Source organism: Rhineura floridana, chromosome 3 (assembly GCF_030035675.1).
Source record: "Rhineura floridana isolate rRhiFlo1 chromosome 3, rRhiFlo1.hap2, whole genome shotgun sequence".
Classification (NCBI taxonomy): domain Eukaryota; kingdom Metazoa; phylum Chordata; class Lepidosauria; order Squamata; family Rhineuridae; genus Rhineura; species Rhineura floridana.
Window position 1 is genome coordinate 118,823,902 of NC_084482.1, and position 72,089 is coordinate 118,895,990.

At 42.2% G+C, this 72,089-nt stretch overlaps 2 long non-coding RNA genes across 2 annotated transcripts; both read right to left on the reverse strand.

Annotated features, from left to right (window-relative positions):
• Nucleotides 1-16,396: 16,396 nt before the first annotated feature.
• On the reverse strand, nt 16,397-19,454 carry LOC133382274 (uncharacterized). The gene is made up of 3 exons (XR_009761886.1): nt 19,393-19,454; nt 18,838-18,910; nt 16,397-17,028 (listed from the first exon to the last, which is right to left on the reverse strand). It is a non-coding gene; the product is annotated as an uncharacterized LOC133382274 (long non-coding RNA).
• Nucleotides 19,455-23,283: 3,829 nt separating this feature from the next.
• Nucleotides 23,284-37,488, reverse strand: LOC133380363 (uncharacterized). The gene is made up of 3 exons (XR_009761427.1): nt 37,244-37,488; nt 25,311-28,931; nt 23,284-24,331 (listed from the first exon to the last, which is right to left on the reverse strand). It is a non-coding gene; the product is annotated as an uncharacterized LOC133380363 (long non-coding RNA).
• Between the last annotated feature and the right edge of the window lie 34,601 nt (nt 37,489-72,089).

Here is a 72,089-nt window from a genome sequence, read left to right on the forward strand (position 1 = left end):
ACTGAAAATGGTATTATGTGCTTTATTAAAGTTTTAAAACATTTTTGTGAATGGCCTTATGTTAAAATAGTTTTAGAACAGCAGGTTATCAAATTTTAGAATTACTGTAATAAATAAATGGATGAATGAGCCATCATAGATTAACTGCCACAGTTAAATGTCCATACTGCCAGATGTCAACACAGACAACATTCTTCTGAGATAGAGTTCACACTTTCAACTGTGAGTCATCAAGTGTTGAGAAATCAAGCAATAAAAGATCAAGTGATATATGTACATGTGTGAACTAGACTTACTCCTTGACAGCAGCTACATTCACATGTCACATTAAATCATGGTTTACCACAGTGTGCATGAGTTGCAGCATGCCTCAGAACTGTGTCCCCCCCCCCAGGAGGAGGACTTCAAATACTTTTACTTTCAGTTTTCATCAACTGTGGTTGGTTGTATTCTCTGGCAAGACAAGTTATGGTCAGCTTCAAACAAGCCAACTTCAAACCATGGTTTCTACAGGTGGCTTGTTTTAACTAACCATAGTAACCAAATTGTGGTCATAGTTGACCACAATTCTGGGTCTGGATGGCATGGCAACCATGATATGTGGTTAACTAAAATTGTAAGTAAAATCTTCCTAAGTTCTCTTCCTGGCCATGCAGGAGGAGAAGAATGGAAGGGAGGAACACGCAATTCCCAGACCCTCTGCAGCTCATGCACACATTTGTGCTAAATTGTGGTTTACTGTGATGTGCTCACTTTTAGGCTGCAATCTGATATATGCTTACCTCAAAGTAAGCCACATTACAAACAATAGTTCTGAGTGAACAAGCATAGGATTGTACTGTACATCTTTCATTTTGAACAAGTGATAGATTTTGCACTTGTGGCCAAGTTAGAGAAATATATTTGTCTATCAAGAGTTGAAGTAGTAATATTATTTAGTGGTCTTTATGTCACTGGTTCCCAGACTTTTTACTAAGGGAAAAAAAAGAATCTTACTAAATGTGCGATGTTTGTTAGTCTCACTGAGTTTTAGACTCCACTCTTTGCTTTTGTTTTGTATGTGCTGTCCTCAGTGCTGGCAGCTTGTTCACCTACCCACAATTCCCTGCAAAGCCATTAGTTGGTTGTGTAATATGAGCTGGAAACCATAGCTATTTATTTAGACCATATATCTTTTTTTCTGTGAAGTGAGAATCACTGGAATTCCACAAACCTCTTCCTCAGAAAATCTAACCCATTCAATAATGTGCTCACGTCTTTATTACCAGGATATAAGCATACATCCAAGAAGTTAAAATGTATTCCTAAATATTTGCTAAACTGGGATATAAAATATTGGAATGGTGGGAATGTGAGAGCAATTTTGCAGTTTCTTTGTTTTATTTATCCCTTCTTGGATCATTATGACCATATCATTGCAAAAGAATGGCATTCAAAACATCCTGATTTCTATCAAATAAGACAGAGCCTTTAACATCCAAGGACAAGATAATTAAAATAAGTAAACAGACATGTATGGGTTTATTTTTTTAAACAAAGCTAAAAACAAATGCAAATAACAAATCCGATGAACAGCTGCCCTGATGCAATAGATCAAAGAGTGGGCAGCATGTGTATGCTGTACCCTTGGGCAGAACTGATGTGTCATGCAGGGGCTTTAACTGCTCTTTCCAAAAGATTCAGCGTTACTGGATTCTTTGGGTGAGCACACCTTATTATATTAGTTTAAAGGTCCAACTAAACACTGATTGATAACGTAGCATGCAGCTATGTAACTTGTTTTTTCTTCCCAAATAACCAGGGTGCAGGGTGACAATCCTTAGAAGGAATACGGTGGATGGGGAGGAGGGACTTATCTGTTCCTTAAGAACATAAGAAGAGCCTGCTGCAGCAGGCCAGTGGCCCATCTAGTACAGTATCCTGTTCTTATAGTGGCCATCCAGTTGCCCATGGGAAACCCACAAGCAGGACCCGAGTGCAAAGAGCTCTCTGCCCTCCTGTGGTTTCCAGTAACTGGTATTGGAAGCATACTGCCTTCACCTATGGAGGCAGAGCATAGTCATCGTGGCTGCTGGCCATTAATAGCCTTTTCATCCATGAATTTGTCTAAGCCTCTTTAAATCCATCCAAGTTGGTAGCCATCACCCCCTCTTGTGAGAGCAAATTCCATAGTTTAACTATGAATTGGGTAAAGAAGTACTTTCTTTTGTCTGTCCTGAATTTTCCAACATTCAGCTTCATTGGATGTCCACAAGTTCTAGTGTTGTGAGAGAGTGAGAAAAACTTTTCTCTAACCATTTTCTCTATGCCATGCATAATCTTACACACTTATGTCAACTCTTTCTTGCTTTTTCTTTAAACTAAAATGCCCCAAAAGCTGAAACCTTCCCTCAAAGGGGAGTCACTTCATCCCCTTTGTCATCAACCACTGCCACCAGTTCAGTCCCCAGACTCAGTTTCCAAACCCAGGACAATGGATCCTGGCAAGGTACAACTTGTGTCTCCCTTACTAGGGCTGAGTAAACCAACAACAACCCTGCAAGTAGGTAGACTGCCACCACCCCTTTAATCCTGGTCACCCACTCTGGGCCCAGGGGAAAGCAAAAGTGCCAGAAAAAGACCTGCCAAGGATTCCAAAAACAAGAGCCAAAGGTACACTTCTTGTCCTGGAGCCTTTAGGCAAAATACCCAATTATATGGTAGTCCATGGCTAATTGGCCAAGGTGTTGAATTTAGAGCCAAATCTCCCCTGCAATGAACACACATTGGTAAATAAGAAGTTAGTTTATTAAATAAAATATAAACACACAAATATAGCAGCAAAATAGTTCCTTAAAACCCACACCCCTGAGGACTAGGTAAAATACAGAGTTACAGTCACAGACAAAAATAACAAAACTGTCTAATCTAATCTGTATTTACAATAGAGGTAAACAGCAAATCACCTCATGGTTCCTCATGTCCCAAGAGATGCATAGCCTGGATAGCAGATAGACAATGGAACCCTACCTAGGTAACATCAGCAACCATAAGAGAACATTGGAGAACAAAGGCTAAGGTCAGAGTCCTATTCTTATGGGAAAATGCCCAGCAACAGCCAGGGATTAATTAGCCAATCAGGGAGCTTTCTGATGATGAAATATTCTGGAGCTTTCATGCCTAATGGTCATGCACTCACCAACCTTCCCAGGCTGCTTGGCCTTGAAGTACCAGTTTCCACTGATAAGCAGGTGTTCTTTCTTATAGCTTAATTAACTAGCTTCAGCTGTGAGAACTGCAGACTCATGGCCTTCTCAGAGGCCCCATTTTAGGCAAGATGTTTCCTGCACAATTCCTTGGCACAGAACCATTTTAGAAACCAGGCATTCTTGACATCATTGATAATTTTGGTTGCTCTTTTCTAAATCTTTTCCAGCTCTACAATATACTTTTTGAAATGAAGCAACCAGAACTGTATGCAGTATTCCAAATGTGGCCATACTATACTGTAGATTTATAGAATGGCATTGTGATATTGGCAGTTTTATTTTCAATATCTTTCCTAATGATTCCAAGCATGGAATTTGCTTTTTTCACAGCCGCTGACACCTTCATTGAGCTATCCACTATGACCACAAGATCTCATTTCTGGTCAATCACCGCCAGTTCAGACCCCATGAGTGTATATGTAAAATTAAGATTTTTTGTTCCAATATGCATAACTTTACACTTGTTTACATTGAATTTCATTTGCCATTTTATTGCCCATTCACTCAGTTTGGAGAGGTCCTTTTGGAGTTCTTCGCAATCTCTTTTGGTTTTAACAACTCTGAGCAATTTAGTATCTTCAGCAAACTTGGCCACCACGCTGCTCACCCCTAACTCTAAATCATTTATGCACAATTTAAAAAGTGAGGTCCCAATACCATTCCTTGGGACTCCACTTTCTACAGCCCTCCATTGGGAGGACTGTCCATTTATTCCTACTCTTTGCTTCTGCTACTTAGCCAATTCCTGATCCACAACTTCATAAACCAAACTGCAACTGCAAGACCCCGCTGAGTAGAAGTCCAAATAAACACAAACTCCCTGTTCAGAAACAGCAACCTCGATCAACGATATGAAAACCAAGGGTAGAGAAATTAACAGTAGTTAACTCCCGGACGCTAAAAAGTGTTTCTGTTGTAAATATGGTTAGACTGCTAAGATTATTTCAAATGGGTGTGGGGAGGGAAGTATTGTAAAGTGGGTGCCAGGCAGAGCATTAAAAGGGGGGGGGGCTTTGTATTAGTCACCAGTCAGATGGCAAAAGCAGACTTTCTTGCTCGCTTCCATACATGTTTATATGAGCAAACTGGTTATTCTTCTCTAAGCTGGTGAGTTTTGGGGGCTCATTTATGCTGTTTACATAGAAACAGTTTATCTTGATGTGTGGTGTGGTTGACTGTTTGGGCTTGCAAATTTCCCTGGAGCTGGCAATAGCTATTGGGGACTGGGTTTGCTGGTATGGCAGTTCAGCCTACCATGGGAGAGATCCTGCAAGGATAGGTGACACATGTCACAGCACTGGTGTGAAAAAGCTGTTCTGCGCAGCAAGGGGCCATTCTCCATGGCCTCCATGTGGGAATGCACGAACTGCTCTTGAGGGCAGGTTCTACCCTAGTCACATTTGGGCACTGGAGGCCTCTTCCCAGGTGAAGTTGCCACACCTGGGTGGTGTTCTGCACTTAACCTTTTCGTACATAGATCAAGAATGCCAAGGTTAGGAGGTGGCATGCAGTTATTTTAAAAATGCCAAGCGTTGCCTCTTTTGTACAGGATAATATTTGTGTTTCATAGGGTGAACTCAAGGGTCTTGTGGACATCTTGGCATTTCAAAGTAATGCTCAAATGTGGTGCCCCCTCCCCGCATGCTTTTTGGAAGCTCAGCTTAGAAAATAAAACTTATCTCCAGGAGTTAAGTTAACCAGATAACTTGAACCAAAATGGGGTTAGCCAAGCAATCGTAACAAGCGACTCCCTTACAAGGAAAGGTTGCAGCATTTTGGGCTTTTTAGTTTAGAGAAAAGGCGGGTCAGAGGAGACATGATAGAAGTGTATAAAATTATGCATGGCATTGAGAAAGTGGATAGAGAAAAGTTCTTCTCCCTCTCTCATAATACTAGAACTCGTGGACATTCAAAGAAGCTGAATGCTGGAAGATTGGGGACAGACAAAAGGAAGTACTTCTTTACTCAGCGCATAGTTAAACTATGGAATTTGCTCCCACAAGAAGCAGTAATGGCCACCAGCTTGGATGGCTTTAAAAGAAAATTAGACAAATTCATGGGGGACAGGGCTATCAATGGCTACTAGCCATGATGGCTGTGCTCTGCCACCCTAGTCAGAGGCAGCATGCTTCTGAAAACCAGTTGCCGGAAGCCTCAGGAGGGGAGAGTGTTCTTGCACTCGGGTCCTGCTTGCGGGCTTCCCCCAGGCACCTGGTTGGCCACTGTGAGAACAGGATGCTGGACTAGATGGGCCACTGGCCTGATCCAGCAGGCTCTTCTTATGTTCTAATGATCTCTCCTCTTATTCCATGACTGCTAAGCTTATTCAGAGTCTTTGGTGAGGTACTTTTTGAAAGTCCAAGTGCACTCCGTCAACTGGATCACCTCTATCTATATGCTTGTCGACACTCTCAAAGAACTCTAATAGGTAAGTGAGACAGGACTTACCCTTGCAGAAGCCATGCTGGTTCTGCTTTAGCAAGGTTCGCTGTTTTATATGCTTGGTTATTTTATCTTTAACAATACTTTCTACCAATTTTCCTGGACAGATGTTAAGTTAATTGGCCTGTAATTTCTGGGATCCTCCCTGGATCACTTTTTAAAGATGTGTGTTACCTGGCCACTTTCCAGTCCTCAGTTATGGATGTGTTTCTGAGGGACAAGTTACATATTTTTGTTAGAAGATTAGCAATCTCACATTTGAGTTTTTTGAGAACTCTCAGGTGGATGCCATCTGGTCCTGGCAATTTGTCAGTTTTTCTTTTGTCTGCTAAGCAGTCATGTAGTGGCAAATTCAGAAGTGCAGAGTCCCTTCATGATAGTCACACCACACACCCTCCCCCTTTTTTTCTCTTGCTGCTGGGTTGAGAATGAGATCCTTGTTAATGCCTTCCCCCACAACAACAGATGTCCCTAGGAGCCAATCAGCATAAAAGGGGAGAGTGTTAGCTACTGAAAAGAGTCTTCTCAGTGGCTGACTTACCTCCTTTCACTCTGATGGGCTCCAATCAGCAGGAAAGGACAAGGAAGCAAGTTAGAAAACTCTTCTCAATAGCTAGCATATTGCTGTTTCATGTTGACTGCCTTGTAGGACATTGGAGACATAGGGACCCTGCTGGGACCCTGCTCCCAAAAAAGTAAAGGGTCTAAGACCCCCCGAGACCCTGGACGACTACACCTCTGCTATTAAGCCCAGAACATATCTTTTCACCACTAACTGCCTCAGTTCTTCAGACTCCCTTCCTGCAAAAGTCAGTTCTAGCATAGGGATCAGCCCCATATCCTTCACTGTGAAGACAGATGCAAAGAATTTATTTAGCTTTTCTGCAATCTCCTTATCCTGCTTTAGTACACCTTTGATTCCCTTGTCATCTAAGGGTTGAACAGCTTCCCTAGATGGTCTCCTGCTTTGAATGTATTTAAATACTTTTTTGGGTGTTTTTTTTTAATGAACTTACCAATGTGCTCCTTAAATTGTTTTTTTAGCATCCCTTGTTGTCTCCTTGCATTTCTTGTGCCAGAATTTGTGTTCCTTTTTATACTCCTAATTTGGACAAGACTTCCATTTTTAAAAGAAAGCCTTCTTGCTTCCAATAGTGTCTTTGACTCAGCTTGTTAACCACACCAGAATCCTCTTGGCTCTAGTGGTACCTTTCCTGATCTGCAGTATACACTCCAGTTGAGCTTCTAATAGTGTGTTTTTTAAAACTCCCAAGCATTTGGAAGTGACTTGACCCTCTGGATTTTGCTGTTCAACTTTCTTTTTACCAATCCCTTCATTTTTGGGAAGTTTCATCTTTTGAAATCAACTGTTACCATGTTGGATTTTCTTGATGATTGGCCATTTACATATATGTTTAATTTATTACCTCTATGGTCACTGTTCCCAATCAATTTGACAACATTTACATCTCTCATCAGGTTCTGGGCACTACAGCTCAGTATTGTCTATACCGATTGGCAGCATTTCTCTGAGATTTCAGGCAGAGGACAGTCCTAGCCCTACCTGGACATGCCAGGGATGGAACCTGGGGCCTTCTGCTGCAAACAGGATGCTCTGCCACTGAGCTACAGCCCTTTCCCAAAGCACGATTGGATTCCCCTGCCCCCAACATGGCTAGGATTTTTCTCCTGCCTCCTAGACACATTGCAGAGGGGTGTTGGTTCCATACATGCTGGGGAGGGAAGAGATGAGCCTCACCTCCCTGCATGCTGTAATTTGCCCTCTTCCTCATGCTTGTAATTTAGGAAGAAAAAACATATATATGCACGCTATGTATATTTTCCCCTTTAATTGTCTCAACAGCAAATTGAACTGAAATTCTTGTTTGTCCCCCACTAGCCTACGCCAGGATAATGCTTTAGCTATGACAGTAGGAAAGAAAGCTGCCCCTTGGGACTGAGCTGAAGGTGACACCTTGAGTTTAAGTAGACAAGTGTCCCATTGATTCCAATAGAATTTACTTTCAAGCAAATATGCTTAGGATGACTGCCTAAAGCTAGGTTTAATGGTTTTTAAATTGGTCACCTTCAGTTAAATGCATTAGAACTTGGTACATAATACTTTGTTGATGATTGGAGAGGGAAGTGAGTTGTGGATCATGAGAGGGCCAGAATGACTTTAGGGGCAATTTGCCCTGTATATGTTGCTTTAAGAATTGGAATCATGGGGTGGAGAGGAAAATTTCAGGAAGAAAACTTGAGCTCCCTCCTTGCATCTACCATTGGGCTTCTTGATTATTTTGTTCTTTGGTTGTCGTAGAAGCTTTCTTCTTATCAACTCTTTTTGGATTCAATAACAGTCCAAACCTCAGCAGGTATACTTTGAAATCAGTTGTTTTGAGTTTATTGAGTTAATTACTTCCAACTAAGCACTTTTAGAGAGCCAATGTGGCATAGTGGTTAGAGCGTTGGACTACAACCTGGGAGACCAGGGATCGAATCCCCACACAGCCATGAAGCTCACTGGGTGACCTTGGACCAGCCACTGCCTCTCAGCCTCAGAGGAAGGCAATGGTAAACCTCCTCTGAATACCGCTTACCATGAAAACCCTATTCATAGGGTCGCCATAAGTTGGAAACTTGAAGGCGGTCCATTTCCATTTTCCAAGAACTTTTAGGATTGCAGCTTAAGTCAGGGAAGTGTGAAATAATCGCTCCCTCCCTCTCTTTCTCTCATATTGCAAGGCAAGCTACTGCTAGTATGAATACATGGAGAATCATGCCATACAAAATAAATAAAAATCATAAGATAAAAAATTGGGTTTTCTCATTCTAAAGGCTTGAAGTGCACAACAAATTTAAAAATGCATTAAGAAAATATGACTTGATATGATGCATCTGCAGAACTTGAAAGCTTCCCCTGGGTTGCCTGGATTTTTTAAAAATCTTCCTCACAGTTAGGCATGTTGTATCTCATGAGACATGCATATTTAACAGGGAACAGGATTCTAGACATAGCAAATGCAATTTTGGTTAAATTACACTTTTGACAAATTAAAGTCTGATTGTCTTTGCAATTACATGGAATAAGAGATGTGATCATGTGAAGGCCTAGAAAAAAACTGGAAAATTGGGGGCGGGGGAAGCCACCCCCAGGCCTTCACATCTCTACATGGAACTCAGTATGTCTTCCAGGGGAAGACATGTGATGGGAAGATTTCAGTACTACAAGAGCTGGGAAGGTCTCCACTTACATTTTGAGCTCTTCCAGAACAAAGGCATTTTAATCTGGTATTTTTTAAACAATTAAAAATACTCATTTTCTGAAATAATACCCTGAACTGGAATATTTGGACACATCACTGAAATAGAAGAAATGTGTGCACACGTTATGAATGGAGGGTGTCAGTGAGGCTACGTTTGGGGAAAGTGACTTGAGACATCTCAAGCTTTGTGAAGGGAAACAGCTTTCTTGTAGATTCCCACATCCTAAGTCAGCTCATCAAATGAATGACAGACTTTCTTGTAATGAACTGAATAATCACATCTGTTTCTCCAGCATGAGAAAATTTAGAACGTTATTCAAATTCCTCAAATTTCTGTTGGCACCATGTGCTTGCCATTTTATCAGCCTCCCTGCAAGAAAGATGTTTGTGTGTATATGGACCCCACCATGTTTAAATGTATGGGTGTGGAGATAATATGTGACTCATATAAGCCCTTTTCTGGCATTCAGGATCTACAGGAGTGGGAGCATGCTGCCAACTATTCCTCCCCCAGTCTGTCCCCATTTTCTTTTTTTCAGCCCTCCATGAACTGGAGGCTTCCCATAGACATCTGGTTGTCCACTGTGAGAACAGGATGCTGGACTAGATGGACCATTGGCCTGATCAAGCAGGCTTTTCTTATGGAGGGTGAACTCCTGTACTTGTGGAGGTTCCCTGTGCAATTTAGAACCATGATTCTACAGAATTCTAAATCATGTGGGGAGTTAATGTATGGTGTGGACGTCTATGAGCACAGGAGGTTCCATGCTTCAGAAGATCACAGTCCAACTCATGGAGGGCTGAAGCAAAGCAAAGAAAGGGATGTGCAGTGGGGGAGGAGCTTGGCAAGCTATCACCGATCTCCCTGGCATGATTGAGCACACTGAAAGCCTGAACAGGACTACAAACAGTCATGTCCTATCTCTGTATACCAGGAAGTATATCCCACTGGCTTCAGTGGGATTTACTACTGCCAAGTAAAATAGTTTAACATTGTACTCAAACTATCCTGCGTAGTCTTATATGTAACATTACCACTGCATTTAGAAGGTTCATCTATCTTCATCCTGGGATTGTAAACAGAGGATTCAGGTGAGAGTGCAGCAACACTCTAATTAACGTTGTGATACAATACTAGAGCGATTAATCAGTTATGGAAAACAGCATTATCTTTGGAAGTGTTTACAGTACCAAATAGTCCTGATGTTCACTTCTTTCTTTCTTTCTTTCTTTCTTTCTTTCTTTCTTTCTTTCTTTCTTTCTTTCTTTCTTTCTTTCTTTCTTTCTTTCTTTCTTTCTTTCTTTCTTTCTTTCTTTCTTTCTTTCCATAGAGTGATATATACATTAGGCACCAGAGGGCAGGCTTTCCCATGCCTGAAGCCTTGGCTATTGTTATGTTTATTCAAATAGCCTTTGACATAATAGCTTTGAAACAGTTGAAAATTGGATTGTGCCTTGAGGCCAAACATTCAGACCACCACCTTGGCTATATTCATCTGCCAGAGTAAATTGGGTTCAGTGTAGGCTTCACGTACTGTATTTCAGAGTGAGATTACAGGGTGGCAATAACTTTTGTCCAGGAAAGACAAACGCAGGTTTCTGGCAGGAACAGTGGAAACACTTAGCTTCCCACTATCTGATGAGATATAGATTGCCCTGAGAATTTCTTTTGACTTCCAAGGACAAATTTTCAAAGTGGAATCTCAATTTCTAGCTTTCACCTGCATCTCAATCAAATTAAGGTTGAAACTCCTGAAATAAATACTTAGTAACAAATCGAAGCTATTCAAAGACTGAATTTACTACCCAGCAGAAATCCATTTCTCTTTACCTGACAATGTCAGTAGGACTGAATGTGTTATTTAGGGGTTAACTGTTTGTCTTTCTAAGGTCTGGGTTTTTTTAAAGGCTAAAGATCTATCTGCCACAAGACAAATTATGCAGAAAATAAATGGTAAGAGTAAGCCAATCATTAAATCTCACCAATCATCCTGCCTGTCATCATGAAAAACTGAATGAAAACTTCATTTATGGCTGTTGCTGATTTGGTAAATCAGGAGTAGTCAATGTGGTGCCCTTCTGATGTTGCTGGACTACAGCTCCCACCATCCCCCACTATTAATCATGCCGGCTGGGGCTGATGGGAGTTGGAATCCAACAACATCTGGAGTAAGTTGTTTAAATGAATGGAACACTGAACTTTATGAAGATGAGCCAGAACAATATCCTGTGTTTGACAGGGGCCCAGAACTTGATGTTTCATACAAACTATCTATTTTAGATAGCCGCGAAAGCTAATTTGTAAAAACTCAAATTACAGGACTACAACTCCCATCAGCTCCAGCCAGCATGGCCAATGGTCAGGAATTATGGGAACTGTAGTCTAGCATCATCTGGGGACCCAAAAGTTGAGAAAGGCTGTGTTAGAATTTGATTTTGATTTCACATGTAATGATGAAGCAATTCTGTTTGTCTTGTACTTTACTGAGTGCTGTTACCATTTCAGGTGAACTGCGTTGCTCCTGGATGAGACAGACAGACCCAATATGGTTGCTCCATCTGGTTACATGGGAGGTTTTCACTAGGCACATGAAAACAACCTAAACCACAGTGTGCTAAAAATAGGCATCCTGCATGTTTATTGTTTCTCACAACTCCTTTGTACGCGATGCAGCAGCAAATATGATATATTCCATCCCATGTATACATGAGGCCATCCCAGTTCCCTGTATATTTCATGTATACTCCGTACAATTCCCTATTCATATATCATATGTACATACATATGTACAGACAATAGTCAAGAAATCAGAAGGTTAGGATGGGGGAAGGTAGGTATGAGAGAACTAGAAAAGGTCCTCAAATACAAAGATGTATCACTAAACACCAACGTCAGGATCATTCAGACCACAGTATTCTCGATCTCTATGTATGGATGTGAAAATTGGACAGTGAAAAAAGTGGATAAGAGAACAATCAACTCATTTGAAATGTGGTGGAGGAGAGCTTTGCGGATACCATGGACCACAAAAAGACAAATAATTGGGTGTTAGAACAAATTAAACCAGAACTATCACTAGAAGCTAAAATGATGAAACTGCAGTTATCATACTTTGGACACATCATGAGAAGACAGGATTCACTAGAAAAGACAATAATGCTGGGAAAAACAAATGGAAGCAGAAAAAGAGGAAAGCCAAACAGATGGATTGATTCCATAAAGGAAACCACAGACCTGAACTTACAAGATCTGAACAGGGTGGTTTACGACAGATGCTCTTGGAGGTCGCTGATTCATAGGGTTGCCATAAGTAGTAATCGACTTGAAGGCACATAACACACACACATACACTCATGGTCAGCGGTAATTCTCTATACCAACATACTTTCTACCTGTCTATCTACTGAGCCAGCGGCTAAGACAAAGTTTTAAATATTAAAACAACAACAATAATATCTCATAAAAGCAACATACAAGAGCAGCAGAAAAGTCAGTAGCCAGATTATGCATATAAAACTATGGCTGCAATGTAATACACATTTACCTGGGAGTAAGTCCCATTTAACCCAATGGAGCTTACTTCTGAGAAGTCATGTACTGGATTGCATCTAAATCAGAGGTCGCCAGTGTAGTGCCTTCCAGATGCTGTTGGACTACAACTCCTATCAGCCCTAGCCAGCATGGCCAATAGTAAATAATGATGGGAATTGTAATCCAACAATGTCTGGAGGGCAGTGGACTGGCTACTCTTGGATGGGAGGTAAATAAAGTGCTATTGTCCTTTATTTCATCAGAGTGGGCCCCAGGTGAGTCTCCCTGGGGTGGCATGCCAGAGGCAGGGCACCACAACGGAAAACGCTCTATATCAAGTTACTCATCTCTGAAACTGGGGGTGGGGGGACCTGCAGGAGAACTTCTTAAAAGCAGGCAATACGTCAACATACATAAAATGTATGTAATATATGAAATTATCCTAATGTTTTTCTGAGTTCTAACTTCAGAATTGAATCCTTTGGTTCTCTCTCTCTTTTTTTGGAGGGGCTGGAAATGAGAACTCTTTTTGTTCTCTCTTCCCCTTTCCCCGTCTTCTCCCTTCCTTTTACAATTAATTAGCTAATAATTTTGCTACTGATCTTTTCCTCATTAAAAAGCCGAATCCCTGCATTAGATCTGGTCAGAACAAAGGTGGGAGAATTTATGTCTTCATTTTAGTTCATTACGGCAGAAAGAGCATCCCCTCCCATCATTCTACCACCCCCTCCTCCTCCCTGCCATCCTTTAGAGGATCAGTTATCGCTGTGCCCCTAAACTCTTCACACTCGGCAGCAGCACTGGAAGAGCCATCACTGCCCTTTATCTTCTGCTGCCTCATTAAGAGAAATGAACCTGAGTCTGAAAGAAATGACACAAGGGAAATAAAAATGTAATCCCTCGGTGCCACCTATAATGAATTGTTATGAAAACCATGAAAATATCTGTCCGCGGATATTGTTCTTTGATTTGAAGTCGGTGTTGTAAGCAGTAATTTTTGTCATTAAAGCTGTTAATCTGCTTGGTGCTCCTCATAAGTTTTTATGAAGAAAAACAGCCCTGCTGCCTACATGCTCATTGCAGGGAGCTCCTGACCAACGTGCCATGAGCGGAGTGCATTTGAATAATTAGTTTTAATTATGGCTGAGGTCGCTGTCTGTTTCTCCTGCACAGTTACATTGCTTGTGCCAGCTTGTCCACAACAGCTCCACATCAGGCTGACTGACCCACTTAGCTTGTCACAATGTTACCCGCTCGAATGCCAGCTTTGTGTGCTTAACGTGGCGGTGGGTACAACGTGACATACCGAGGCATGAAAGTTATTTTGGCTGTTCCAGAAAGAGAAGAGGCAGAATTTGAGAGGCAGGTCATCAGTTCTGGTACATTCCTTACAGCTCCAGAGCAGAGCTTGGAAAAGTTACTTTTTTGAACTACAACTCCCATCAGCCCCAGCCAGCATGGCCACTGGATTGGGCTGATGGGAGCTGTAGTTCAAAAAAGCAACTTTTCCAAGCTCTGCTCCAGAGTTAGGAGGACCTTGAAGAAATGACATAGGGAACAAAAACAGCTCCCAAGAGAGTTGGAGCATTCTCAAATAAACCCATAGCTTTCGTGGCCTTGCTGGCTTTAAGACAAACCAAAGTACTTCTCAACACAATTGATAATAAAATTGAGGGACTCATAATGCGAGGATGCCATGAAGGTGCAACTAACCCTTCCCCCCAATGGCTTTTAAAAAGAATTAGGCTCGTGCATGGAGACTGAAGCCTATCAGCTATGTTAGACCTATGTGTTAGACCTATGTGTAGTTTTCAAAGACTAGGACTTACGTATAGGAACTGGATTAAATAGAGACTGCCTCATGAACATTCTTTGTTTATTAATATGATTTATTAACTGCCCTTCACCCTAAGGTCCCAGGGTGGGTCACAACAATTTAAAATGCAACACTAAAAGCAGTTTAAAACAAACTATAATCACAAGAGTAGGGTGGGTCCTAAAAATGTACACCTCAAGTGTCAAAGAGATAAAGAGGTGCGTCTTTAGTTAGTTAGTTAGTTATTCTTTATTTATATCCCCCCATCCTTCCAATAGTGGAACTCCCGGCGGCTTCCAGATAAAAGCACATATAATTAAAACATACAGAATCTACATTAAAATGAAATTAAACTACACCCAATATTAAAACCAATCATACTGCTAAATAAAAAGGAATCAGATGATGAAAACTGTATAGTGAAGGTGCGAGACACACCTCTGTGCGGAGTGAGTTCCACACCTTAGGGGTTGTTATAGAGAAAGGCCACCACCACCCTGAACTTCTGAGGGCAGTGGAACTACCAAGAGGACTCTCTCTGCTGATCTTAACCAGAGCTTGGAAAGGTTACTTTTTTGAACTACAACTCCCATCAGCCCCAGCCAGCATGGCCACTGAATTGGGCTGATGGGAGTTGTAGCTCAAAAAAGTAACTTTTCCAAGCTCTGAACTTAACACCCAAGAGGGTCTGTAGGGAAGGAGGCAGTCTTTCAGATATCTGGGGCCTAAGTCTGAAAGAATTAATGGTTTTACTGGGGTGAGGGGCTCTTTAGATCAGGTGTGAGAATCTTTTGGCCCTCCAGATGTTGCTGAACTAAGGCACCCATCATTCCTGGCCACTGGTCATGCTTGCTGGGGCTGATGGGAGTTGTAGTTCACCAACATCTGGCAACCCCCACGTTCCTCACACCTGCTTTAGATGGTAATGCCTATCACTTCGCAAGTATTATATGTAATTTATTTCCCTTACTTCTAAATATAGTAAGCCAATTCTGCTATATTTGGGGGGGGCTCCTCATTCTGTTGGTGGGGTGCTGAACTTCTGCCACAAAGTTCTGTTCCGAGTACACTACTGAACCCAAATCTCATGGGTCCAAGTCCTACAGTGCCCAAGAGAACACAGTGTGCTCCATTCTCTTGCTACAAAAGAAACAAAACACTTTCTGCTGGCTTGGGGCATGTGCTGACCAAAAACTGAATCAAATTTTGATTGGGAGCCTAAAGATATGAAACTCTGAAGGGTCATCTTTTCATTTTTCTTTTTTAATAACATGTTGCCACTATGGACAAGGGCAGTAAGCATAGGCATTGCTGCTACATTTCAAGGCCATTTCCTCCCATAACATCTCTGAGGAAAGACATTACCTCATGATGTAGTATTCTTTAAGGGGTATTCCTGAGGTGGTGATGGTAGGACGGCTGTCATATCTGAAATCTGATACAATTTTCACTAGTCAAATGAAGTAGCCACATTCAGATGTACATCCCAAAATGGATGTCATCTATCTGCAATGCATTACTTTCAATGGGAAATTACTTTAAATGCATAGGCAAATGTCCTTCCTCACCCACATGATCACATGACCCACATAAAATGTCCTATGGTACATACAGCTTCATTCTCATAATTACAGGAACAGGATACACCGTGACTACTTAGCCCACCTAATGTGTTACCAGAATGCTTTTTCCCTGTGGCTGGATCCTACACTGTTGCTCAGTGTTTGAATAACAAAATTAATCAATATGGAAATACCATCTAGGAAGTTCCCATCAACAATCTGCACCTTCCTGGGGGCCAGCAATGCAGATGTGAGGATTTTTTCATGAGATATGTGATTCTGCCATTCAATTGTATTTATTTTCTTATATTTCACCTTTCTTCTGTCATGGAATCCCACATGGCATTCATCTAGGCACTGACAAGTTCTAGCCCTGCTTAGCTTCGGCAAGGCTGTGGCCTCAGGACTGAGCATTACTGGAGTAGAGAGGATCCATCCATGGAGGCAGAAACCACACTGCTTCAGCAAAATATGAATTAACTTTGTAATCTATTTATTTATTATACATTTCTATCTTTATTTTCCTCCCAAAGAAGCCCAGGGTGGCAATCAACAAACCAACAAAACAATGCAATTAAAAATCAATCTCTGAATGAATGGAGACTATTGATATTTTACATGTACATTATTAGGCTTCAACATAAATCCTTGTAAGAATGAGTGGTAGATACAAGCTTAGGAACAGCAGATGGATGCATGAGAGAGATGAGGCTACACTGACTTTTTACATCTTCTTTATGGAAGTGGAATTCTATGTAGGGCAGATTTCTCTGTCCTTCCGAGTCATCTGCATGCAAAAGAGCAAGCATGCAGGTCCTCCCTCTCCCGCAGTCTTCGCATCCAGGAACCTTGTTAACTTATTTTCTGAGTTGTGGACAAGATGATTGGTGAAACAGAGGTTTTGAAGGCACCATTAATATGGTAGGCTGAATCAGCTGACAATAAGTCAATGATTGTTTCTGACATGACTCTTAAGAGTAGCAAAAGGACATCAGTAGGATGACTCATGTTAATGGAAGAGAAGTATGTATGACTTGAGTTTTAGGACAGATGTCAAGTTCAGGAAAGTGTAGTGTAAGGAAGATCGTTTTTATCATCAGAGTAGCAGGAGACAACTTGTCAGATTGATGTTGACACCCTTCTTTTTATTGTTCTGGCAGTTCTGTTGGCAATGTAAGAAAGAGCAGAGGAAAAGGAGAGACACCTAGTAGCAATCTTGACCAAAAAGCTCTATAGTTGAGTGCCCCAGTGGCGTCACTAGGGTTGGTGTCACCTGGTGCGGTAACTCATGGTGTCACCCCCATGGACCTCCTCCCGTATCAGACCATACAGAATCCTTAGTAATGTTTTTTGTACTAATGTTACTCGTAAATCGTAATTCCCATATATCACTGAATGTAATGGCAATAGTAGTGACATAAACAACTAGCAAAATTAAAATTACACCTTTGAATTTCAATATCATACACACAGCTCAAATTTTTGCTCTTATTACTAATGGGAGTTAATTATCTTGCATATGCCCATAGTAAATTTTCAGATACTTTCAGACCCTCAGCAATTTTCAAGTGGTCTATGTAGAGGAAAGGTTTGGGAACCCCTGGAATAAGACACCTGCTTATGTCCCTATGCTGCTCTCTCCCCTCATTTAGGGGCCTGGGATGCTTGCGTGTGGACACACCTCCTTACAATTATGGAAAGTGATTCTTAATAATAAGTCTCCAGACACAAAGTTACATAGGTATTTATCAGTTGTTTAGTAGAAAATTCAGAAGCGCAGAGTCCCTTCATGATAGTTACAGCCACATACACCCTTTTTTGCTCCTGGATTAAGAATGAGATCTTTGTTAATGCATTCTCTCACAACAACAAACATCTCTAGGAGCCAATCAGCATGAAAGTGGAGAGCGTTAGCAACTGAGAAGAGTCTTCTCAGTGGCTGACTCACCTCCTTTCACTCTGATTGGCTCCAATCTGCAGAAAAGGCAAGGAAGCATATTAGAAGACTCTTCTCAGTGACTAACACACTCCCTTTTCATGCTGACTGTAGGATGCTTGGAGACATAGGGACCCTGCTCCCAAAAAAGCAGAGGGACTAAGATCCCCTGGGCGACTACCCTCCTGGTGTTTATGGACATGACCGTAATATATTTTGTAAAGTGCAAGTTCGATATTATTTATTAAGTGTGTTTAGGATTACACTGATGGCATTCCCAAATATGTACTTTCACACAGACTTTGGTTTTCCATAACACAATGTTTGTCCAAGCCTCCACACTTGGGAGGGGGGCACTACTTGCACACCCCTTCCATAAGCACATCAAAGTTGGATACACACCTGAACCAAGACCCAGACAAAAGGGCACTCAAAACAAAAAGGTAATTACAGTGGCTGAGTAGATCTTGTACAGTGGTTATACTGACTGGGCAGCCACTGTCCTTCACATTTTACAAAATACTTTTTCCTGTACAAATATTAAATTTCTGTGTATGAAAAAGTAATATATGAAGTGGTCTCAATAGTGAGAAAAGTAAACAAGTGAATGGTGATCCAAATGTTTTTCATTCTCAAGTTATGAAGCTAGCTGCCAGATGAGGTATCACCTTCCCTACGCATGCAGCGTAGACTGAAAAAACAGCACCCAAGCCACTATTCAATAAGTGCACGTGTTCTTTCCAACATGAATCTACAGGTCTCAAAAAGTAATGTGTGACAAAGTCCTCAAACACCTTATAACATGCTTCAAACATGGTCTCTTGTTCTACCAGCATGCCTCCACACCATCACTTTGCCAAAACATAAGGATAGGTAAAAAATTTTTAGGGAGGTTCACAATTATGATTTCCTATTTATTTAATCTAAAAATATTTAAAATACATAAAAACAGCCACGGGAAGATATTGGAGAAATATAAAATAAATACAAATAAAAAAGGGGGGGAGGTGAAGAGACCTTAAATGTGCTACTCACCATCTCTCAGCCTATCCTCCCCTCAGGATGAAAACAATGGAGAACCATGACCACTCCCAGGAAGAAGGGCACACTTAAAATGTAGAGGAAAAAATCATCTACAACCATAGTGTGAAATCAAATACTTATTGGGACACAGTATGAAGAAATATTTATATAAACAGCCTCAAGTGATAGATGAAAGATGGCGGTCGTGGAGAAAAGACGTTAAGTTTGGAGCTCCCCTGCCAATGGATTAACGACCTATTTGCACATAAATAATTCACATTATTAAGACTTCTACAAGTGAGATATAACAAACATTTTACACTAAAGAAAAAAGATAACCTGAAAGGAGATTGTTCAAAGACTTTGCTTCAAGCCGAAATTCTAATTAAGTTTGGGGAGGATAAAGACGCTGAGTTATTGCACCAACAACCGTGAGTAATTGCAAAGACAAAGAGCAAAATACGGAATTAATGACTCATTAAAGTTAAGAAGATAAGAAGTCAAAATAAATAAAGTTAAACAATATTCTATTAAAAAGGACTGATAGTAAACAGAAATGGTTCTTACCAGAAGTGCTTGTAACAGGCTGGGCGTGTCTGTTACACCTGAGTTGACGCAGCCCTCTGTTAGTCGACTATATCCTAAACACAGACAAACAGAAATCACACAATTTTACAAGGGCAAAGAATGACTTTGATGTTACTCTATCCAATATAGGTGTACTTACTCAGAAGAGAGAGATTTTTTTGGGCAAGAGTTTAGCGGAGGAGTTAAAACAAACAGGACAGAAAGATTTTACCTCCACTTATGATGATATGAATAACATAGACCTTGCCAATAATCAGTCAAGTACTAACTCTATGCCCTCTCTAGAATCAACTTACAAAGAGAGGACACAAGAACCATTGATACTTGAAGATGATGAAATTTTAACGTCTTCCCCAAGAAGGAATATATCAGAACAACTGGATCATAGTATATGTGATTTTATAGACTACATCAATTCATTATACAATGACAGGGAGAAAGAAAACACTAACGACTTACATAAAAACAATGACAATAAAGTAAAACATTCCACTGAAGACAAAGCAACAGAAACCCCAATAAGGGAAGAATGGACCATAATAGTAACAAAATACTTCTCCCAAATAGGTGCATTTATAGCAGAGTCAAACTCATTATTAACAACGTTAATTGAGTATGTAATAAAAATAGATGCACAAACCAACAATAGAAGAAGTAACATAAAACCACAAACTCAAGAGACACAGACTGAGACATCGGATTACAATATGATTACCATAAACAAGGTTGGCAAAAAACAGCAAATGAAACAACAAACAAAGAAAAGTAAAAATATAAAAAATACCAAAATACCAAGGAAGTCATATATGAACTATGGGAAACTATTTCAACAGTTGGATGCTCCTTGCCAAGATTCAAAAAAGGCAATGAAAAAGAAAAAGAAAAGAAATAAGAAAGTTAAGAAAACAAAAGAAGCTGAGAAACCACAAGACCTAAAAATTTCGCAAAAATCCGATATTGCTAAATCTATCCAACACTTAACACAAGAACCTTCTACCCAAAAGAAGGAAGAATCAGTTCACCCCAATATAGAACAGACACAAGCAGAATACAAAAGCAATAAAGATATAACAGAACGATATAAAGAAAGATTACATTGGACATTAGTCTTGAATACAAAAAAATTAGCATTTATAAACTTCCCTAAACCAAAAGAATGGCTCAATCAATATCAAAGAAGACAACATATGTGGGAGATATTGGAGAGTTTTTTTCCAGGACTAATAGATATTAATGCTATTATTAATGTACAATATCTATTTTATACTTATACTTCGACTAGAGCTATCGTTACCTTCCGAGATTCCAAAAATTTAAATAAGATATATACCAATAAGGAGAAACTCTCCTCTTACCATATTTGGATTACAAGATGTTTTGATAATTCTGACCCACCATATCTGTCCAACTTTCACATCCATACATAGAAATCGGGAACACCATGGTCTGAATGATCCTGACTTTAGTGTTCAGTGATAAATCTTTGTATTTGAGGACCTTTTCTAGTTCTCTCATAGCTGCCCTCCCCACTCTTCTTCTGATTTCTTGACTATTGTCTCCATTTTGGTTAAGGACTGTGCCAAGGTATTGATGATCCTTGACAAGTTCAATGTCCTCATTGTCAACTTTAAAGTTAAATAAATCTGTTGTCATTACTTTAGTCTTCTTGACATTCAGCTGTAGTCCTGGTTTTGTGCTTTCCTCTTGAACTTTCACCAGCATTCATTTCAGATCATTACTGGTTTCTGTTAGTAGTATGGTATCATCTGGATATCTTAAATTATTGGTATTTCTCCCTCCAGTTTTCACACCTCGTTCATCTTGGTCCAATTCTGCTTTCTGTATGATATGTTCTGCATATAGATTAAACAAATAGTGTGATAAAATACACCCATCTCACACTCTTTCCAATTGGGAACCAATCATTTCTCCACATTCTGTCCTTACAGTAGCCTCTTGTCCAGAATATAGGTTGTGGATCAGGACAATCAGAAGCTGTGGCACCCCCATTTCTCTTAATGCATGGGAGTAAGCCCCACTAAACACAATAAACATGCATAGGATTGTAATTTAACACTCCCATTCTAAAACATGTTTGTAGAAGATTTGTTGGGATTTCAGTATATCTTTCTTCCACATAATGGCCATGATCCAGTAATGCAGTTGGCATTTTGGGGGGATCTGGCATTTTTGCTGTGAATTGGTTTAAGATTGGGTTCCCCAACATGGCACCCATGGGCACCATGGTGCCCTCAGATACCCCCTTGATGCCTGCTAAAGTTCTTGCTCCTCCCAATTTTTTTAAAATTGAGCTTTTTGTGTTTGTGGATTGTTTGCTTTTTTGTCTGTGTATTACTTGTTTTGGGGTGTGTGTATGTTTTGTCTGTTTTAGGTGGTGGATTCTGAGATCACCTGTTTATACTCTGTGGAACTGGTATTTTGTGGTGCCCATTAAAGTTTCTTTTAGTTCCAGATGTAACCCTTGGCCCTAGAAGGTTGTGGGCCCCTGATTTAAACCGTGGAGCTCTAGTATACTTAGCTTCTTTGTGCTCAATATTTATCTATACATTGAAAACACATGTTGTTCAAAAGTCATTGGGGAGAAAATGTAGGGGACTCCCCATTGCAGGGAGGAAAGTAGCATCACATCCTAGCTATGACATCACTTACAGTACTTTTTTTTTGTGCTAGTCATGGCTAATTCCTTATAGAATGTGCAATAGCTCTGTAAGGGACAGGGCACTCTTTACTGATCAGTGAGGCTTTGCTATCAGAAGACTGTTCGCTTTTTAGATGTTAAACCTGCAGTTGAGGACCTTGTTAATTTTAAAATGTTGTACAGTGCTTTACACATTTTGGGAATTTTTATAAATATTTAATGATGCTGATGCTATGTTGGGACAGTTTTGTGGAATTACTAGACCACATTTCTGTAAATCCTGACTGCAGCTCAGTAGTAGAATCCATGCTTTGCATTCAAAATGTCTTAGGTTCTATCCCTGGCATGTCCAGGAAAATCTGGGAAAGACTTCTGTAAGAAATCCTAGACAGCAGTTGCAAGCCAGTGTAGACAACACTAAACTAGATGGACAAACAGATGGACTCAGTATAAGGCAGCTTCCTGTGTTCCTGTCTATATTGGTGTATGTGCAAGTGCAACACAGGAACTGGGGCAGAATATGCAGATATCATACCAACAGAGGATCAGTTAGGAACTGTTTGGTGGGGCCCCACAACAAAATGTTGCTTGCCATTGAGTCAGGGGAGAGGGTGCCCAAGGTAATGAGTACAATGTATATCCTAGGGTACATTGTAGAGAAAAATATGCATTTGTGCACACTTTACACTCATTTACACGTGCTTTTTTGGTAAAAAATGAGGTGCTAGTGCATGTAAAAGTGTTGTGGGTGCCAGCCCAAAATGATGCTATGGGGAGCAACAAAAGAGGTGCTGGTACTCTGTACCAGTGAGCACTGTCACACAAAAAGTGTTACATATAGGCATTGTTGTATGTTACTGAAAATAACACACAAAGGCACATTATATTATGGAAAACTGCTTGAAAAATGTGTGTATCAGGCAAAATTGCACAGGAAAATGTATATATTAGGAGAAATTTGCACTAAAAAGTGGATTTTGATGAGGACTTTTAAAAAATTGCAGACTGGTGTGGAAATATGAAAAACTAAACTTAAGATTGAAAAAATGAGAATTGGAGAGAATCTGAAATTGACAGACTCACCCATCCCTATTCCCAGCAACTGGTATTCAGCGGCATATGGCCTCTCATGGTAGAGGTAGAATATGGCTATCATGGCTAGCAGTAGTTCCTTTCTACCTTTAACTGTGCAGGATTGCAAACAATAAAAAGAACTTCCAGTTGTAAGGTTTATTTACGGAATATTTGTAGTAACAGCAAATATGTCAGCTGAGGTAGATATAATGCCTTCTTTCTGTATGGGAGCTAAGCTCTTATAGTGTTGTTGATCCAGAAGGATAGGACCTTTTCATTGGAGGATCCTCTCTCCTTTTATGAGGAGAAACATGCAGAAAGGACTGAGTTGTTAGTGCTGTGATTTGCTCCAGAACTTTCTGTGTTGAGTTTAGTCTTGAAACCGAAGCTACAGGATGACATATCTTCAGGACTCATTTGGTGCTACGGTGCAACTAAAAGGTCAGCTTGTGTCACAAACAACCCTGTTTCATTCTTGAAGCAATTCATTTCTCTCCTTGCCCTGTACGGATCCCTGTACTGCTACATCTTCTGGACTCTCTCTCTCTCTCTCTCTCTCTCTCTCTGTATATTATGTCTGCATTCAATGACACTATGTCTAGTTCTCATCAAAACAACTCTAATGAAAAAGCAAACCTTGCAGTCCATCCTCTGGTTCACATGTCCTTTAGGATTTGCTAATATTGCAGTGAGTCAAGCCATAACTCCAGTGCCTTAGTTGTAGTGTTTTATGGCTGTGTTGACCCGGTGATGTCACACGGGCATCGGAGATGAGGTGTGGGGTTAGCAGCATGCCATCTCCTAGGAAACAGCAAAGTTACATAGGAGATGGGAGTGTATGGCCAGAAACCAGCAGCAGGGAGCTTGGCGGAGAAAGGAGCTGTGTAGGAGTTCTCAAGGCAGAATTTCAGTGGCCCATAGAGGAAATATGGCATATTAGTCTGCTTGCCAAACTTTTAACCTGACCTCCCCCTTTACCCCAAACCAAATATATCCGCATTCTATTCAGCAGACAGGATGTAGTTGCCAGTAAGCTGTGACATTGCAGTGACCCACACTGCACAGAAATATCAACAAATCAGCACAGGAAACATCAATGGCAAGGCAGCAGAAAGTGCCTATGTAAATGCCTTTCAACTAGGATCTCCACTTTTTCCATCTGGGGACTTCCTTGGATCCTGCAATCTAATCAAAAGAATTCTGTGGTTACTGCTAAGCACTTCTCTAGATGATGTTGATGATTCATTGAACTTATTAGTTGCTTAAAGGTCTTCAAGAGACATACAACATAGTTAAAAACAAAAGTCTATGGTGGGATGGTGTCCTGCAGCTTGGGAGTGGAGTGATACCATGTAACCACAGAGAGGTAGCAGCAACAGGCTATGTTTGGCTGTCCACAAGGAGGCATGGGGAAGGCAGGAGTTTGAAGCACCATAGTGGAGATCAACATTAACATAGCCTAAATTATATAAAGTAAGCTAGATAGAGACTAGACCATTTAGGACTTTATGAGTTAAAACTATCGTCTTGTAGTGGAATAGTTAAGACAGGATTTTTGACCAAATTGTACACTTTAGGTTAAAATCATAAAACTTGTCATTGACATGCAGTGATAATGCCTAAACATTTCCTGGTATGGATCCACCTCATGTTTCAAAACCAATGAGTTTTAATTTTGCACCATTTGCTTATCCACAAATATCCTCTGTATCAATAGTGCATTCCCATTGATGGTCAGAGGTCCCAACAGAGTTAGATAACAAATTACAAATGGATGTTCCCAGACAATTCACACAAAATAAGACAATCAACAGAAAGCATATTTCACAATGTAATATGAACTCCTGTAACATCATTTTTAAATAAAATACATCCATATAAAAATATTTAGTGTGGGTCAATATATGAGTGTGCCAAGTGTCATACTTTGAACCCAATGTGCATGATTTAGACTTAACCCTTCCACTATTGAATTATATCAGAAAGACTATAAGCAGATACTGCAGTTGCTAGAGCCAGGAAGTAGGTTGCCATTGTGTGAGGTCACTGCTATCAACATGATATAACTGTTGTCAAAAATGATGGTGTATTGGAGGCCCAAGATACAGTTGTCTCACCACTGAAGAACCTTTACACTAACTAGGCAAGAGAAAAAAATATATACCTGCACAGGGAAGAGATGCAAAGGCAGTTTTTGTGACCTCCATTGGTGTTCCAGCTGCAGAATGAGTGAAAATAGAGTTTGGACTGGAAAGAAAAAGGTTGTCCTAGAAGCTCTGTGACAAGAGATGATAAATAACATGTTAAATATAGATCCAGGTAATTTGTTGGAGATAAAAGCCACACTGGCTTATTGAAGACATGTAAAGAAAAATGATGCTCTTTGTAGAAATTTTGGAGCCCGAGGAAACCTGGCACAAAAAAGCCTCTCCCGCCACAAAAGCTTTCCCCTCACAGAGCTACAATTCCCAGAGTTCTCTGGGAAGAGAGACTGACTGTTAAACCACTCTGTGTAGCTCTGTGAGGGGAACAGGGGTCCCCAAACAACTCTCAGCATCCTTCACAAACTACTCTTCTCAGGAGTCTTTGTGAGAAGCCATGACTGTTCAAAGTGGGGTTACAGTGGAATAAAAGTATGGTGTGAATGTGGCCATAGTTTTGTTGTAAGATAATTGGGAAACTATAGCCCCACTCAATAATTCAAAAGAATGTGTGGGAGCTCAGACTGGGGATGGGGAGCTGGTACATGCATGCTGCTCCACCCCGAATGTCCCTGTCCATGGCAGGTGCACTGGCACCACTCCTGACCTCCCCAGAAGGTCTGAAGGGAGCTTGTTTAGTTGAACATGTTTGCTAGCCTTCTTACGATCAGGTAAGGCTCCTGATCACAGGGAGACTTATGGGCATGATATGCTTACAAACCTCCTTTCAGGCCTTCCTGCTCAACATGGAAAGATTTGGGGTTCTTCTCACTGCAAGCCCTCACACATTCTTTTGAACACTTTAATGTGGTTTATATTGGGAATACTTTGAGCACTTCAGGCTGCAATCCTAAACATTCCTATTTGGGAGGAAGCCCCATTGAACACAATGGAACTTAGGTCACATCCACACCATACATTTAAAGCACATTTATACCACTTTAACAGTCTTGGCTTCCCCCAAAGAATCCTTGGAACTGTAGTTTAACCTTCATGGAGCTACCATTCCCACCACCCTTAACAAAGTGTTGTTCCCAGGATTCTTTGGGAGAAGCCATGTACTTTAAATGTATGGTAGGGATGTGACCGTAACCATGCCCAGGATTCAGCGCCAACCCAAAAACATTTTGCTGCCTGAGGCAAAGAAGAAGATGCCCTCCCACTGATTCCACACACAGAAGCCAACTAGGCTAGCAGTTGAATCAACATTTACAATGGGATAACATCCCCCAGAGCAGCAGGGCAGTTGAGGGGGTACAGGACAGACTGTGTGGCACACACATCTCTGCCCTGCAAAAGATGGCAATCCTGCCACACAGCATCTGCCATCTGAGGTGGTTGTCTCACTCTGCCTAACGGTAGAGCTATTCCTGTCAGAATTTCCCTATTAAAGTTCTGTATAAATACTAACAATGCAGTCCTATGCACGTCTACTTTTATTCAATGGGCCTTTTTCGTAGATGAGTGTAAACAGAATTGCCACCTAAGTATTATAATTAAACAGTAGTTATGACTGTTCATGATCACTCACTGGTTCAAAAATAGTTGAACTCACATTGAGAAATGATTGTGGAAAAAACAGTTTCTCACTTGTGCAGACTGCTCCCTCTCTGATCCAATAGTCTATATTCCAAAAGGAAATCTGAATGCTATAAAAATATATAGCCGGGAATTAACATTCTCAGCCATATGGTACACAAAGGATACCCTGGCTTTGTTTGAATGTAATGCTAAACCATAGTGTAGTGCTACTGTAATGAGCCTTGGGATCAGTCTCACACTACCTCCTCTTCACCTCTGACATAGCCATGAGGAGGAGATTGAAAGCATTTGTTTCTGCTTTAAATTTGCTTCATAGTTGTTATGTTGAACTGAGACAAACTCTGATTAATGTTAACTATGGTTTGTCTGAACAAGCCAGCTTCAAACAATGGTTTATGTCAGGGATAGCTTGCCCCAGTTTGGGGGCTTATATGCCTCCCAATCAAATTATTCTGGCCCTCCATGATCCCATTGATATTGGTGGCACTGGCAAAAAGGAGAGAAAAAATAAAGTAGACAGTGCTAGGGTGAGTGGAGACCAATGCCCTGTAGGAGATACAAACTGCACCCCAGTCATTGAATTGAATATTTGATGAGCAAGCAAGGGGCTATTATCCCCCTCCTTAGCTGATCTGCATGGATCAACTGAGGAGTGGGGTGTGTCTCCAGAGTCCAGCCCTTGCACAACAAAAAGGACTAGCCATCCCTGGTTTATGTTCTTGACTTGTTTGGATAAACCATAGTTAAAACTAAAAATGACAAATGGTGGTTAGTTGAAAAAGAAAGGAACTGAAGCTGTGCCAACGGATGGGGAAGGGGGAAGCATGTGAGCTCAAGGCTTGCCAAGGTTCATTCTTGTAGCACTAAATGACAGGCTGAATAGTGATCTTGGTCTTGGATTGTTGGGTCATTACAACAGAGTTTTGATTATATCCCACAACGCTCGTCAGTGTGCACAATGTGTAAAGAGTGCTAAACCTTCTTGTCCATCCTTGAGAATGCTAAGGATGCCTCAGTCCGCAATGGGATTTAAGCACATAATTAAGAGTTTTATTCCCCACAGGATTGCACATTTTGTGATTAGTCTACAATCTGTCTGAAGTGCCTGGAAATATTTGCAGTGATAACCAAATTCACTTTCCTTATTGCTGCATAATAGGTACCTTTTTATATTCTGCCTGATTAAACACCAGCCCTTTAGCAAATTGAGTACTATGTCAACTACTTATTTATCTGGCACTTTTTCTAATTAGCTGTAAATCTTTAGTACATTTAACCTCACTACAGCCCTGTGAGGTAGACAGATTATTTACAGATGGGAAAAGAGGTTAAGAGAAAGTGATTTTCCCACGGCTCCACATTGAATCTATGGCCCAATTCACACTTGTGGTAGCCCTCACATGAGTGCCACGGGAATGCATGAACATGGCTGCTGGGCTTGTGGTTCAGCACCACCCATATAAAGGTGCTGTCTGTGAGAACTGGCACCTCCATGTGAAGGTTGGGACAGTATATATTTACCATGTGATTTATTTAATCATAGCAGCTTTCTTTTGGACCACTATGGTCTCGCAAAAGGCAGTGCAAACAATTAACAAGAGGAAAGGGCCAGTTCTTACAGAGAGCATTTATTTATTTAAAACATTTTAATCTCACTCTTCTGTCAAAAAACCTTCCAGAGTAGTTCACAGTCTGTCCCCTCAGGCTTACAACCTAAAAGGTATGACACAAAAGGAAAAGGGATTGGGGGGAAGGAAAAAAAAAGCTCAGCACAAGTTCTTAATTACAAAGTTCTTGTAATGGATCAGCTGGAACGAAACAATTTGGAAGGAAGAGCCAAAAGATGCTAGTCTTTCAACAGAGCTGATGGAAAGTCCCTGCAGTCCCATCTCTCTCCTACTCCTGTAGCGTGATGGTATGGCTGCTGTAGATGGCAATTCAGAGAGGAGCCTGGTGGAACTGGTCTTTAGCAGAGTTGAAGGAAAGGCCCTGCAGTCACTTCTATGAGCTGCTGTGGTAGGCATCATAAATGTAAAGGCAACCTGTGGCAGAGGTGAAAAAAGAATCCAATGAGACCAAAGTACTGGCTTATAATAAGGTGTTTTCATAAAAGGCATTGTTTTATTTTTTGTACATTTCTAATTGCCCACAAATGTCCACTGTACAACTCACCAGCAGCCACAGTCTACCTTGAATCAACTCTATTTGCAGAGCCTTTTTAAAAAAAAATAGTTTGGAAGAAGTGGTCCAACCAGCAACAGGTGTATATAAGTGACACAGGAACACTCCATACTGTTTCATGGTAGCAACTGAAGACAGGGCCAGGACAGAAGTTTTCAGACACTTATTTATATATAAGCTATTTAAAAATCTTTAAATAAATCTTTAAAATATTTAAAAATCTCTAACCAGTGTGCAATATAAAAAACCGCAATATCATTAAAACACAAATACAACCTAAAACCAATAAAACTCCAGGATGAAAGCATCTAAAAACAAATAGGGATTCATGTAATTCAAGCACATAAAACAGGGTCTGATATTTTGGGTTAGGAAAGCCAGGGCAAAAAGAGACGTCTTCACAAGATGTCTGAAGAACTGACGGTTGCTGCATGTAACACAGGAAAGGGTGTTCCACAATACAAGAGCAGCAGCAGCAAATGCCCTTTTTCGAGTCACCACTCTGTGATATTCAGTAGGGTACGGTCCTGTGAGTAGAATTTCCCCAGAACATGTATGTAATCTTACAGGTCTATATAGGGACAAGTGGTCTTCCAGGCAATCCGGCCCTGAGTTATTTAGGCCTTTTTATGTTAATAAGAAGACCTTGAACATGGTCTGGTAGCTGATTGGCAGCCAGTGCAGTTTCCTCAGCACAGGTGGAATATGTGCATGTCCAGATGCTCCACTCAACAATTTGGCTGCAGCATTCGGCGCCAGCTGTGGCTTCCAGACCAATCCCAAGGGAAGCCTGATATAAGGAAGGTGAAGAAGCATGTTGTTGTACATGTCTTCATGTGGCTATTATACATCACAGCAGAATTAGATGATGCCACATCTGGCCCATAATACCTTTGACAAGTCAGAAGAAATAAACATTAAGAACCCTGTGCAGGAAAGACTTTTTTTTCTTTTGTCTCATCTTGCTAATGAGAGACTAATGAACCACAAACTTGTTACCTAGAAGGACTATTGTTTGCATTGATTATGTATCTAAAATAAATGAAAAGGCAACAGAACACACACAGCCTGGTATAAATAGGCTGGGCCTGGCAACCTGGCATTGTTGGACACCAGCATCAGACCCTCGCCAGCTGTGTCATGAAACTCGAATTACCTTGTTGGGCTATCAACCCTTTGCCTTATTAACTGACTTTGCCTTTTGGAAGACAAACTGATCCCTCAGGACCGCCTGTATGGCCTGCAACTCCTAAAGCATGATATCTGCAGTTGGAACCAGCAACAGAGGCAAGACCGATGGGAAAAACCGGGGCTGGTAGCCGTAGATGCTGAAGAAGGGGGTTTGTTGTGTGGATGCATGTGAAGAGTTATTGTACACAAATTCTTCCAGAGGCAGCAGATCCACCTAATTGTCCTGCTGAAAGCTGATGTATCATGGCAAGTATTGATCCACCGTGGCATTTGAGCATTCTGTATGACCGTCTAATTGAGAATGGTGGGCCAAGGACAGATGGATTTGGACGTCAAGGGTTCAAAACAGGGCTTGCCAAAACAGGACAGTGAACTGGGTTCTTCGATCTGATATCAGGTGGCCCAGAAGGACATGCCCAGTTGCCGCTGCTGTCTCTTCTGAGGTGTGCGCCACCGTTGCTGCTGTCATCTGCTGCTGCTCGGGTGTGGATACCGCTGTCGTCGCCGCCGCCGCTGCTGCTTGGCTGTGGATCGGTTGGGTCTGGCTGCTGCTGTGGTTCCCTCTCGGGGTGCGTGCCGCTATCGCTGTTGCTGCAGCTTTTGGCTGTTATTATCATACCGTTCGAGACAGGTTGTTACTGCCAATGTTTTTGAACATGGACGTTGCTGCTGCCATTGCTACAGTTCCCGGCTGTTGCCATTATCTTGGCCTTATTACCATCTTGACCAAGACGGCCACTGTTGTCCCGCCTGCCTGAATGTTGAATGTTTTGACGTCTGCTGCTGTTGTTTTAGCTGTGGCTGTTTGGTGTGGATGAGTTTGAGTCTTTGTATGAATGTGTTGTCTGGGTTTCTGTGTGGCTGATTTGTGGTTCGTGTTTGGTGTGAATGGGACTGAGTGAGTGTGTGAGTGCATGAGCGTGAATTTATGTGTGTTTTGTCATGTGCCTGGGAGAGAGAGTTCGACTGGGGGGACTTTTGGGGGCCCCAATTAATGTAGTGATGGGTAATGGGAGGTATGGTGTTGTGAGAAGAACATGCCAGGTAAGGGGAACTCGTCCCAGACAAGTTGTGTCTGTACCTTGTTCCGGTCCTTCTCACACCCGCAGGACTGTTGGTTGTCCTATCAGCCAGCTCGCGGATCTCCAAGTGCTGCTTCTAAACGCCAGATCGGTACATAATAAGATCTCCCTCGTCCACGACTTAATTGTTGATGAGGGGGCCGACCTGGCATGCATAATCGAGACCTGGGTGGGTGATCAGGGAGGAGTTACTCTTTCCCAGCTCTGCCCACCTGGGTATACGGTTCAGCACTGTGGTAGATCCGAGGGTCGGGGAGGTGGGGTGGCTGTGGCCTATAGGAGTTCTCTCTCGCTCATCAAGCACCCTGTCCAGGTGACGACTGGCTTGGAATGCCTCCACCTTGTGCTGGGTCAAAGAGACAGACTGGGAATTTTGTTGGTGTACCGTCCACCCTGCTGCCCAACAGCTTCCCTAACTGAGCTGTCAGAGGTAGTCTCGGAGGTACTGTTGAAGTCCCCCAGACTATTAGTACTGGAAGACTTCAACATCCATGCCGAGGCTGCTTTATCTGGGGCGGCTCAGGACTTCATGGCCTCCATGGCAACCATGGGGCTGTCTCAATTTGCCACTGGCCCAACGCATGTGTCGGGGCACACTCTTGATTTGATCTTTGCCACTGGACATGGAGATGGTGATCTGGAGGTGGGGAGTTTTTTATCGACCCCATTGTCATGGACAGATCACCGCTTGCTGAAGTTTAGGCTTACAGCCACCCTTTCCCTCCACAAGGGTGGAGGACCTATTAAGCTGGTCCGACCTCGGAGACTAATGGATCCTTTGGGTTTCCAAAGGGCTCTGGGGGATTTTCCGGCTGATAAGACAGGCGCTCCTGTCGAAGCCCTGGTCGAACTGTGGAATACGGAAATGACCCGGGCCGTGGACACGATCGCTCCTGCGCGCCCTATCCCATGCAGAGCTCATGCGATGAAGCAAGAGAGGAGAAGGCTTGAGTGCAGATGGAGGCGTACTCCTGACGGATGCAACTATGCCTTGGTAAGTGCCTCCACTAAGTTGTATACAGAAGCGGTGAGGGCAGCGAAAAAGCGATACTTCGCTGCCACTATCAAATCATCTCTCAACCGCCTAGTGGAGCTCTTTAAAATTGTCCGAGGGCTTTTACATTCTAGCCCTCAGGATATTATAGAACCTTCAGAATCCCGCTGTAATGAGTTCGCTGGGCACTTCCAAGATAAAATCTCTTGCATCCGCCGGGACTTAGACTCCAGTATTATGGCAGTTGAACCTAATGAGGTATCCGGAGCACGGTCTTGTCTTCATTTATTGGATGAGTTTCAGTTGGTACAGCTTGAGGACATTGACAAGGTGCTTGGACTGGTGCGTGCAACCACCTCTGTACTGGATCCTTGCCCCTCTTGGCTAGTGAAAGCTGGCAGGGTTGGAACAGCCGGCTGGGCCAGGGAAGTGATAAATGCCTCCTTGAGAGATGGAGTGGTCCCTAGTTGCTTAAAAGAGGCAGTAGTGAGACCACTCCTGAAGAAACCTTCCCTGGACCCAGATAATTTGAACAACTATAGACTATAGCGAATGTTCCATTCCTGGGCAAGGTCTTAGAACGGGTGGTTGCCAGCCAGCTCCAGGTGCTCTTGGATGAAACCGATTATCTAGATCCGTTTCAATCCGGTTTTAGGCCCGGTTTTGGCACTGAAACAGCCTTGGTCGCCCTGTATGATGACCTATGTCGGGAGAGGGACAGAGGGAGTGTTACTCTGTTGATTCTCCTTGATCTCTCAGCTGCTTTTGATACCATCGACCATGGTATCCTTCTGGAGAGACTCACGGAGCTGGGAGTTGGAGGTACTGCTTGGCAGTGGCTCCGCTCCTCCTTGGTGGATCGCCTCCAGAGGGTAGGGCTTGGGGAATATGGATCGATACCCTGGACTCTCCATTGTGGAGTCCCGCAGGGATCGGTACTGTTTTGGAGTGCGTTGTCACCAGTATGCTGATGACACGCAACTCTATTTCTCCTTTTCATCTTCTTCAGGTGAGGCTGTCAATGTGCTGAACCGTTGCCTGGCCGCGATAATGGACTGGATGAGAGCTAATAAACTGAGGCTCAATCCTGACAAGACTGAGACACTGTTGGTGAGTGCCTTCTCTGACCAGATGGTGGATGTTCAACCTGAAGGAACAGGTTCGTAGCTTGGGGGTTCTTTTCAATCCATTCCTGTCTCTCGAGGCGCAGGTGGCCTCGGTGGCACGGAACGCGTTCTACCACCTTCGGTTGGTAGCCCAGCTACGTCCCTATCTGGAAAGTGATGACCTCACTTCAGTCGTGCATGCTCTGGTAACCTCTAGATTGGATTACTGCAATGCGCTCTATGTGGGGCTGCCTTTGAAGACAGTTCGGAAACTACAGCTAGTGCAAAACGCAGCTGCTAGACTGCTGACGAGGACTAGGCGGTCCGCACATATAACACCTGCTCTGGCTCGTTTGCACTGGCTACCTATCCGTTTCCGGGCTAAATTCAAAGTGCTAGTTTTGACTTATAAAGCCTTACACGGCGCGGGACCACAATATCTAGCAGAATGCCTCTCCCGATATGAACCTACCTGTTCACTACGTTCAACATCTAAGGCCCTCCTCCGAGTTCCGACTCACAGAGAAGCTCGGAGGGTCGTAACAAGATCTAGGGCCTTTTCAGTGGCTGCCCCCGAATTATGGAACAGTCTCCCCAATGAGGTCCACCTGGCGCCTACACTTTTATCTTTTCGGCGCCAGGTGAAAACCTTTTTATTCTCCCAGGCATTTTAATCTATCTTTTAAGCTTTTAATGTATATTAGGTTGTTTATTGTTTAATATTTATGCTCTACTGTTTTTGTGATTTTATTGTATTTTATCCTATGTTGTGCACCGCCCTGAGAGCCTTCGGGCTGTGAGCGGTATATAAATCAAATCAAATAAATAAATAAATATAAATAAGAGGTCTTCTGTACCTTTAAAAGTTGTGCAGGGGGAAGGGAGAATTCCACCTTGTGGTTTCTCCCATTGCAGTGTTGCAAGAAAACCTGCACTTGGCTGATTTTTCTCTTCTCTTAAAGATACAGGATCAGTCTCTGGCCCTGAACCTGGCAACCCTAAGTACAAACGCATTATAAAAAGCTTTTGAATACCCTAAGTCAGTGGTTCCCAACCTGGGGGCCGGGACCCCCAGGGCCCCCGCAAAGTAATCCAGAGGGGGCCGTGAACAGTAAAGAAATGAATTATTTATTAATTTTTTAAAAAGTCTTCACTCCTTCTACACTGTCTGCTTTCCGCTGCCGCTGCAGATGACACCTCCCCCTTGCTCCAAATGAGAGGGGAGGCCTTTTGCTGAAGCTCCAGAGCGTCTTTCAGGCACACTAAGGGCAGGCATCTGCCTATAAAATACATGGCAGATGCCAAAGGAGGCTAAGGGTGGAGTTACCTGGAAGAAGAGGGGATTACTATCACTGATTCCCGTCTCCTTGCACTGCTGCTACTGACAGCACCCTTACTTAGAATGAGAGGAGAGGGCTTTTTGTGAAGCAAAAATGAAGCAAGGCTGCAAAGAAAGGCTGCTTTCCCCCTTCCTTCCTGGCAGCCAGCCTGCCTCCCTGGGGGGAGGGGGTCACAAAAAATGTTCAGCTTATAAAGGGGGTCCCGTGCTCATGAAGGTTGGGAACTACTGCCCTAAGTGTTAAAAGGCTGAGGTCATTAGGTCTCGAATAATCCAGTGTGGTAGTTAAGAACATAAGATGGGCCAGTGGCCCATCTAGTCCAGCATCCTGTTCTCACAGTAGATGCCTATGGAAAGCCCACAATCAGCACCTGAGCACAAAAGCACTCTCTCCAGAGCTTGGAAAAGTTACTTTATCAGCCCAATACAGTGGCCATGCTGGCTGGGGCTGATGGGAGTTGTAGTTCAAAAAAGTAACTTTTCCAAACTCTGCTCTCTCCCCTCCTATAGTTTCCAGCAACTGGTATTCAGCAGCATGTTGCCTCTGACTATGGAGGCAGAGCAAAGCCATAATTGCTAGTATTAATAGCTTTATCCTCCATATATTTGACTAATCCTCTTTTAAAGGCATCCAAGTTTTGAAAGTCAAGTGCATATACTAGGGAGAAATGGGCATATATTAATGAAAATAACATGAAATGTATTCTGTTAGGAGACATTCTTGCATAAATGTGTATGTTAGGATCACTGCATACAAAATTGCATACAAACGTTAGAAGACCTACACCCTAAAATGCTGAAGAATTTTTGTGAGGACTTCTTTTCGTTAAACTTATGTGGAAATGTGCTGAAGTGGAATTAAGATTCTGCAAGAAACTGAAATGCACAGATTCATCTACCTCTATTTCCAGGTAAGTACTTAAGAGTACTTAGAGACAGCAACCTGGGCTCAACTATCTGAGCACAGCTAAGGCTCTATTTGAATAGCTTATAGTATATGTGATGCTCTGGTTTCTTTAGATGATAGTGGGATCCAACTGAGCACATGGTTCCTCAGCGGGCATGAGATAAGATTGTACTGTTCAGGCAATATCGCTGAAATGGCAACTGCAAAGGTAAGAGGCCCCACTGGGATTTATACCAACAGTTGTTCCTGGGTGCCATTGGAAGCCAAGTGGAGTGGTGGAGCAGGAAAGTGTTGATAAATACTATGATGGACATGGTAAGCCTCCACAGCTGCTCTTAGAAACCACTGCAAGTTCAAACTGATAACATCTAACATTAACCAGCCCTGGCTGTTCTGTCTTTGCCACTGCTACAAGGCCATGAGTGCCAGTAACTGGGCAAGCAGTCTCCTTCTCTTACTGCTTAATGGTGACAGCTGTGCTAAATGTAGGTTAAAAGCAAAAACATTAAGGTGCATCTTATTCCTATGCATCAAGGCAAAATAGTAAATTTAAGCCTATCTTCTGACTTTGCTAATTCTAATCTAGGCATCTCCTGCTTAGCTTGTTAATTAGGAGTTAATTAAAAAAATATTTATTTATTCCAGTCTGCACGGTCCCAAGTTCTCAGAGCAAGTAGTGATATTAAAATCAATCTTCAATGAAACCCATTAAAACAGTAAAATGAGGTATCAGAATTAAAATTTATTCCATACCTGTTTTATCCCAGCTGTAAAAGCTAGCCAGGATAAAAAATGTCTTGTATCATCCCTGGAAAATATTGGCCTTTGGCAAATCTCAGAAGGGGAGTTCCAAAGCTTTGGGGCAGCCTCAATTTGATACTGAGCAACACCATCAAGGGATTATTATGAAGGCCAGCAGTATCAGTCAGCATTGGACTTTAAAACATATTAAAACAAAACATCTTTAAAAACATCTTAAAAAGCAGTTCCAACACAGACTGGAATAAGGTCTCTATTTAAAAGTCTTGTTGAAATTTTAACAGAGTTGGAGCCTGTCTAATATTTAAGGGGAGGGAATTCCAAAGCGTCAGTGTCACTACACTAAAAGTCCTATGTTGTGCGGAATAGACCTCCTGATAAGGTGGTATCTGCAGGAGGTCCTCACCTGCAGAGTGCAGTGATCGACTGGGTATATAAGGGGTAAGATGATCTTTCAGGTATCTTGGTCCCAAGCTGCAGAGGGCTTTGTACACCAAAACCAGAACCTTGAACTAAGCCCAGTAGCTAATAGGCAGCCAGTGGAGGTAGTCTTCCAACATTTCATGAAAGAAAGGCCTTTGGCCAGTGTCATATTTCTAGTTGTTTTATGCTCTCTGGAATTTTTTTAAAGTAAAAATAAATAAATAAATTGTTCTCCCATTTTTTTAGCTTTTCTATAGAATTGAATTTTTAACTCTTATTTATTATTACATTCACTAAGCTGCCTTGAGTGTTTTTTAAAAGATAGAAAATTGGGGGTATACATTTCATTAAAAAATAAAAATAAAATCATACCTCCTTGAGAATTAGCTCATTTTACCCATTGAATTTCACCTTCTCCAAGTTTCTTGAATGACACTCTATTTGTTAAATGATCCCAGTGTATAATTTTGGTCTTATCTGCTCTATACTTCAAAAGGCATTGAGTTAGTGAGAAGCTGCAGTCAGTTGATAACTAGGCCTTGACACACATCATTATGAGGTCTAACAAAAGAGTGTAATTCCGGTTCTGGAGCCACTCCCCTTGCCCTACACTTATATTTACATCAGCTGTGCTGTGTGGAGGTTAACAACCTATGATTATCAGGTGCAGGACAACGGTCCCACCTGTTCCATCATTTCCCTAATGTATGTGTGCAGCCTGTCCTGTGAGGATTCTAAACAATTAAATTATGCTGCCAGGTACTAAATACAATGTGCAGCACATGGCGGTGTAAAATTATGGAATTTGGAGATTGTTAATGAGGCAAGTGTTATAAAAAATAACATTTTGTGTTTCCCCCCCCCTTTTGCCCCTAAAATTATATGACTTGGAACTGGGGCTTTTATATAGCCCAGACACAGCCATTCTAGTTAAAGAAGGGGAGGTGGGGGGAGGTGGCGGGAGGTGGGGAGGTGGGGGGAGAGGCATAGCAGAGCAATAACAATGACTGAGCCGAGTAAAATTAAATGCAGGTTTTGTCATAAATCTATGGCTCAAGCAGATGTGTAACACATGTTGGAAATCCAGAATATGACACTTGAACCTGAAACATAGGTATGAACCTGTTTCCAGAGACAAAAACAAAAAACAAAAAACTGACCCTGCTCTTTATACAAAGATCAAGCCTGTACAGCCTGTTGTGCATCTGCCATGTGTTTATGCTCTAGGCTTGGGGATCAAGGTAAGAAAGGACCGAAGGAACAAATTGCACAGATCACAAAAGGGGCAATGGCACACTGGGTGCAAGCAGTGATTCAGGCAAAAGATGACTCAGCCATCACAACCATCAAGAACCCAATTAAACTGGGTCACTGGAAGTGCACCAGATTTCTCATCTGTATTTTTAGATACTCATGATTGCTTGCACTTTAGCAACAATCTTGTAAAAAAGCCCAACATAACTGCTCTACACAATGGCAATATTATTTCACTTATTTCAAAACATGGTAAGCCAGCCCAGTTGCATTTCCCTCCCTTTTTGCTCATTCTGCTGAGTAGGGTCCTGCCCCAGAATCCTGCCCTACACACTAGACCCCGGTCTCCGGTTCAAGACTCACTGGAACGGGTTCAGAGGAGGGCAATGAGGATGATGGGGGACTTGAAACAAAGCCCTATGAGGAGACACGAAAGAACTAGACATGTTTAGCCTTGACAAGAGAAAACTGAGGGGAGATATGCTAGCACTCTTCAAGTACATGAAAGGTTGCCACACAGAGGAGGACCAGGGTCTCTTCTTGATCATCCCAGAGTTTAGGACATGGAATAATGGGCTCAAGTTACAGGGAGCCAGATTTCAGCTAACATCAGGAAAAACGTCCTGACAGTTAGAGCTGTATGACAATGGAATCAATTACCTAGGGAGGCGGTGGGCTCTCCAACACTGGAGGCATTTGAGAAGCAGCTGGATAGCCACCTGTCGGGTATGCTTTAAATTGGATTTCTGCATTGAGCAGGGGGTTGGACTTGATGACCTTGTAGGCCCTTTTCCATCCTATTGTTCTGTGATTCACTCTTGAACCTTGTTGTTTATCTTATGGGGTGAGATCTCCCACCAGATAACCCTGCTGCACTTTCTTCCAATTAATTCCAACACTAGTACCATTTGGCTCTGCTGTGCTAAAATGCCATCATTACCACCACTGGCCATGAGCAATGCCACAGTGTGCATTTCTTGCTGCACCTATCTCACTAAATATTTCCTTGCTTGTTTATTTATTTATAGCATTTCTTCCCCACTTTTCAGAGTGGCTTACATAAGATCAAGAACAAGACAGTCCCTGCCCACATAATCTAAAAGACACAACACAAAAAGAAGAAAGGATAAGGAGGGAAGAGGGGAAAAAAGAAAACCCAGGCATGAATTCCTAAAGTTAAATACTATTTATATTGACCAGTTCACAGACGTTGCTGGTCTCTCAGCAAAGTTTCTCACCTCTCCCAGATGGAACTGCTGCTGTCAGGTTACTGACAGTTGACATATCAATGTTATAGTACCACCACTTTACTGTTAACGTTTGATCGTATCTCAAAATGCTTGCCCCAAACCCTATGGACTGCCATAGGCCCCGACCTATTGCTCTTGCAGTAGATTGTGGTGATTTCCCTGTTGTCCTAATCCCCCATTTCCTGTCATCAACCCTGTCACCAGACCTGTAGCCACCGTTAGGTGAGGCAGCCACATTTCTAGGTAGGGCATTTGGGAGAGGTGCATAGTGCCAGCCAATTCCCACCACCCCACTGATGCAGAGGAGATGAGGGTCAGGCCAGGGGAAGGGAAAGGCAGTGAGCTTCCCCCTCAGTCTTCCTGTATGTGCATGAATAAAGTTTAATATGTTGAATTGTCTCACCCTTTTTTGAGAGATCCTCGGGAATACCAGACTCAAAAGCTTGACTTTGTCTATAGCTAGAGCCCTCTTTCACCTGTGGTCTATCCCTGTGTTTTCTTCATGAAATGAATTACCTTGGTAATGACAGTGAGCTCCTGAGCTTGGCTTTGATGCTGCATTAGGTACCTCAGTTTTAGATTCCACTTGAAAAACAAACTTGCCAATACTACAAGACAGAGAGAAAATAAATACTTTAGGTTGTGTTGGTTAACTCCTCCTTGGGAGTCTCTCCTTCTAGTCTTATTCCTGATCTTTAGATTTTCCATCTTGTCAGACAATCAAGGGAAACCTTTTTAACTGGCTGCTATATAAAGGACTAACTAAACAATTTGAAATTAATTGTGGAAAGCAATTGAACTTTTTTTTACTGGTTGCTGAGTTGGTTTTTCTACCCAGAAATGCAGAAAAGGCCTCTTGCTGAGCTGCACCCATTGGGAAAATCAGAAACTAGGCCTGAGTTACAGCCTAGGTGGCCAGCCACCCAGCTAACTGTAGTGTGCACAGCAGCGTTTTCTTTCCTCTAGGGCTGTTTTCATCCTTTGCCATCATGTACTCAAGAAAAAGAAGGAAACAATAGCCACTGTGATTGTGAGTTTAGTGAGTAAAAGAATAAAGGATAGCTTAGGATAGTCATTTGTTCAGATCACTTTAAGTTATCTTTATTTCACCCTTTAGCAATAAGCACTCAACCCTGCTATACTTATTATAATAACTGCAGAATAAACAAACTCTACTTCTTACTTGCAGGCAAACAAACACTTCTTTATTGCTGGCTGGGTAGACAGCACAACTGAAACTGAAACTGAAAAGCAGAGCAAAGGAAAGTCCAAGGGGTAGAGTCTTACTCTAGCCCATAACACAAAGGTCTACTATTTAACTCTTCAAGGGTCATGTTACTATACAGGCTGGTTTTTTCAGCATCACTTAAGTAATTATAGATGATTGTGATCATGACAAATCAACCCTTACTCAGTCAGGGAAAGTCTTGAGTGAGAAGACTTTGGGGGGCTTTTCCAGATGAGATTTTTGTTGTGCACTCACCCAGACTTATTCACTGAATTTTTCACAGGGTCCTTAAATTGCTCCTGTTCTTAAAACAAGTTCTTGTTCTTTAAATGGAGGTTGTCACTGTTTGTCTTGTCAGAAATTAAAAAGAAGTCAATTTCCCCAAAAAATTCCAGGGGGGGGGGTAAAGCAAAGCTCCGCCCCCATTTGCACCCCCCCCAGCTACAGGGTTGCCTGTCATTCCTAAGCACTGCCACAGTGCTCCCCCCTGCCAGTCTCCCATTATACAACACATTCTTCCTTGTCTCTCAGCGGGCAGACAAGGCATCATCCTGTGCAATGCCATCCAGTCCCACTAACTTTGAAGAACCTATTAATATCCTTCAGTTTTTAGGTGCATTGTGTGCACTGGGGTAACTTTACAGGAGCAGCCAGAGGGGAGGAGTGGTGCTACAGACCTGGGTTCTTGGTGCTGGCGTTGCTGCTGTTTGGGACAGTGTGGAAGTGGGGCAGGGTGGTGGCAAGGTTGGGGTGCTGCAAGTACACCAGTGGAACCAATCTGGCACTCCCACTGGTGTCCCTGCACCACCTTGACCTGCCTCTGCCCCATCCTGGTACACAATATGCTGCTGCCACCAAGCCAGATCTGCAGGCCTGCTGGGCTGCTCCTGTAGGTAAACAGAATGGGAATGCTAATGTATCCCTCCCTACTTACGGATAATGAGGCTTGTACGGATTGTTGACTTGCATTAGTTGTAAATCCAGGGCCTAATTATGAAACCTAGCGTATCTCTTACTCAAGATGTATGAATTTGAAACGTTCCACTATGATTATGGTCGGAGTCTCATATGCGTATTTCTAGGTAGGCATTTGTGGGCACATTTCCTTTTGAGGAACAGTATGGATCTCCATTAGCTAATATAGCTTTAAAGTGTTTTTGTGGCTTTGAAACTCACCAATCATGACACTGTCAGCGCCTGAGCAATTGACAAAGTAAAGCTGGCTGTCAGAACTTAGACATAGTTTTCTTAAACTGGAAAATTTTAAATGTTCCCAGTGGCCCAGCTATTTGTCCTTTCACATGACCACTAGTCAATACGATGCTGGGGATATATATTAAGACAAAAAAGAAAAAAAGAAAAGAAAGAGAGAGAGACTGATGCGTTGTTATTAATATATGAATGGAGCTATTTGTTATTTATTATTTAAACCCTTGATAGCAGCAGGCCTGAGTGATACATGAAATATAGGCCAGTAATTTATTTATTAAGGAAAATAATGATTTCTTTGGGTGCATAGTATAGCCCTCTGTGACCCAAAGCTGCAAGAGGTTTATCAAATCCAAATATGATTGCAGGTACTTTCAGAGCTTTTCAGAGTGCTATAACTGACAAGCTTTTTAACATAAGTACGCTAAGCAAATTATTTATAGAAGAATTCTGGGAATATTTTAGGGTGTTTTATTATCACTTCTGAAAGCCATGCTATGTTATTGATTTTGGTGTTTTAATAGAATTGAAAAGTGAGGGCACACATACAGCTTTTAATCCAAATCAGCATTGATGGTATCCAGTATATCTCACTGGAGGCATCCTTCAAGTAGAGAATACAGGTTAAGAATTACATATCATAGCCCAGTCGTTAAGGTAATGAATTTTGGTCATTATCATGTTTCCTAACTTAAAATGTCAGAAAACATTTTTTCCAACTTCCTTTCCTGTTTTATCCTAACCTCTCCACTCACTCTTCTTCTGAATCTTTATTTCTTGCATTAGTATAATGCAATTTACTTTGTATTTATGAAGGCTTCATCCCAAGGAAGGGGTAATCATCATTATCCCCTCCTGCATGCTATTAAAGTAGCTTATTTCTCTTAAAAATGGGATTGCTTTCTTAGCTGATCTAAAACAAAAAACAAACACACACTCCCAACTTTCAGCGTGAACCTTTGCAGTTTGTGCCATTTCTGTGTTTGCCTCTGAGGGCTGCTTCTGACATTCCTATGCTTGCTGATGGGTATGCATCCACAAGTTTCTTCTGTTAGGGAAACTGCTGCAGTGGGGTGTGTACCCAAGACCATGGGCTATGACCTGACAGTCCCTGGTTCAAATGTCAGCTCAAACATGCACTTAATGGGTGGGATTTGATGGGGCATTCTCTGTTTCAGTCTTTCATCCATACTGTGGGGATAATAAGACTGGCCTACCTTGCAACATTACTTGGTAAAAGTGTTATATAAATGCTGCCTCTGCCACTACTGCTGCTACCACCACTACTCTGCAGCTACAAATAAAGATGTCTATAGGTGTGCTCAGGCATTTGCTTGAACATGCAAATGCTCAATGTCTGGGTGAAGGCAGTGGTGCACGTGCATGCCCTACATCCAGTGTCCTTGCATGCATCATGTTCCTGCTTCAGCCTGCATGCTTCCCTTGAGCACGGAAAGTCTGCAAGAGGCTTCTACTCTTGAAGGTGAGTAGAATGCCTCATGCGATCAGGGGTCTTGCTTTATCATATGGAGGACTGACCATTAAAAGCAAGTAACTAAAAATCCTGAAATGAATGAATGAATGGTGTTCTCCTGGTGTTGAAAAGACTATAATGGAGGCACCAGGTGAGTCTTTCTGGGGAGGGCCTTCCATAACTGAAGCACTACCACAGGTTATATCCCAGAAGTGAATCAGCATAGCCTTGTCCAATCTGCAAGAAGAAATGAGCAAAAATCTTCATTTAAAAACAACAATGGACACAATCCATTCTTGATTTCCTTACAGGACCAGCTCTGCATTCAAGGAAAGGATTGTCATAGGCCTCTGTTTCCCATCCCTGTCTTTCCTTGGCTGGCTCATGGTACATGTGTACAGCCATGTGCTTTGCATCAGGAAAAGCATTATTTACAACAGATCACCTCCTGTACAGGGATCTCCCCAGAGTGCTAATCTTTAAGTTACTCTTTGGGCAACTGTGGGAGGATAGATCATGCCCACAGTGTTTTCTGCATACTTTTAGTGACTTTTACTAATTGTGGACCACTCACAATTAGATATGCCTCTGGCTCTGGGGTAAAATAAGAAACTGGGCCAAAGTTTTCTTCATCTTTGCTGATGGGATCATCCTTCCATTTCCAATCTACTATGCTTCCTGTGGGAAAGAAATCCAAGAAATTTATTATCTGACAGGAATCCCTTTACTTTCAATCTTTTCAGGGTCAAAAGAGATCAGTTTAATATTCCTTGCATTGATTAGCTGCACTGAATGTCTATGGGACAAGAGGAAATGTGTGTGGAGTCGATGGGAAGGGGAAATTTTGTTTTAAGACAATATAGAAATCTTAACATATGGTATCCTTATTTGTGGTCACCAGGGCAGGGGGGGGGGAAGGAGACACATAGTGAAAATTATGTTGGAAAGAAAACAAAACATGATAGGTTAGGAGCAGGGAAAGGCCATCTGGTTCCCATGGCTGCCCCTTTACAACAGGTCTTAATCCCATTTTCCTGCATTTTCACCATGTACTTGGCTGTGATGAAATGTGGCCCCTTTTACAAGTGCCATTGTGTTGCTGGTTATCTCAACTGGTGACTCCTAATTAAAACAGAAAGGGCCTTTTTATATATGTCGTAAGAGATTTCCCTATATCTTTATTTCTCCGTAAAACCTTTTTACTGCTTCATGGCTTGTGGTATGGCTGCTGCCTTTCTCCACACACCATGTTTCTGGCAGCCCTGAGTTGTTTTCCCCTCCCACCCTCTTGCTCTTTCGTCATCCCCCCTCCTCCTTTTGCCTTTTCCCTCAACTGAGACTTTTAACATTTGTTTTATCCATTTAAAAAAAAAAGGGGGGGGAGAAGGAAATGCGAATGACACAGGAGACGCAGTACAGTTAATATGCTTGTTCTCAAAGGAGAGAAGCACTTGTGTTAAAATATAAATTGTGTATTGCTGTTTCTATTATGCTTATTTCCCTTGTAATGGACAATAGGTGGTTTCAAAAGGATGATCACATTGTGACAGACTAAATGAGCCTCTTTAGAGTACCAGGAAGCAAATATGCAAATATAAAATTGTTTTAGGGAATAATCTTTCCAGTGGCTGAAGTTAGAGATTCCACAGAATCACTCTTCCAGTCCCCTGGGATGTGTTGCAGTATGTTGAGGCCTGCAGTCCCATAGGAATTAACCTCTCACCCCTCCTCATGAACATATGCATGAGAGTGATGTGTACACAAGTGACTAATATATATCCCATACAGTTCGCTTCCAGATACACTCTCTAGGGCCAGTTCTGATGTACTATGACTAGGGTCTCTAGAGCACCAAAAGGCAGGGAATAAATAGAAATAAATTAATATTTCCTCACCCTCTTTCATAGGTTGAGAAGGAGGTATCCATAAATTGTAAGGCAGCACCAAAAAGCAAATAAATGAACAAGGAGATTTGAGAAAATAGTTTATTAAAAAGATCCCACTGCATTTTTAACCATTCTTATAAATGCAAGAAATTGCCTTCTGCTAAGTTCATGTCTTGGTCAACCAAGCTCTGTATTTGTCTACACAAGACGTGGTCCTCCAGGGTTCCAGATGGAGGTCTTTCTTAGCCCTACCTGGGAATGCCAGCGACTGAATCTGGGATGTAAAGCATGTGCCCTACCATTAACCTAAAGCCCTTCACTTTAAAGAGGCATTTAAAGCACAATTCTCCCAAAAGACAACACTCTGTGGGGAACAGAAAGGAGAGTTGCCCCCAAAGAAGGGATTTATACTCAAAACGCATTTATAACCCAACATAATTTCAGGTAGAATGAGGACCCTCAATATTCCCCTCTGGGGTAGTTGCCTCTCTCCCTTTCTCTTTCCCCTTCCCCAAGGTGACTTTTTTGTTTTGGGAAGGTTCTTGGAGTGTTTGTGTGCTCTATTATGTGATTCTTGGAAGCCTCTATTGCTTATTAGATTAATCTATCTAGAGAGTAATTGAGTAATTGAGTAATTGAGAGTAATCTAGAGAGTATCTAAGAGAGACAGGACTACTGTCCCTACAATATATCTGAGTTACAGAAAAGTTCCACTGGCACAGTTTCCTCTACACAAGGTCCCTGCAAAATTGTATCTGCAAAATCATGTGTTTACAGCTCTTTGGGATAGCAGCTGTGTATCCATCATGAAAAGTGTTTTCTGGGTAGGAAGTAACATGCAGCCAGCACTGACAATAATCAATATAATATGAATAATCACAAATGATGATCTGCTTGCAAATGCAAGTAAATCAGTCCTTGTTTAGAATGTCTTTTTAGATTTTTTTAATATAAAAGTGAGATCTTCAGAACCACAAAAATATGAAATTTTCCATTGATTTTTCAATAGGACCTGAATTTGCAGAGCACAAAATGTATAACTTGTGCCATCTGATATCTATAACTAGCAGTATTTTATTATACTAGGTCAAAGTGTCATCACTGACCTAGTTTAACAAAAAAAGGTTGGTTAGTACTTGGGTGCTTCTAATTCTGCAGCCAATTCACTGATATTCACTGACGCAAAATAGTGTGAAGATATTTGGTAAAGGAAATACGTTATTGTTATTTCTTACCTGCCGTTCACCAGCTGGTCTCAAGATGGGTTACAACAGTTTAAAATTCACTGTTAAAAGCAATTAAAATAAATTACAATTGCAGCAATAGGGTGAGTACTGAAAACATATATCTCAGATGTCAAAGGCCAGGGTAAAAAAATGCATCTTCAGCATAGGATAAAAACTGCATAATGTAGATGCCAGGTACACCTCTGTGAGGGAATTCCACAGCTTAGGGACTGCCATCTTCCAGGTTACCATCCCCCAAATTTCTGAGGGTAGAGGAAATACCAAGTAAGCCTCTCTGCTGATCTTGAGATCCGAGAGGGTCTGTAGGAAAGGAGATAGACTCTTGGATATTTGGGACCTAAGTAATTTAGGACTTTAAACACAATCATGAGCACTTTGAATTGGGCCTGGAAATGAACTGGCAACCAATGCAACTGTTTTAAAACAGGGGTTATGTGAGTTTGGGAAAAAACGTCTAGCCAGTAATCTGGCTGTTGTTGCATGTTGAACCAGTTGAAGTTTCTGAGTTGTCTTCAAGGGCAGCCCCATGTAGAGCGCACTGCAATAATCTAATCTGGAAGTTAGCCACATAACATATGATCACGTTTTTTTGAAGGCTGCAGTAAATTTGTTTCTAAATTCTGAAAATTCTCATTTTTAAATAGCAACAGATATCAGCCTACCCCTTCCCATTGCCACAGAAATATTTGATTCCTTGCCCCAACTGATGTCAAAATTCCAATGTCAGGAGTGCCAAAAAGATGGCATGCGGGGGAATGACTGGGAAATGGCGTAATTCTAAAGGATTCAAAGCTGTCTGATCCACCCGCCCCCAGAACAATCTGGACAGAGATTCAGTTCCAGTGGGAGAGAAATAGTGTTGTAAAAAAGCTTGTTGACAAGAGCACTGCAGGGCTTTGGATAAGGCACTTTAAGAGACTTTGGTGTTTGCCTGTCTGACCTTAGGATTCCACCCTAAAGCACATAATGTAGTATAAAACAATACCCAGAATAGCAGCCTCACTACAAATCATTAATAGTCTGACAAAAATCAGTTTATCCTGGTACCTAAAACTATACAAAGAAGGTGCCTGGCAACATTGTTCAGGAGGATGCTCTACAGTCAGAACACTGCCACAAAAAACTCCTCTAACTTGCAATGGTATTTAGTATAATATGGCAGCTGATATGCAATGGCATATCATGGGAGATGTTACAGGTTCACAAAGTTCAAGATTCCTCATTCAAAAATAAATAGTGAATTTGGAAAACCCAGTGGCATCACTAGGGGGGTGCGGGGGGTGCGGACCGCACCAGGTGACACCATCAGAGGGGGGTGACTCTCAGCTTTAATTTAAAAATAAATTAAGTTTCTAGGTGGTCCGGTTCTCGAGATATACATAAAAACGTCAGCCGCCCCCCAGTGGCGTCACTAGGGGGGTGCAGACCACACCAGGTGACACCATCAGAGGGGGTGATTCTCAGCTTTAATTTTTAAAAAAAAGTTTCTAGGTGGTCCGGTTCTCTAGATATACATAAAAATGTCAGCCGCCCCATTAAATCTTTTTTAAACTACTGTATAGCACTTCATAGCTTTAACCCCGCCCATTCAGGATTGCAGTCAATCAGTGAAGTGTTTGTTTGACCTGTGGCAGTGTCTAGTAAACCTCATTGCAAGGCCAGAAAATGGTGGTTTCCCCCCCGTTTATCTGAAAATCTCATAAATTGGGTAAGTATATATATTTCAGTTTTTCCCCCTCTTGTGTGTAGGAGTCAGATCCTGGGCAGTGTTTTCAAAACCTTCCCAATACTTGCTTTTGTGGGGGTAAAAGCATTGCTAATCCCATATGTCCAGAGTAAATTGCATTGAATTCAATAGGATTTACTTTTGAGTAGACATGGTTATGAATGTGCTGAAAATCAATGGGACTTTGGAGTGAATGTAAAAAAGAATTGTGTTTGTGTTCTAACTCTTTCTGTCCCCTTCTCCAGTCCTATTTTCTTTTCTTTTTTTATCATTAATTTTTATTCAAAGTTTCAAAAAACAAAACAAAACAAAACAAAAACAAATTAATAACTAATACAATAAAATAAAATGTTGACTTCCGATTTGTTGCAGATCAGTTATAGGTCTAAAATATATAACAAACCTGTCTCTTAATATATTACAAAATCACTTTCCTCCAGTAGTTATCTTAATTAATCATCAAATCTCATTAATATTACTTTATTCTTTCCGCAAAAAGTCAAAGAGAGGCTTCCACTCCTTGAGAAATATATCCATTGATTTTTCTCCAAATAAACATGTCAATTAATCCATCTCATCTAGTCTGCTAGGTCCAGTAGTTTCAATAGCCATTCTCAGTGTTAATTCCATCTTCCATCTCCATCCTTGCACCCATAATAATCTTGCTGTCATAGTCATAGTCATATAATAAAAGTCTGATAGGAATTTCTTTCATCACAAATATTTCCTTGCCATCAATTCTGAATGTACCACTGAAATGTTGTTGTAAAGCTGCATCTCTGCTCCTCCTTTCCACAGAATGCACCATCACATCTCCTGAGAGTTTTTCCATTGTCACACATCTGGAATTAATTCTGTAAACTTTCTCCACTTCAAGTTCCATCAAATCCTTCCAATCCAGGAATTTTTTTGAACCATTGATATCTTTATCTCTAATCTCTTCACCAATTCCTTCAAGGACAGCGCTGAATTCCAAACAGTGATATTTGTCTCCAGGATCCATCACAGCCATAAAATCCAAATCTTTTTCCAAGTCCATATTTGATATATCTATTCCAATCTCCAGTGCTTGAACCTTTCCTTTAATTTTTCTTTCATCTTCTTTTATTTGTCCAGCCATATCTTTGGTCTCATCCACCTCCCCTCTCACAGAATCCTGAATTTCCTTCAGCTCCTGTCTCATTTTGCCAAATTCACTTTTCATCTCTTGTCTGCTCTGTCTCAGCTCCTGTCTCACCAGCTTAATCTCATTCATTATTTTCTGAAACATATCTAGATAGAGAACCCCTTCCTGTACATCCAGGGTCTCAGCCACCTTCTTGATTGTCATTCTTAACTATTCCCAAGCAAAGAACAGTTTATTTCTTTTTCCAGTCACAAAGGAGTTAATCCTCCAAGCCTGCTGACATCACCCTCTAGACAGCACAAACCGCCTTATCTCTTATGTGTCCAAAAGTGCAAAACAAATTTAGTTCACAGCATCCAAAAACTTAGTGGCATAAAAAGTAAGCAGATTCGTCAAAAAAAAAAATAGACCAGAAAAAATAGTCCCAGACTGATAATACTCAAATGTCATAAAATCAGATTTCCTCTTTAGATTAGTTGCCCCTCATCCGTTTATATCTTTAAAATGCTCAATTCCATGCCAGCTTTTTGCAATAAAAAACAAAGATAGGCTATTTCGATTTTCTTCCTCCTTAATTCCGTGTATATGAGAGAAAGTTATAACTCACCCAGGGATTCTTTGTTGCTGATCCTTTAACAAATCTCTTTTACTGTAACAATAACAAAACGATAAGAGTAGATAGAAGAATGCTTGCCTGTTAGAATACGTTTTTCTTTAAAGAAAAAAAACATCTTGCTTAATCAGTTTGAGCTTGCTTGAAATTCCCTGGCTCCGTCCGACGTTGCTGGCAGGTCCTTCGTTCCTAATGAATTCAAGTCCCCCAACAAACACAACGAAGCTTGTGGATAATCTCTTCGTTTCTCCCTTGCCTGGGAGAAAGTTTTTACCAGTCAAAAAAAACCTTTTGGCTGGTTTTAAAACTGAAAAAGCTTCCTCTGAGACGAGAGCTCGTCTCAGAGGCAGGCACAAGCTAAGCAATCCTTCCCGGAAGTCTCCAGTCCTATTTTCAAGCAAGTAGGCAGGGCATACTTAGGTATTACAGTTTTTATTCTGTAGGAAACGAATACTGATTTTTTAAAAACTAATACCGATTTTTCTGCAATGACCAACTGGTTTGACAATAAACTATTATATGGGCTGTATGTATTTATACATCTGCAGTGTGTGTGTGTAGTCTTTCCAACAACCCTGTGAGGTAGGGTTGGAAACCAAGGCAGCTCACAACAAGAAATAAAGCCATTTAAAATCTAATAACCATAAAGCAAGAATAAACAGTTGGAAAACAGCCTAAAGAGGCATGATTCTGAATTTTGGGTTGGGTGAATGAAGTTTATTTATTTATTATTTGATTTATATCCCACCCTTCCTCCCAGTAGGAGCCCAGGGTGGCAAACAAAAGCTCAGAGGGCAGTGACTCGCCCAAGGTCACCCAGTGAGCTTCATGGCTGTGTGGGGATTCAAACCCTGGTCTCCCAGGTCGTAGCCCAACACCTTAACCACTACACCACACTTCTTAAAGTATTCTTTAAATGTAATTTTTTTTGTATGTGTAAAGTACCAAGAACTGTGTTATAATATTCTGAGTTGTGCAAAATCTGGTGGGTAGAATCATAGAATAGTAGAGTTAAAAGGGGCCTACAAGGCCATCGAGTCCAATCCCCTGCTCAATGCAGGAATCCAAATCAAAGCATTCCTGACAGATGGCTGTCCAGCTGCCTCTTGAATGCCTCCAGTGTTGGAGAGCCCACTACCTCTCTAGGTAATTGGTTCCATTGTCGTATGGCTCTAACAGTTAGGAAGTTTTTCCTGATGTCCAGTCAAAATCTGGCTTCCTGCAACTTGAGCCCATTATTCCGTGTCCAGCACTCTGGGACGATCGAGAAGAGATTCCGGCCCTCCTCTATGTGACAACCATGTACTTGAAGGGTGTTATCATATCTCCCCTCAGTCTTCTCTTCTCCAGGCTAAACATGCCCAGTTCTTTCAGTCTCTCCTCATAGGGCTTTGTTTCCAGTCCCCTGATCATCTTTGTTGCCCTCCTCTGAACCCATTCCAGTTTGTCTGCATCCTTCTTGAAGTGCGGAGACCAGAACTGGACGCAGTATTGAAGATGAGGCCTAACCAGTACTGAATAGAGGGGAACAAGTACTTCATGCGATTTGGAAACTATACTTCTGTTAATGCAGCCTAATATAGCATTTGCCTTTTTTTGCAGCCACATCACACTTTTGGCTCATATTCAGCTTGGGATCAACAACAATTCCAAGATCCTTCTCACATGTCATATTGCTGAGCCAAGTATCCCCCATCTTATAACTGTGCATTTGGTTTCTTTTTCCTAAGTGTAGAACTTTGCATTTATCCCTGTTGAATTTCATACTGTTGTTTTCAGCCCAGTGCTCCAGCCTATCAAGGTCCCTTTGAATTTTGTTTCTGTCTTCCACAGTATTAGCTGTGTCCCCCAATTTTGTATCATCTGCAAATTTGATAAGCGTGCTTTGTACCTCCTCATCCAAGTCGTTAATAAAAATGTTAAGAGTACTGGGCCCAGGACCGAATCCTGTGGTACCCCACTCGTTACTTCTGCCCAGTTTGAGAAGGAACCATTGATAAGCACTCTTTGAGTATGATTCTGGAGCCAACTGTGGATCCATCTAATAGTTGTTCCATCCAGCCCACATTTAGCTAGCTTGCTAATCAGAATATCATGGGGCACTTTGTCAAAAGCTTTGCTGAAGTCGAGATATGTCCACAGCATTCCCACAGTCTACAAGGGAGGTTACCCGATCAAAAAATGAGATGAGATTAGTTTGGCAGGATTTGTTCTTCATAAATCCATATTGGCTCCTAGTCATCACTGCATTGCTTTCAAGGTGCTTACAGACTGACTGCTTTCCCAGGAGGCTGTTCCAAGTGGTCCGAAGCCTGGTCGGTCCAGTTGCTTTGGAACCTATGGAACATTCTAAGACCTCCTGTGATGAGTTTGCAAAGCACTTTGCGGATAAAATCAATCATCTAAAGAGTGCGTTTCCACATGCTATGGATACAGTGAGCGAGCCAGAGTCGGCCAGCAGTTCTCCAGTGGTGTGGAATCGGTTTCAGCTTCTTCCTTCTGATGAAGTGGACAAGGTGCTTTCAACCTTAAGGCCAACCACCTGCTTACTCGACCCTTGCCCGTCGTGGCTCATTATGAGCTGCAAGGACAGACTGGGTGAGGGGATCAAGGCGGTGGTAAATGCGTCCTTGGAAGAGGGCATAATGCCACCAGCCCTCAAGGAGGCAGTAATAAAACCAATTTTAAAGAAGCCCTCCTTGGATCCCCAAGATTTGAACAACTTTCGCCCAATCTCAAACTTACCATTCTTGGGCAAGGCGGTTGAGCGGGTGGTGGCCAAGCAGTTGCAAGCACAATTGGAGGAAGCGAATTATCTGGATCCATTTCAGTCGGGCTTCAGGCCTGGATATGGGACTGAAACATCCTTGGTCACCTTGGTGGATGATATGACGAGAGCGTTGGATAGGGGTGAGTGCACCTTCCTCATACTCCTGATCTCTCAGTGGCTTTTGATACCGTTGACCATGGTATCCTTCTGGATCGCCTGGAGGGGTTAGGCATAGGGGGTACTATATTGCAATGGTTCCATTCCTTCCTCTCTGATAGGCACCAAAAAGTAGCATTGGGGGATGAGGTTTCGGACTCTTGGCCTCTCACTTGTGGGGTGCCGCAGGGTTCCATCCTCTCCCCAGTGCTATTTAACATCTATATAAAGCCACTGGGGACTATCATCAGGAGATTTGGGCTGCAGTGTCACTAATATGCGGATGACACGCAGCTCTATCTCTCATTTAAATCTTCACTGAGGTTGGCTGTAGCAACCCTATCCAAGTGCCTGGAATCGGTGAGTGGCTGGATGGGAAGGAATAAGCTGAAGCTAAACCCTGATAAAACCGAGGTACTGTTCGTGGGAGACAAGGGAAGGTTGGGGGATGTTGACCTGGTGCTCAATGGGGTACAATTGCCCCTGAAAGACCAGGTCCGTAGCCTCAGGGTCATTCTTGACTCCCAACTGTCCATGGAAGCTCAGGTTTCAGCTGTGAGCCGGGCAGCGCTGTATCAACTCCATCTGATATGGAGGCTATGCCCTTACCTTCCCAATCATCTGCTCCCATTGGTGGTACATGCCCTGGTCTCCTCTTGCCTAGACTACTGTAATACACTCTACGTGGGGCTACCCTTGAAAATGGTCCGGAAGCTGCAACTGGTACAGAACGCGGTGGCGTGCCTGATTAAAAGCAGCCGCCGGTGAGATCAGATCACTCCAGTGCTAAAAGAGTTGCACTGGTTACCAGTTGCTTACTGGACCCAATTCAAGGTGTTGGTTTTGACCTTTAAATTCCTATACAGTTTCGGCCCAGTCTATCTAAAGGAATGCCTCCAGCATCATCACCTATGCCGCCCAACAAGATCAGCCTCAAAAGACCTTCTCTACATCCCATCAGTCAAAACAGCCAAACTGGTGAGGACTAGAGAGAGGGCTTTTTCAGTTGTGGCCCCCACCCTGTGGAACACCCTCCCAAATGATCTCCGCCATGTCCCTTCCATGATGAGTTTCTGCCGGGCCTTGAAGACCTGGCTGTTCAGGCAGGCTTTTGGGGTGGGCTAGATTTTATCTTCATTGTTTTTAGATTTTTAATGTCTAGGTATTGTATGCCTATTTTGTACGTTGCCCAGAGTCACTGGATAGCCAGCCAGATGGGCGACTAATAAATTCAATAAATAAATAAATAAAAATTTATAATCTGCTCCAGAATATTTCCAGGGATTGATGTTAGGCTGACTGGTCTGTAGTTCCCTGGTTCTTCCCTCTTGCCCTTTTTGAAGATAGGGACAACATTAGCTCTCCTCCAATCATCCGGCACTTCACCGGTCCTCCATGATTTCGCAAAGATAATAGACAGCAGTTCTGAGAGTTCTTCAGCCAGTTCCTTCAATTCTCTAGGATGCAGTTTACTGGGCCCTGCTGATTTGAACTCATTCAAAGTGATTAGGTATTCCTTGACCATTTGTCTATCAATCTTAAGCTCCAATCCTGACCCTTCTTCTTCATGTTTCCCGGGAGGGTCGCAGACACTTTTTTGGGAGAAGACTGAGCCAAAGTAGGAATTGAGCACTTCTGCTTTTTTTTGTCATCTGTTATCATTTTGCCATCCTCATGGAGTAGCCGTGCTACCATTTCTTTTCTCTGTCTTTTACTATGGACATACCTGAAGAAAGCTTTTTTGTTGCTTTTAGCATCCCTCGCTAACCTCAGCTCATTCTCAGCTTTAGCCTTCCTGACACCATCCCGGCAATTCTGTGATACTTTCCTGTATTCTTCCTTTGTGGCCTGGCCTTCTTTCCACTTCCTGTATGTGTCCTTTTTTGTTTTCAGGTCATCTCTAAGCTTTTTGTGAAGCCACATTGGCTTCTTCTCTTGTTTTCCCCCTTTTTCCTTGTTGGAATTGCTTGCCATTGTGCTTTTAGAATTTCCTTTTTTAGAAACTCCCACCCATCTTCGACTCCTTTTCTCATTAGGGTGGCTTGCCATGGAACTGTACTTACAATTGTTCTGAGTTTATTAAAATCAGCTTTCCTGAAGTCCAGGGTGTGCGTATGGCTACTCTCAGCTTTTGCTTCTGTTAAAATCACAAATTCAAGTATGGTGTGGTCACTTTCCTCCAGAGTTCCCATAACTGCCACTTCATCCACCAAATCATCTCTATTGGTGAGAATCAAGTCCAGGATAGCTGATCCTCTGGTTGCTTCCTCCACTTTCTGTAGGAGAAAGTTATCTGCAACACAAGTCAGAAATTTCTTGGAGGGGCCGTGTTTGGCAGAATTTGTCTCCCAACAGATATCGGGATAATTGAAATCCCCCATTACTACTACATCATGCCTCCTCAAAACATTGGCAATTTGCTTTTCAAAAGTTACATTCTCATCTTCTCTTTGATTGGGTGGTTGGTAGTAGACTCCAAGCACCACATTCCTTTTGTTACTTGCCCCATTAATTTTAATCCAGATACTCTTGGTGGAGCTACGAAGCTCATCTTCCTGTATTTCTGTGTAGGGATATATATTTTTAACATATAGCACAACTCCACCTCCTGTTTTACTCCTTCTGTTATTCTTGAACAAGTTGCATCCTTCAATTGCTGTATTCCAGTCATGGAAGTCATCCCACCAAGTTTCAGTTATACCTATCAAGTTGTAATTGCCCTCCTGTATTAAGAGTTCAAGTTCGTCCTGCTTGTTTCCCATGCTCTGTGCATTAGTATACAGACATCGAAGACCATGTGATTTATGGCTTGGCTTCCTTACTACATTTTTCTGAGGGCTGTTACTGGGTCCTATCAGAGCTGATCTCTCTGTTCCCATTACTGTGCCCAAGCCTTCATCAGTCGTTACCACCAAGTTTACGTCTCCCTCCCCTTTAGGATTCAGTTTAAAGCCCTCCTGATGAACTTCTCCATGCTGTGGCCAAACACATTCTTCCCAGTCCTTGTGAGATGCAACCCATCACTTGCCAGCAGTCCAACTTCCATGGTCCCAGAATCCAAATCTCTCACGTCTGCACCACCTTCATAGCCATTCATTCACATGGAGTATTTTTCTTTCCCTTTCTACTCCTCTTCTAAGTACTGGAAGGATGGATGAGAAAACTATCTGGGCCCCAAAGTCCTTGAGTTTCCTTCCCAAAGTCTGATGTGATTTCTTCATAGCTCCGTTTGGCAGTGTCATTTGTTCCCACATGGATGAAGAGAAAGGGATACCTGTCGGTGGGCTTGATGAGTGATGGCAACCTTTCTGCCACATCTCTAATCCATCCTCCTGGTAGACAGCATACCTGGCGAGTCCATGGATCTTCTCGGCTTACTTGGGTTTCGATCCCACACAGTAGGGAGTCTCCCACTACTAGTATTCTTCTCATCTTGTTGTGGGGTGTGGTTTCATTGTCCCTGCTTGATTGAGCTTCAGCTTCTTGCTCGTTGTTGCACGGGATCTCCTGTAATTCTTCCTCCACGGGCTGTCCTCCAGTCTCCTCCTTGAGGGGTTGAAAGCGGTTCCATAGCTCCACTGGTGAAGGCTGTCTTCTAGCTCTTCTGCTCCTGTCACCCTTTCCCATGGAGTTTCCTCCACTTCGTTGTTCCTCTCCAAAGCAGTCTCCTCTTCTGCTACCACATGCTGTTGCTTCTCCACCTCCACATCTCTTTGCTGCTGTTGTTCCAGCGTTCTAAGAACTCCATCTTCTCTTATAGTCCTCGGTGTGGCCACCCGCCGTTCCAGGCCTCTCACTTTTTCTTCCAACAGTGCCATGAGCTTGCACTTGTTGCAGGTGTACGCCATGTTGTTCTCAGGCAAGAAAACAAACATGGCAAACACCTTGCAGGTCACAACCACTGGAGAATCCTTCCTGTTCATACTCTCTTCTACCTTTTGTTTCCTTCTAACTACTTGTTTTGGAGTGGCCTGTGCTTTGACCTGTCCTACTTCAGGGTAAACTTGAGAGTCCCACCGGTATGCAGTGCACTGTAGAAGGAGAATTCATTTTTTTAATGGACCTCCCCCTTGACCTCCCCTGTGGAACTCCTTTGTCAAATTCCTGTTTGCTCTCCCTGTTTGCTCTCTCTCTGAAAGCTGGCTTGCTTTTATGTCCTCACCTGTAGATCAACTGAGACAGCTCCCTCTGCTCTGCTCTGCTCTGTTAGGAGTCAGGAAGCAGAATGGGTAGCTAAATTCTGATCCACACATTGGCCCAAGAGGCACAAATCAGACCATTTTGTACAGGAATTCACAACAATCCAATTCAAAGATCCCTAACAGATGCTTTTATTCCAGCTGATTAATACATATACACAAATTCCCAGATATTGATTATAACCTCAGAGAGTTTGCGTATACTTTGATAGCAATCTGCAGAACTATAAATCCTAGATAACAGCATAGACACCCTTGTTTTCTCTAGAGTTTTCCCCACAGCAATTCCTAACTCTGAATGAACCATCAAACCACTTCTTATACTGTATTTATTTATTTGTTTAAGTATTTTTATACCACCCTTCAATCATATTCTCAGGATACTTTCCAGAAACAATAAAGTGGTTAAAACTGAAGTGCCTGCCTGCCTGGTAGTAAATGTGTGTGGACCACTTGGGCAGGATAGCTTCTCTAGACTGAAATCATTGAGTTGTATTCAGTGTAGCCCTACAGTGAACGTTCTGTCAGTGCAAGGATTTCTCCTTGTGCAAAAGAATGTTCTCCCCCTTTCCTCCCCCCATGCCTGTTGTGAGCCCTGCAGAAAGGGAGTAGAGCAAAAGAGACTGATTAACTATTCATCAAATACATTTTCTGGGCTCATGGTCTCCTAAACAGCCTGATCTTGGATCAGGCACCCCAGTTCACCATCTGTGTCTGGCGTGCCCTGTTGCAGCTGCTACAGATTGAGCTACGGCTATCTTCTGCACACTATCCCCAGACGGATGGGCACAAAGAGACGATTAATGCCACCCTGGAACAGTACCTTTGCTGTTATGTCAATTAATCAGCAGGACAACTGGGTGTCTCTGTTACCTCTCACGGAGTTTGCCTACAACGATTCAGTGCATGCCTCTACCCAACAGACTCCTTTTTTTGCCAACTATGGATACCACCCTTGCACCTTTCACAATCCTACCACCCCTCTGGCTGTCCCTGTGGTGGCGGAATACGTGCAAGAGCTACAGAAGATGCAGCAGATGCTACAAGAGCAAGTAGCGAGGGCCAAAACTGTCTACAAACGGGTCGCCGACCAGCAGTGCCAAACTGGTCCTGAAATACAGGTGAGGGACAGAGTGCGGCTTTCCACATGTTACTTGCCAAATGACTACTCCCTGCCATAAGTTAGAAACTCAGCAAGTGGAGCCTTCAAAGCAGAGAGACAGATCAACCCAGTAGCATACCACTTATGCTTACCTGCCTCAGTGAAAAGCCATCCAGTATTTCACCATTCATTGTTAACTCCTGAGGAGCCACTGTATCCATACTGGGCACCCAACTCACCACCTGCTCCCATACTTGTTGACAGTTCGGAGGAATATGAAGTGCAGCAAATTCTCAACTCCCATTGGTGCCAAAGGAAGCTGCAGTACCTGATTCACTGGAAGGGGTTCAGGCTGGAGGAAAGATCCTGGAGGCAGCGCCAGATGTCCATGTGCCAGATTTGGTGAAAGAATTCCATGAATGCTACCCTAGTAAACCCAAGCCTCTGAGGTGGGAGGGTGGATTGGCATGAAGGGGGATGATGGTGTCGTGAGCCCCACAGAAAGTGGGTGGAGCAACGAGGAGAAGGACTTTGAATGGGATGACAGTTCCAATGTCGGGTCGACAGGTGCTCTGGATTCTGAAAGCTCCCACACCACGGACAGTGACAGCTCTGCCCCTCCAGCTCTGGTTACCCACGAGGAGGCTCAACCCAGTCAGGCACTTCTCTCTGCCCAATGTTCATCCCCTTCCAATGCCCACTTTGCTGCCGTGCAAGATTTTAGCTGAATACCATCCATTGTGTTGGGGTTGCACAGGAATCTAGATGCAGCCCATGATCCATGATTTGTAGCCTACCACCTGCTTGACAGCCTCTCTCCCATTTTTGTAGTCCCAGGCAGGCAGCAAGACCAAGAACTTTACTGAATTCTTGGTGGGCCACACACATTGGCAAAGCACTTTGCTGAGAAAATCGAGCACCTGAGGAGCTCGATTCCGTGCGCCGTGGATACAGTGAGTGAGCTAGAGGTGACCAGCTGCAAACCGGTCAAATGGGATCGATTTTGGCCTCTTCCTTCTGAGGATGTGGACAAGGTGCTCTCATCTGTAAGGCCTACCACTTGTCTAAATGACCCTTGCCCATCGTGGCTCCTTATGAGCTGCAAAGAGAGATTGGGTGAGGGGATCAAGGCAATGGTTAATGCATCCCTGCAAGGGGGTGTTATGCCACTAGCCCTCAAGGAGGCTATTATTAAACCCATCTTAAAGAAGTCCTCCTTGGATCCCCAGATCCTAAACAACTTCCGCCCAATTTCGAACTTACCATTCTTGGGCAAGGTCATTGAGAGAGTGGTGGCAAATCAGTTGCAGACACACTTGGATGAAACGGATTATTTAGATCCATACCAATCGGGTTTCAGGACTGGACACAGAACTGAAACAGCCTTGGTCGCTCTGGTCAATGATATGAGGAGGGCAATGGATAGGGGAGAACTCACCTTCCTTGTCCTCCTGGATCTCTCAGTGGCTTTTGATACCATAGACCACGGTATCCTTCTAGATCCCCTGGAGAGTTTGGGATTGGGAGGCACAGTTCTACGGTGGTTCCACTCCTTTCTCTCTGATAGGCGCCAACAGGTTGCATTGGGTGATGAGGTTTCAGACCCTTGGCCTCTCAATTGTGGTGTGCCACAGGGTTCTATCCTCTCTCCCATGCTATTTAACATCTATGTAAAGCCGCTGGGAGATATCATCAGGAGATTTGGGCTGCAGTGTCACCAATATGCGGATGACACTCAGCTCTATCTCTCATTCAAGTCTTCACCGGAGAGGGCTGTGGAGACCATGTCCAAGTGCCTGGAATCTGTGAGTGGATGGATGGGCAGGAACAGGTTGAAGTTGAACCCTGATAAGACCGAGGTACTACTTGTGGGAGACAAGGGAGGGTTAGGAGATGTTGACCTGGTGTTTGATGGGGTGAGGTTGCCCCTACAGGACCAGGTCCGCAGCCTCGGGGTTGTTCTTGATTCCAAGCTGTCCATGGAGGCTCAAATTTCGGCTGTGAGCCGGGCAGCTTGGTATCAATTACACCTTATACGTAGGCTGCAACCCTACCTCCCTGTTCAACAGCTTCCACTCGTGGTGCATGCCCTGGTCACCTCTCGTCTAGACTACTGTAATGCGCTCTACGTGGGGTTACCCTTGAAAACGACCCGGAAATTACAACTTGTACAGAATGCAGCGGCGCGCTACTTACCAACAGCCGCTGCCGGGACCACATTACGCCAGTATTATTTGATCTACACTGGCTACCGGTTGTTTTCCGGGCCCGATTCAAGGTGTTGGTTTTAACCTTTAAAACCCTGTACGGTTTCGGCCCAGCTTACCTGAAAGAGCGCCTCCACCGCCACCAACTATGCCGCCCAACTAGATCAGCCACACAAGGCCTTCTCTCAATCCCGCCAACCAAAATAGTTAGGTTGGTGGGTACTAGGGAGAGAGCCTTTTCTGTGGTGGCCCCCACTCTCTGGAACTCCCTCCCATGTGACCTTCGACATGCCCCTTCCCTAGAGGTATTCCGCAAGGCCCTGAAGACGTGGCTATTCCAACAGGCCTTTGAGGTCCTTGGGAGGGGTAAATCTCCTTGATCTTGTCATCTGTTGTATGCTGTTAATATAATTGTTTTTATATGTATTGATGACTGTCCAGTATTTTTATTTACTGTTATTAATATGACTGCATTGTTATTGTTGTATTTTATCTCATTTTAATGTATGTCGCCTAGAGTGGCCATTTGCCAGATAGGCGACAAACAAATTTATTATTATTATTATTATTATTATTATTATTATTATTATTATGGTTGATAAAGGGCTGCTTTTGGTGAGTCCATGGATCACAAGTTGTCAAGGCCTGCATTATGCTTTACTGCAGGGATGGGAAACCTGTATCCTTCCAGCTGTTGTTGGACTCCACCTCCCATCAGCCATAACGAGGTTGGTGACTGGTCTGTGAATACTGGAGTTGTAATTTAACAACATCTAGAAGCTCACAGTTTCCCCATCCCTACTCTACTATTTGGTTGCGTGATACCATGTGATAATTGCTGCATTTATTTCTGGGTAACAGCAACCTAATGTGAGAGAACAGAAGTCTGGAGTTAATTCCACAGAGTAGCACAGGTTCATAAAAATGTATTGTGTGCAGAAGCTGTGAGCCCTCTGTCCTCTCATAGTCAAATTTCCTGTCAGCTTTGTAATTGGGTATGGTTGAGTATTTTAAAGAAGAATGAATCCAGGTTCCCACCTTGTTCATTGTAGCAGTCAGTTAACACTACAGTGGCACCTTATCTTTGCTTTGTTTGCAGCTTTTAAAAAAGTATTTTATAAAGACAAAAAAACCAGTGTTTATTTGTACTTGTCTGTTTCTTTTCCCTGAATATATTTATTATTTTAAGTGGATGACTGGTGCTCAAGTCATTCTTTCTTTCTTGTTTTTCTGTTCCAAAGTGCTGCAAAAGATACTGCAGGTGAGCATAATTCAAATGGGTTCAACAGCCCTTTCTCCTGCCATTTCTCTGCTCCTACTCATAGCTCCCCTCTGCTGCTTCTCCTGCTACAGTACAGGGCCATAGGTCAGTGGTAGAGCATCTGTTTTGTATGCAGAAAGTCCCAGGTTCAATCCCCAGCACCTTTGGGTAAGCCTGGGAGAGACCCCTGCCTGAAAGCCTGGGAAGCACTGCCAGTCAGAGTAGACAATACTGAGCTAAATGGACTGATGGTCTGTCTCAGTCTAAGGCAGCTTCCTATGTTCCTATATATATATTAAAAGTCAAGGCTAAAGATACACACGACTGGACGTCATGTCTAGTTTGGGGTTTTGCACACAGTCACATCAGGTTTACGCTTCCTGTTTGGTTGGTGCCAGTGCATCTTTATTTAGGCTTGATAATAAATGGAACAGTCAGGTGCAAGATTTTAGGTTTCAGTGCAGATGAATTGTTCACAACACATGCCGAGCAGTCGGAGCACCAGCAACTCTCGGTGACAGAATGCATTACTCATTGCTGCACAAGCCCTTGGAGGTTGCCACAGAAGGATGTTTGCAGCTACCTGAAAGTCATGTTATTTGAGTTTGCTGCTGCATTAACTCACTGATGTGTAATCAGATCAGATAGCAGGGGTGAGTGCCTACTAGAGCCAAACTGAACGTGATGGCGGCAGTTTTGTCTATTTTAAAAATGTGGAAGCCAAAGGGTCCAGTTTTAACAGCACAAGGGAAAAATGGGCAAGGAGTACAGAATCCTCCCTCCCCCTGCTTTCAGCCCTGTAGTTACTCTCCCAAAGTGCTTTTCTCCTCACCAAAGATCTCATACCAGAAGTGACCCTTGGCTGAGAGAAAAGGACATGAATGCTGCTGGGAGGTGAGCCCCTGAACTGAATGCTCCTTTTGCTTTTTAATTAGATGAACATCCCGACGCTTTATAAATACACTATACATCTGCTATTGTGTTACACAGGGCCGTTAGTACCAGTCATAGGCGCTCTCTTCAGGTGTTCACCTTAACAAGAGAGGATTAAAACTGTGTAGGACAGAAGTCCTGTTCCTAATGTTTTTGTGCATGCAGGCACCTCTCAGACTGTCACACATTGAGCATGAAAGTCTGAGGGGTGCTTCTACACACATTCAGTTGAATGCATTTGAAAGCCACTCCTGAGGGTTACTGATCATGTGGAGTCTTCTAACTGTGTTCAGCAGTATGCACTTCAGTCCCTCACATTCAATGCGCAAAAGTGTGCGAAGAGCCTGCTTGTATGGAAACATTGGGAGTATGTCTTTTGTGTGCACCCCACCCCCTCTAGATGGGCTTAACCCTTATTATTAGGTGCATGCCTGAAAAGTGCTAGATTATTTGGGGAAAATGGTATCTTATGGCTGCCATCATAAGGATGCTGTTAGTCCAGAGTCAGAACCTTGGATAGCACCTGTGGGAGCTGTGAGGAAGTTTAACCAGCAGGACCCAGGCCACAGAGAAGGTAACAGGAAGTATAGCTCCAGTGCTGGTCTGAAGCGTGCTCAGGGATAAGAAAACACCTGCAGGGCAGTGTGTAAGCACATGCTCCTCCCTATCATCTGCCAGCCAGTCTGCCAAGCCTTGCAGCCTATCCACTGAGATTTCAGGTGTTGCACAGTCTTCATCATCCCCACCACTAGGCATTGGCTTCTGTCAGGGACAAAAGAATTAAGTTCTGCAGCAGCATTTCTAAAGGTTTCACATCAGAATCAGTGATGCCATCCAAGAGGGTACATAAGAACACCAGAAAAGCCCTGCTGGATCAGGCCAGTGGCCCGTTTTGTCCAGCGTCCTGTTCTCACAGTGGCCAATAGGACCCCTATGGGAAGCCTGCACTGTCCATGGCATATCATATCCGTACCAGTGATCAGAAAAGTACAATATCTGTGAGCTACATCTGTGAGCTACTCCGTAAGTTGTTTTCTCATTATTCCAAGACACAAATCATCGTATTGCATGGATACTTTGGTCGGTTGTGTGGTTCAAATGAGACATCCCTGAATGGGGAGTGTAGATCTACTTGCTGGGATGTTAGATATGTAGTGGGAAGAGCTAACAGAAAGCTGTTATGCTGAGGGTATTAAAGCTTAAAAGGAAAATGTGAGTTGTGACCAGGAAGTTAGATAGGGCTGCAATAGTTCCATATAAAGACAAAATATCACTGGTAGGCCACACTTTCTTAGTGCTTTTTTAAAAAAACCCACCAAATTGGATATAAACATATTAAAAATGGTGCACATATCAACATTACTGTTTTAATTAGGAAGAAGCAAACCAAACCAAGGAGCCATACGCAATGCAAGGATGCCTGCTACTCTCCTGCTTTAATTATTTATTGGCGTCAATAAAATTAAGTATTTTCATAGCAATCCTGAACAGGATCTGAAGTAATTACTCTGTCAAATTCATCAAAAATTCCCTCATCAAAATAAAAACCTTGATGTCACTGAATAATTTATAACACAAATACAGGGAAATTGTAAAGTATTATAAATAGAAATCTGCAGGGTAAGTGAACATGAATTAGTTAGGGGTTATGTTTCTGAAAGAGGCTGTCATAAGCTGTATACATTTTTAATAAGTTTTTTAAGGCCTATTTCTCCCCCCCCCCAGCATACCAGCAACTTAAGGAAAGAAATAATGGTGATTTAGGAGCACAGCTGTTTATGATATCAGCTAAACTGAATGGAAATTGATGTTCAGAGATACAAGCAACACCTTGAATTAATATTTTTGCTACTGAATGAATGCTTTGGCTCAATGCAAATAATTTACTCACACAGCAAAACACATTCAGTAACCTCACATCTACTATGAATGAGTAATACTGCCCTACAGGTTGTTCTACTGTGGCAGCACCATGAAAAGAAAAAGGCAGCAGTATTTATTGCCCAATATATGAATAAAAATGTTGTTACTGTTCCAAAGGAATATGTGAGGTGCTGTGATCCAAGCAGTCTGACTTCTGAGGTCCCCTTTTCCATCTACGCTTATTGCAACATTTCTCAAGCCACTAACAAACTCAAGGAGCATGCTCTGAGAGAGTGCAAGGATTTGGGATGAAAACAAGAAAGTATGGAAACTACAGATGACACAGAAGTGGTTGCATGTGCATCTAGTGGCATATTTTCAGGCATCATCTTTTCTCTGGACCAAGGAGATGTAGATACTTTGAAACTCCCTGCCTATTGACATCAGGCAGGTGCTTTTGCTGTATTGTTTTTGGCACCTGCTTAAAGCATTGTTGTTTAGGCAAGCCTACTAGACAATAGAGGTTGATCTATTTTCATTTCTTTTTCGTCTATAGCTATTTTAATTGTTTTAAAAATGTTTTTAATTATTTGTTATTAACTGTTCTTTTTATAATTTTAATGTTTTTTGTGAACCACTTCAAGATTTCTACAATCAAGCGGTATATAAATCTTGTTAAATGAAATAAATAAGATACTTCAAGGAAACAGAAATCTAATGAACCACTCAGAGTCTGACCTGTGATATTTTTTCCACTGGTATGATATTTCATTTATTTATTCAGGAGTCCTATATACTGCTTTATATCATGCTAAACTCAAAGTGGTTTCCATAAAAAATGTACATCAATTGCAACAAAATCGACAACATATAAAAAATTCATAACAAAAATTCCTGACAATTTCATTCCATTTAACAACTGTATAAAGAAAGAGCAAAGTGGGAGCAAAACAAAGTTAACTTGTAAAGATAGTAGATACCTGCATAAGAGAACAGAACTTCTTTGGTGGAGAGTTCTCCTTAAGTTCTTAATTCAAAGAATATAGTGAGATGCGACAATATTATTTTATACAATACCTATTTCTTTTTTTTATAACTTTAACTTTTTATTAAACTTTTCATACTATACATAAAGGAAACCACTTTACTTAACCCCCCCCTCCCCTCACCCCCCCATGGATTGACATTCACAGTAATTCACATACATTTGAACTCTTCATCAAAATAATCAGTTTTTATAAATGGCTTGTCAGAATTTCATCTTCGACTTCAAGAAAGAATGGTGATAGGACAAATCCAGGTAAGTATAACTTTAAGGCAGACTATCTACATTATAATATTTCAAATGTTCTCATTTCTCTTTTCTATATAGGCAGAAGTCTCTGCTACTCCAAGCAATCTATGACAACCACAAATGGGTATATGGTGCAGGAGGGGCACAATCTGCCTCTGCTGTATTCGCATAATCAATAAATTTATTCCAAACTGCGATGAAAGTGTCTTTCTTCTTCTTGTCTCTTGCTTCTTTTATCTTCTGTGTAAGTTTCTCTAGTAAGGCCACCTGCAAGATCCTCTGGTACCAAGAATCTAGGGTGGCTATTTTAAACTCTTTCCGGTTCCGGGCAATCACTGACCTAGCTGCAAAAGATGCTTCAAGAGCTCTTTATGATTCAAATCCAAGTCCAAATCTATGAACAGTCCAAGGAGGGCCATTTGTGCTGATGGATGAATCCATTGGCTCCTGTGATGGCCTCCTGAAAGACCTTTGTCCAGAACTCTCACACTCGAGGGCAGGACCACCACATGTGTTCATATGTCCCAATTGCTCTACATCCTCTCCAACAGAGTGGGGAAATCTGGGGATTTATGAGTGAAAGTCTCCTTGGAGAAAGATACCATTTGTGAAGAAGTTTTAAGGATTGTCCCCTAATCCCTGCTGAGGTGGATTTATATGGGGATTTTGACCACATTGAGTCCCAGTCCTCCGGTTCTGTTTCTATTTCTAGGACATTTTCCCTAGCATTTTCAAGGTGGCTGTGGGCTTAGTTCCTGAATCCTGCAGCCACCCATATATTGTGGGCACCGTCCCTTTTGTTGCCCCATTGTAGTGCGTATTTGCCCTTTCAAACCCAGTTAATTGCCTAGAAGCACCTTCAGCTGTCTGCCGCTTCATTAGTACTAAGCAGAGTTGTGTCCACAGCATCCACTTAGGGCGATGTGGAACCAATCTTCCTCTCATGTCCTCTTGTGTTATCAATCTGCTAGATTTGTAAAAATCACATAGTCGGTATAGGCCTTTACATTTCCAAATCTCTGCCTCCTCCAGGGTGTATTTTCCGAGCAGGAGGGAATGTAGGCAATGGGGATTCCTAGTGAAAGTGCTGGAGCTAGAGTTCCTGCCCATATTTTCCAAGTTTTAAACATAGTTAAGGTAAAGGGTAAAAAATAAAACACATGTTTTGAACAACCAAAACGATGACTGTACACATGGACATCACCAAATGGTCAATATAGGAATCAAATTGATTGATTGATTCATTCATTGGCGATCACTCATGGCCGAGTAAGATTGTCTTCCAAGATAAGGTCTTATCCACCGCCCATGTGCCGGTCCATGACTACGGGCTTCTGGATTTCACAGTCGTGCCATTTGCCAATCGCCGTGGGACTTTTGGTTTGGTTTGGTTGGAAGACGCCTGTGCATGAATTTGTTTTATGTGGGGAGACTGGCACACAACGATCAACACACAATCTTGACAGAAAAAGGCTTTGATCCAATGGCATGGATACCACGATGATTGGAAGTCTTTTATCTGCTGCAGCCTTCATCCACCTTTGTAACATACACATTGTTATCCTCCGCCTGTTCTGCCATTGAGGACATTCTTGGATTGTTCTTTGTCTGGTTCCTCTCCCTTGACCTTACCCTTGACCTTACCGCCATGGGTGACCCTGCTGGGAGTACATGACTCCCGACGGCATCGCTCATAGGGTTCATTGGAACACTCAAGCCCACTCAACACTACAAGGTGACGATCCAGCGAAGCAAATCAAATTGATTATATAATTGGTAGCAGAAGATGGATAAGTTCCATGCTTTCTGAGAAAACAAGACCCGGAGCAGACTGTGGTACAGATAATGAACTGGTAATATCGAAAATCAGAGTAAAGCTAAAGAAGAACAACAAAGCAATCATAATGACAAAATACAATTTAAATAACATCCCAGACGATCAAATAAGGAACAGATGTGAGGCTTTAAACTTAGTTAACAGAGAACTAGAACTATGAAGGGAAGTCAGAGACATTATCAGGGAAGAATGCAAAAAGATAATACCTCTAGTAAAAAAGAGAGAAAGACCTTAATGGGTAACTGAAGAAACTCTTAAAATGGTTAAAGAGAGAAGGAAAACAAAAGCAAAAGGAGATAGAAACATGGTTAGAACCCTAAATGCAACAATACAGCGACTAGTATGTAGGGACAAAGAGAACTATTACAATAGTTATTGTATAGAAATAGAAGAGGACAACAGAAAGGGAAGAACAAGAGCCCTATTCCAAAAGATTAGAGAAATGAAAGGGAAATTTAAACCAAGAGTAGGGATGTTGAATAATCAACAGGGGAACACACTGACTGACCGAGATGAAATAAAAGGAAGATGGAAGCAATACCCTGAAGAACTCTATAAAAGAGATGCAAGGATGACATATTCATTCATGGAGGAACTGTATGATGAAGAGAGAAATTTTAGAATGTGAGGTGAATGCTGCTGTTAAAATACTTGGAAGAAACAAATCACCAGGAACAGATGGCATACCAATAGAGTTGCTACAGGCTAATGAGACTGGATCTGTCCAAATTTTGACAAAAATCTGTCCACAAATATGGAAAAGGAAACAATGGTCCACAGACTGGAAGCGTTCAATATACATCCCAATTCCAAAGGAAGGGGATCTCAGGGAATAAAGTAATTATCAAACTATTGTCTTAATATCCCATGCAAGTAGAGTAATGCTCAAGATTCTACAACAAAGGCTGTTACCATATATGGAGCGAGAAATGCCGACGTCCAAGCTGGATTTAGAAAGGCAAGAGGCACCAGAAATCATATCGCAAACATACATTGGATGATGGAACAGACCAAGGAATTTCAGAAGGAAATCATGCTGTCTATTATAGATTACAGCAAAGCCTTTGATTGTGTAGATCATGAAAAACTATGGAATGCTTTAAAAGAAATGGGGGTGCCACAGTATCTGATTGTCCTGATGCGCAGCCTATACTCTGAAGAATATAACAGGGATTGACAGATCCTTAGAGTTTTGGTACCAAAAATAAAGTTATTTAATAGTCTTTGCCAGTGTGATAGTTGCAGTTTTGGAATCCACACCAGTAGGGTTTGGAACAGAAATAAAAGTCGTGGGACCGCCATTGTCTTTATGGCAATCAACCTATCCATTATACTGAGATTTTGTTTTTTTCCATCTATTCACCTCTTTGCTTATAGTGCTCCAAATTGTCCTATACTTGGCCATATACAGTTTATTAAGATTTTTGGTGATTTGTACTCCCAAGTAACAGAATCCATTCTGACTAATTGGGATGGTCAATGCCCTAGATAGCTGTGTCTGAATGGGAGGCGGGATGTTAAAGCACAGTAGTTGTGATTTGCTAAAATTAACTTTAAGACCCACCACCCTCTCAAACATGGCTAATTCCCGGAAGAGGTCATCTGTGGATACCATGGGTTTGGATGTGGTTATGACCATATCATCAGCATATAGTCCTGATATTCGGCCCTGTTTATTTGTACTCCTGTAACCTCTCGGGGGGCCCTGATCCTGCAGGCTAGCGGTTCAAAAGTTAGTACAAATAACAAAGGGGAGAGAGGGCAACCTTGTTTTGTTCCCCATTGCAATTCGATTAATTTTGAATCTAGATTATTAACCCTGACTGTTGCTTCCAATTTTTTATATATTTGGCTTAAAACTGCTATAAATTTAGGGTTGAATTTCATATTCTGTAAGACTTGGAGAAGGTAAGACCATTCCAAACAATCAAAGGCTTTGAATACATCCAGAGAGAGGACAGCCAAGGGTACCTTTTTTGTTTTAGAGAAATTAATTGTATTGATGAGTTTCCTAATTGGATCCGAAATTTGGCAATGGGGGACAAAACTGGTTTTATCTATATGTATAAGTTTATCAACAATTGTTTTAAGTCTATTAATCAAGATAGCCGTGAAAATTTTATAATCTACGTTTAGAAGAGAGATGGGCCTGTATGATTCCAGTTTGGTGGGGTCATTAAATGGTTTGGGCAATGCCACTATTCTTTACTGGCACCATGTTTCTAGTAGTTGCACACCATTCATAACGTTGTATAGGCCAGCTAGGACTGGGACAAGGGTTTCTTTGAATTGTTTGTAGAAACTTGCTGTAAAACCACCTGGTCCTGGAGATGTATTAGCCTTAAGATTCTTTATTGCCTCTCCGATCTCCTCTGTTGTTATTGGCATACTGAGGTATTGTGCATCATCTGTCTGCAAAGAGGGGATCGGAGAGGAACTCAGGGACTGACATGTATCCTCATCTGAGGGGCCGGTGGTTTGATATAATTGACTATAAAAGTCTGCAAATTACTATCATATTGAGGATGTATCAAATACCATTCCTCTTCCGTCCTTCTGTAAACTTGTCACCCTGACTTTATTTCTTTTCTTTCTCAGTTTGTTTGCCAGAACCCTTGAGTTCTTCCCACCAAATTTGTAGAACTTCTGTTGTAGATATAAGAGGCTGACCATAGTTTTATTTATTTCAAGCAGCTCCAATGTTTGCCTTTTGGATTTTAATTCTTTATATACTCTATTTGATCCTGTTTGCTTATAGGTAAGTAGCAGTGCCTCAATTTCTCCCTCTAATTTTATGGATTCCTCCTTTATTCTCTTCCTTCGCAGACTTCCTTCCTTTATACACTCTCCACATATCACTGCCTTCCTAGCCTCCCATAAGAGCCCGTGTGCTATGTTCTGATCCTTATTTTCTTTAATATAATGTGTAAGGGCATCTTGGAGGAGATCTCTAATTAACCTGTCAGTTACCAGCATTGGGCTAAAGGACCAACTAAATGAGGTAGGGTCTCCTTTGATGTGATCAAAGATTGCCTCTACTGGTATATGGTCTGTTATTTTTATGAGCCCAATATTGGTCTGTTTAACTTAGTTAAACAAATTTGATGTGGCTAAAAAGAAATCTATCTAGGATTGTGTTAAGTGTCTCTGGGAGGAGAAAGCAAAACCTTTGTCCCCTGGATTCTTTCCCCCCCAAAGATCCCAAAATGACCATTTGTGAAAAATGTTTATCATCCGGAGTTGTTCCCTGAATGATTTTTCTTGTTTTCTTCTTTGGCCACTAGGGGGTGGGCTAATAAAATCCTTGGTTGAGACTTTTACGTTCCAATTTAAATCGCCCCCTAATAATAGCTCCCCTTGAGTAAAAGCCCTTGCCTTTTCTAGGACCTTGTCTACAAAATGTAATTGTCTTGTATTTGGTGCATATATAGAGCCAAACGTCACTACTTTATCCCCTTCAAGCTGGCCCTCTACAAAAAATATATCTTCCACTGCTGTCTTTAAGCACTTTTGTTACAGAGAAATTCAACTGAGAGGCAAACAGTATTGCCATCCCTCTTGATTTGGCTGACCCAGGAGCCACAAATTGGTATCTGAACCATTTCTCTTTCAGGAGGGGGATGTTCTGTGGTGCCTTATGGGTTTCTTGTAAGAAGGCAACCATAGGATGCATGTCTCTTAGATAATGATTAATTCTGGCACGCTTGACTGCGTCTCCTATCCCCTTAACATTTAATGTTACAGCTTTAAACTGATACAGTATATCATTTAGCCAGATAGTGCCATTTGAAGCCCTATCCAGGTGGATTCCCATCCCATCATTTAGGATCCTTCTGCCCATTACAAAGTAGTCCACGGTTTTGTCACGTGCTTTAAGCCTAGCTAAAACCACTTCTGTCTGAATATTCTGTCTTGTCAATCCTTCCCCTTCCTTTAACCCCGCCCCCTACCCCTACCCTTAGCTGGGTCGGTGCATCCATTAAAATAATGCATGCATTTCCCCATCTATCTAGCCAGGAATTACTCAGCAAACTGCCAGCAACTTCGGTAACTTATAAATTCAACAAGGATAAAACCAAGGTTATAATGCTGACACTGGGATACATAGTCAGCATGTGTTTTTTTAAAAAACAGGTCTGCTCCAAACTACTGCAGACCTTATGTTCCCATATTTATATAAACTTAACATTTTCAACTTAACCTTATCCTGTCCTTAGCGAGAATAAGATTTTACTGATCCAGCTTGCTCTCCCTCATCAGGGCAGAGATCCAAATTGTTTCCAGCATTCACTTATTTTTGGCAGAAGTGTAGCACAGTAACTGTGCTTGTGATGAAAGAGGGGTCTCTCCTTGTTTTTCTTGTCCTGCTTGGTGCTTCCATGAGCACTTGTTCCTTCCTGCAGTTTCCCAGCTTTCTTCTGATGCCTCGCCTGCATTTTCTTCCTGTAGTCTCCCTCTGTCATGAAAAGAAGTCTCCGATGGGGGAGTCAGATTTAGTGCTGCCAATAGTTCCAGGGCTTCATTTTCAGTAGCTGCCATAAGTGTTGTTGATCCTTGTGTTACCACTAGTTTGAATGGGAAGC